The 72,089-nt window shown below is 46.6% G+C and overlaps 3 protein-coding genes across 3 annotated transcripts in view; all 3 read right to left on the minus strand.

Moving 5' to 3' along the window:
* Positions 1 to 8,110: 8,110 nt before the first annotated feature.
* Positions 8,111 to 23,372, minus strand: LOC142588808 (lysosomal aspartic protease-like). Its single transcript, XM_075700626.1, has 6 exons — positions 23,354 to 23,372; positions 19,989 to 20,170; positions 17,989 to 18,245; positions 15,738 to 15,879; positions 11,067 to 11,165; positions 8,111 to 8,329 (listed from the first exon to the last, which is right to left on the minus strand). The coding sequence occupies exons 1-6, from the start codon at positions 23,370 to 23,372 to the stop codon at positions 8,153 to 8,155; spliced, it is 876 nt and encodes a 291-aa protein (XP_075556741.1). The 3' UTR covers positions 8,111 to 8,152.
* Positions 23,373 to 23,501: 129 nt separating this feature from the next.
* LOC142588810 (gastricsin-like) lies at positions 23,502 to 36,832 on the minus strand. The gene is made up of 4 exons (XM_075700627.1): positions 36,768 to 36,832; positions 28,778 to 28,904; positions 24,901 to 25,018; positions 23,502 to 23,569 (listed from the first exon to the last, which is right to left on the minus strand). Exons 1-4 carry the CDS (start codon positions 36,830 to 36,832, stop codon positions 23,502 to 23,504), a joined length of 378 nt encoding a protein of 125 aa, XP_075556742.1.
* A 27,914-nt stretch (positions 36,833 to 64,746) lies between these two features.
* LOC142587058 (sulfotransferase ssu-1-like) overlaps positions 64,747 to 72,089 on the minus strand; it is an 11,720-nt gene continuing 4,377 nt past the window's right edge. Inside the window, exon 2 of the mRNA XM_075697944.1 lies at positions 64,747 to 65,665. Coding sequence (XP_075554059.1) covers positions 64,937 to 65,665 — 729 coding nt within the window. The 3' untranslated portion in view covers positions 64,747 to 64,936. The remainder of the gene's footprint in view (positions 65,666 to 72,089) is intronic.

A 72,089-nucleotide genomic window follows, 5' to 3' on the forward strand; every position in this document is an offset into this window, starting at 1 on the left:
TAACGTAAACTGGCCTGTAGCGATGGGTTGCGGGCTCAATTTTCCTTTTTTTTTTCTGGAAACACGATCGAGAGCGCGGCCGTCCGAATGCTCAAGTTCACTGTGCACGGTCATATCGCGTATCTGGCGTGTTTTTCTAATGCCCGGAACAAGAAACCAGGCAACGGATTATATAATTAACCATGATCAAAACTTAACGCCAAAGAAGTAACTTCATTAAGCATAATAAAACTTTAGAAGGGCCTAAAATTTAATGCAAATGCAAAGTATGGTTTTTCAAATCAATGTGCCCAATTCCACCCTTGTTGTCATTCGGAATGTTTCGTCATTTTACTTGCCTCACTAATGTGTTCATTCTCTTGTAACTTGCCGTTTCACGTGAAAGTTGGATTTTTTCGTCATCCAGTGCGACCGTTCGTTCCAAGACCACTTCAATGTCGTAATTGTTTGAAGATCGGGCATGTCAGCAGCATATGCGAAAATTCGACGGTGTGCGCAAGATGTTCTGAGCAGCAGAGCGCAGATGCTTGCCGTGCGACTCACTTCAAGTGTGCCAGTTGCTCCGGTCCCCATGAAGCATCCTCGAGAGACTGCCCGAGACACAAGACAGAGCGGAAAGTCCTAAAACAAATGACGAGAGAAAACTCAACTCACAGAGAAGCCGCCGCCAAAGTACGATGGCGTAGTGTCCGCCATCACCGTAGACGATCCTCGTCTACTAGAAGTACTGATACCGTCGCAAGACAGACGATACTTCCTGAGGCTGGTGCTCCCAAGGCGCTCACCCACACTAACAACACGGTGTCTGATGACGCAGTGAATACCTCTACTGCAAACGACTGGCCTGCACTTCCGACATTAAGTCCTCCAGCCCAACAAAGGTCGACGGTGGACTACCGACGAACCAATGAGGGCACAGATCACGTGCGAGGTCGAAGACAAGCAAGTAATCGCAATAATAAAATCTGTAATGAAAGTCATTCGCGTGTTGATAAACGACATGCAGACGCCATCTGCTCGAGGTGCACTACAAGTGCTGGACGGCCTGGATCCGGTTCTTGCGAGCCTCGAGTAGCAAGCACAATGGCTCTACCGCGTCAGCCGTTCTTCAGACAAGTCAAGGAAGCATCTATTATGCAATGGAATGCCCGTGGCCTGAAATCCCCCAGTGATTTTCGCCATTACGTTTTCACCAATCGATTCCCCATTGTTGGCGTCTGTGAACCGAAGCTACAGAAACCCGTCTGGATCTCAGGCTATGAACCTGATGTGTCATTCACTTGTACTGACATTAGCAAAGTGATCATCTACATACGGTGCGAACTGACTTATGTTGTTCATCCAAACTGGCCACATCACACTAAGCAGTATGTGTGTTTGACCGTGAAAAAACAAAAACTTGCGTTTACTTCAGTGGGCGCTTACCTTTGTCCATCAAGTCGTTTCGATAGGCAGAGACTGAGTGACATTATAGATGCGGCACCTGGTCCATGGATTGTTGTTGGGGACTTCAACGCGCATCATTCACTTTGGGGAAGCAACACGATAAATTCCAAAGGAAGAAACCTCGTGTCCTTCTTGCGACCATGAACTTTGTTGTCTAAATGATGGCAGTCCCACGTTTCTGCGCGGCCGGACCTACAGTAGTTGTTTCACTACTGCCTCACTCGCTGCGTCCATTGGTTCGCTGATATAGAAACCCACGGAAGCGACCACATTCCTACCTACCTGAAACTAAAAGCCTCACCAAATCCGTTCCATCAAATTTTAAACAAACAATAGATTGGCTCGTGTTTAAATCACTTATGGAAGACGCATGCCACGAAGGCATTTCGTCCACACTAGAATTTGAGATCGCCAAGGCTATGCAGGATGCTATGGGCTCATTTCGGCCATGAGAGAAATACACAGATTTTGATTCGCAAATACAGAGGCTCCGTGCAATCCGCCGGCGAGCGGAGCGACGGTACAGACGGACTAAATAATTATACGACTTTAGAGAGGCCAGACGTATTCAAACGAAAATTCAGCGTTGCCTTGCTGTACTGCAAAAGCAGCGCTGGAAATCGTTTTGTGAGTCTCTCGACCCGCGTAAACCTCTGTTGGTTGTCTGGAGAACGATCCGTGGACTTCGAACAGCTCCTCAACAGCGTCGTCCATTTAAGTCTCTAGCCCTTCATCAAGGACGCCGAGAAGTCGAGGTAGCCGAAGATTACTGTGCAAGGATCGCGGGTCCGGCGCTCACGTATTCACCTTGCGCACCTATTCCCATTGTGCCCCCTTGCTCCCGGGATCCTCGTATGGACGCTGCTTTCTCCATCGAAGAACTGGAGGCCGCACTTGCTGGGTGCAGGCGATCTTCGTCACCAGGACACGATGGCATCACATACTCTGCGCTTGCAAACCTTCGTCAAGAGGCCAGAGATGCCCTTCTTGGCCTATACAACGCATCATGGCGTGACGGCCTGGTCCCTACAACGTGGAAATCCAGTCGGCTTGTTCCACTCCTCAAGGCTAGCAAATCCCCGTTGGAATTGTCATCTTACCGTCCAATAGCACTGGCCAGCTGTGTCGGCAAGGTAATGGAGAGAATGATCTTTACACGGTTAGAATGGTACTTGGAATTTTACAACGTCTATCCAGAGGTAATGGCTGGTTCCAACGTGGCCGCTCGTCAATAGATAGCTTTATCGACTTGGTAACATACGTACAACACCAGAAACATCTGAAACGAATCACTGCGGCCCTATTCCTTGATGTGAAAGGTGCGTACGACAATGTACATCATCATGCAATTCTGGACGCCTTAGAAGCTGTAGGGATTGGTGGACGCACCTTTCGCTGGATATGCAACTATTTGAATGGAAGATCTTTCTTTATTTTGACTGAAGACGGACCAACGCCATCTAGCTATACAAGTCGTGGTGTACCGCAAGGCGGAGTACTCAGCCCTACCCTTTTCAACTTGGTGTTCGTTGGTGTCGCTGATTGGTTGCCGCAAACCGTACAGCTCTCCGTATATGCAGACGACATTTGCATATGGGCTTCAGGCGTGACACTTGTACAAGTCCACGCACGACTTCAGGATTCCTCAACGGCTGTGTCAAGATACCTAAGAAGAGAAGGCCTGGAGCTTTCCGCTGAGAAATGTGCACTCGTTGCTTCTACTCGTAAATCGATGGCCCCGTATGCTTCGCGGATTAATGACCAAATTATACGATATAGACGAACGCACCGATTTCTTGGCGTCATCATTGATAGAGACTTGTCTTGGAGCCCTCCCATCTCGTACATGACAAAGCGTTTGGCCGCCATTGTGGACCTTCTTGCGTTTCACGGCGGGAAGTCCTGGGGCGCAACAGTACCGTCAATGTTGCAACTATATAAAGCACTGTTTTTGGGCTTCCTGCGGTACAGTTTACCTGTAATAGGAAATACTTGCACTACGAATATTCGCAAACTCCAGAGCTTGCAAGCCCAAGCACTCAGGACTTGTGTCGGTCTTCCCAAAACAACGTCATCGATTGCGACAGTGGTCATAGCCAGAGACGCTCCTTTGACAGTCTACATTGATACAGATGTCCTGAGAGCGCACATCCGACACCTGACTCGGATTCCCTCACACCATCTTGCTTGCTTGCCAGCAAAAAGGCCACTTTCAACTTTTGCTAAAACTATTGTAAGGCATCAGTCGTACTTGCCATCAGAATTTACGCCCGCTTCACGATTGTCAGATCCATTGTGGTGTCTCCACCGGCCGCAAGTGCAACTGACAATTCCAGGAATCAGAAAGAAAGCTGGAGCGCTATTGCAAGCTTTGAAACAAGCAACATTGGAGCACATTCACAACGAGCACAGATTCCGGTAACATGTATACACAGATGGTTCAGTAAAACTCAACAGCTCTGCTGCTGCAGTCATCATCCCGGCACAATCTGAGGAAATCAAATTAAGAACTTCATGTGTGACCACATCGACGGGTGCAGAACTCGCGGCGCTCCGTGATACACTTGATTTTATTAAGCAGAAGCCACCGCAAAAATGGACAGTCTTTAGTGACTCCAAGGCAGCCCTTCAGTGCATACGAAGCCCAATGCTCCACGGACCCAATGAACAACTGGCCTCAGAAATTCGACACATATATCATCAAAGCCATGACAAGGGACACAACATAATCTTTCAGTGGCTTCCAGGACATTGTAACATCAGCGGGAAGGACCACGCCGACGAAGCCGCCCGATCTGCACATGAAAGTGGTCAACGAGTCTTCATTCCGCTTTCGCGAACAGACGCTGCGGCTGAGCTGCGATTGATGTCCCGTGAGTGTACGTTGCCCTTGTGGGACTCAAATGTTTTCACCATGTGTCGGTTGCGTTCGTTGTCTCCGGACATACGGATGCACCTCCCGCCTGGATTACCACGACGTGAACAGACCATGCTCTAACGTCTGTGGCTAGGTGTTGCCTTTACAAACGCCTATGTTTCGTCATAGGAATGGCCAACAGCCCCACGTGCGACACATGTAACATCGACGAGACGCTCGCACACATTATCTGTGTCTGCCCGCGATACAGTGCTGAGAGACAAGTGATGTGCAGAGTACTGGACCAGTTGGAAAATCGTCTACTTTCAGAACTAAAAGCTTCAGGCCAGTGCTCCGAAAGAACATCCGCGTTGAAGGCCTTACTCGCGCTATTAAGGTTCTTGCGGTCTACGGGGCTTCACGACAGACTCTAAGAATGCCGACCCATACCGCTTTGTAGTGTACGCGCTTTGTTCGTGCTTTTCTCCCTTTCTTTCTATCTCCCCCTTCCACTCTGTTTCTCTTTTTATCCCTCTGAACCCTTCCCCCTGCGCAGGGTAGCCAACCGGAACTACCTCTGGTTAACCTCCCTGCCTTTCTCTGCATTATTTTCTCTCTCTCTCTCTCTCTTGTAACAGGCATCAATAATGCAATCACTGAGCGCGACCTGTGCGGCCTGTGCGACCTGTGTAAGAACGGAATTTTCTTTGTCCCTATTGACACATTTAATTTTGATACGATCGCAGCTGCAATGCAGCTATACCGCCAAGTTATCGTAATATGCATAATGAATCTCCTAAAACAAAACTTTCGCGCACAAGAACCACCTCACCACCTTCTTCTCTCGCATTCAAGATGTCTACAAATTTTGTATTGTTATAATGAAGCCCGCCGAGGTGGCTTAGCGGCTATGGTGTTGAATCCCGTCCGCAGTGGCCTCGTTTCCATAGAGACGTAATGCGGAAACGCCTGTGACCCGTGCATTGTTGGCTCGTTAAAGATCCCTTCGTGGTCAAAACTAACTCGGAGTCCCACACTACGGCATGCCTCATAATGAGATCGTGGTTTTGGCATGTAACATCCCAGAAGCTAATTTTTTCTGTTATAATTATTGCTACATAAAGTGTATAGATGAATTCTGCTTGACTGCGTAGCCTTGAACACTTGTCCCTATTTGTGTACCATTTAGTACATCTTCATCGATCCCTTTCGTAAGTTCCGCAAGAAAATCTAAAGTATGCCAAGATGACTAAGAAACTTGATTAGCCAACTTAACATGCAGAAGAGTACGCAATTGGGCTGGTTGGTTCAAGATTACGAGCAATAAAAAACAGCGCTAAACGACAGGTCGAGTGAAGGGACACAGATAGCAGCGCTGTTGTCTGCGTCCCTTCACTCGTCCTGTTTAGCGCTGTTTTTGATTGCTCGCAACTTAACATATTTAAAGATGGCCGGAGCAACGCAGAACTACTACGCACGATGTACCTAGGATGTACCACCTTTCTTTAAAAGCATCGCTTCAATTAACGCGAAAGCCACCGCTGTAGTCCAGTGCCGATGGCATTGAACTGCTGGGTTCGAGGTTGCATGTGTGATCAGTCCCTGCGGGAGCATTTTGATGGCGGTGAAATGCAAAAATTCTCCTCTGCTTAGATGTAGGTAAACGTTAGATTACCGCCTGTGCTTCAAAGTAATCCTGAATTTCACACCACAACCTGCCTCTTATTAGGTCGTTGTTGGGAACGTAAAACCACAGAATTTACTTTTCCCTAACGGTCACCCGGGACTGTGTCCACGCACCATTTAATTAGCGACTACAATTTTCATCGCTGCCATAGCTTGTTAATTTTAGATTTGTGCTGCCGTGGAACCTCCGATCTTACTAGTCTCCTAATCCCATTCATATCCACGTCTTCTCCGAAGATGTGGGATTGTTCCCCACCTGCGGCAAGTTGTTTTTTTCATCCACTTTCATTGCCATTAATTTATCACTTCTTTAGTTCATTTAGTGAGTACAAGTAATTTCGACTATGGTTTTCCTAGTGTGTTTGTTTATTGGCTTCTCATGATATGATTAATAGAAATGGAGCCCATCGGTTATCCCCATTTCTTCTCAGTCCTATAAAAAATTGTACTGGTAGAATATCTCGTACAAGCTCTGTTTACATTTATATGGATGCATCAGCTTTACAATTACTGAGTAACGCGTGAACCACAAACACGTACGGCCCACTTGAGCAAAAATAAATGTGCTGCAGGGTAGGCGCCCTTCTTTAATAAGCAAAGAATGGAAATCTGTAGTTCCTGTATTGCTGGGAAGAATCGAAACAACGTGATATACATTCTGACACGCTCCACTCCCGCCTCCTGAACCACTTCGCAAATAAATGCTTTGCTCCTATGCATAGTAACTTGCGCCGCATGAACCTGTTACTGTTTTTTCCGACCGATTCTTGATGAAAAAGTTCGATAGCTACTGTGCACGGATACCGACGCTGCGCCAGAAAGAACATCCTGCTCAATAACTACGATTCCCTGATGATTGGCAGCTGATCTACAAAACAAAGTCGAGCTAAAACAGTTGAAACAAACCCAGCGGCAAAAAAGAAGACAGGATAGGAAAAAGCGGCAGTTTCACTCAAAATGTGGAGCATTGCTTCCGATAGGAAACTGGCGCACATCATTACGAAGTAAGTATAGTAGTCTTATCGGCCATAAGAGCTTCTAAACATAGGCACACGAACTAAATTAACAAACCTGGTGTCACGCGCGCACATGTAAACATGAACAGATTTCACTCGATGACCGCGGAAGGTCGCTGTTAAAACGCTGGAGTGAGGAAGGGCGGCAGCAGCAGCGAGCGAATTGGCCTTTGGCAGTGCTGCATCGCGCATTAACGCGAACGAAGCCGCGGAAGCACAGCGCGCGACGGACTGTGTTCCCGTAGAGATTGATTTTCGAGTTGCAACTGCCCGGCCGTGTGCGCCCCGCCGCCCGGTGTACGATGCACGCACGCCCTTTCTCCTGCCCCCCCCCCCCCTCCGGAGCCTCGGACGCGACGGAATGCGGCGCGGTTCCTCCACACTTCCCTCCCTTTCTTGCGCGTGATTGAGCCGCGAACACAGGCTCACCCTCGCAATATTGCACTTGCACTTACGGCATACGGTGCGTGGCGGGGCTTTTATCGCCCCTGGACTTAAAACAGGAGCTGACGGCGACAGGGACCCCGACGGCAAAATTGCGCCTGGAGTGTTCATCTAGTTGTTATCGCAATAAGAAAAAGAAAAGCTCTTCACTTAACTCCACTGCTGGGAAGGCCATATACAAGAAGTAAAAGTATGATATCCATAACCTATTGTCACCGAACGACGTTCTCGAACAATGACTTGATCCTAGCCGCTGGGAAATAAACCCGTATGGCTTTTGATTTAGCAGAAATGTTGAGGCGCCTGAGCAGGCTTAATTTCTACGAGGTGTATAATTTGCCCCGAAGACCCTTTAACAACCTGAAATTATTGAAGAGGTGCGGAAAGGATGTTTTACTTACAAGTAAACCCTTTTTTAAGTATTTTAACTAAACATCCAGTTTAGTTTCGAAGGTGTAATTTTCCAAATAATCTACGTTCGAGAAAAACTTGTCATTAGTTATTAGGCGGAAACAGCACTCACAACACAGGACTGCGAGAATAATACTCATCACGGGCACGCATACTTAGTTCTCTGACGCTAATTTTATTCAAGAAATCAGAAAAAGAAACCAATCGCAAATTGCATTCGGCAGCTATTTCCACAAGCGCCGTCTCTCAATGTAGTGCTCCACCGAGTCCTTTGTTAATGCGTTCTCTCCACTTAGTACACAGTCTCGTGGGCGTAAGCGAAGGCAAGGCGCTTGTCCCACAGGAAGATGCCGGTCTCGAAGATGGTGTAGACGCGGCGGAGGAAGTTCTGGCCAAGCAGCCAGGTGGAGCCACCGGGCAGCTGGTGTGCCGTGTCGACGATGAAGCCGGTGTAGCAAGTGGAGTTCACCTGCAAACATAATGAAATATTGAACAGTTAACGATCGCTCAGTCAGTGTGTTGGGCCCGCGGCGCATTTACGCCACGCGCGACTGATGATAGTACAAGTTTTTATTTTTCTGCGATAGCTTTTAGTCGTACAACCGAGGCACCTTTCTGGCAGACGGCGAGGTCATGGTATCACCAACGCACGTGCGGCTCTCGAATGAATGCTAAACATTCACCCGAAGTTGAAGTCCGGAACCCCAACAATGGTACAGTATTTCCCATATTATTTCGCACAGCAAGATCACAGAATATGTTGGACATTGCCACCATAAAGCATGTTCAAAGTTTTCCACACATGCTAGAAATTCATTCGTTTCGTTGATGAGATCAAAGAGTATCCAGGTGTAACTAGCTATCGATTACACCTGCCGATGCTTGCGTTTTTCTTGAAGCGTATCTGAAAAATAAGGTCTACCTTTCCCGTCAATTATTCAACTGCCTTTCTGTATTCACGCACAATAATGTCCGACTTGATCTTGCTTTGCGAGTCCTCCGCCACTTATAAAAATTTTTTATTCCCAGTGGCATACACATAGCACGTCCCTTTGCAGAATCGTGTACAAATGCATGTGTGTCCAGTTTCGTTTCGTTGAAAACGTAGCAGTTGGACTCATCTTAAACATCTCTTTCTACAGTGACCCCATCATCTGCCTCCTTGCACACGTCTACACTGATGGATCAGCTACATCAACCAGTTCCGGCGGCGCTGTAGTTATACCAGCAATGAGAATAACCAAGCGGTTCAAGACTTTCCAGGTCACTACGTCTACAGCTGCAGAGCTCGCGGCTCTCCGCGACGCGCTTCAAGTGATAAATGCTGAAAGTCTTAAAAAATTGGGCAGTCTTCTGCGATTCAAGGCCGGCCTTGCAATGTGTGCAGTCGTTTTTCCGACATGGAACTCACGATCAGCTCGCGTGCGAAATCACGGAAATTGTCCATCACTTAAGAGAAAAAGGCCATGATATCTCTTTTCAGTGGATACCAGGTCATTGCGGTATCATTGGAAAGGATGACGCCGATAAGGCAGCCCGGACGTCAAACCAAGAAAACCGCTGCGTCCCCATTCCTCTCTCAAGGACCGACGCCGCGAGACAACTTGGCATTCTAGCACGCACGATCTCCTTAGCAGAGTGTAATACCGTACATACAAGGTGCACAAGACTGCACAGGCTAAACCCGTCACTTCAACTCTGACCACCAGCCGGTCTGCACCGGCGTGAAGCGTCTCTCCTGTGTCGGTTATGGCTTGGAGTGGCCTTCACGAATGCCTACTCAGCACTAATTGGAATGGCTGATAGTCCTGCATGTGATGTTTGTGGATGCGAGGAAAGCATTGACCACTTATTGTGCCATAGTCCTCAACTTCAAGCACAAAGACAGTATTTGTCCAACACATTGAGGAAACTAGATGATCGTCCTCTGAGTGAACAGACATTACTAGAGCACCATCCCGATCGATCATCGTCTCAGAAGGCAGTGAAGGCACTTTTGTGTTTTCTCAGAACTTCTGGTTTGCTCGAGCGACTTTAACTCAAGTGCTGTCCGTACACCTATCTACACCTTCTCTCTCTTCCCCTTCTCCCATCGCCCAGTGTAAGGTAGCCAACCAGACTATTGACTGGTTAACATCCCTGCCTTCCTGTTTTCTTCTCTTTCTCTCTTGCTCAAGAAGTTCACTTGGTGTTCGGGAGATTTATTCTTCAACAACGGTACAAAACATTTCTTTATCTTTCTTAAATTTCCTCTTCATCTCAAGGCTAAAACAAGATTTGGAGTCAAGTTTATTTGGTTACTGCCAACGGTTCTAACAAATTATGGTAAGGACATAGTAAATACCGTCGCATTCTTTTGCTGCTGTCTGGATAATAATGCGGTTCATCATCGCCCTTGTAGGTGCAGTGAAAGATTGTTGACAGCTGGAAGGACAACAAAATGTGTTTTTCGAAGGGTTTTGCTCATCTAAATTTTGTTTTCCTTCGCCAGGTCAAGCTGTGTATTCGACAGAGAATGTAACTGCATCTAGTGCGTGGTACTGCGGCACGTTAGATATTTTAACAATTACGTTGTGCTGTATTAGTAAGTACGACATGGTTTATTACCCCGCATAATATTTCAGCTATCACTCAATATTTCATCATTAAATTTTCATTAATGAGGTTGAATGGACAGCTTTACCTTGATAGCACCTTAGGAAACGCCGATCATTTATCAGTAGTTATAAAGAAAATGTTGTGGGAACACTTCGAAAGAAGAAAAACCATCTCCCCTTGTCGCTTCCTTTCATCATGGACTTTAGCATTCTGCTGCGTTAGTGAAGCGTGCAAATCCTGTTCACCAGTTTAACTAAAACCAACATAAAGCTTTCAACACCACTGACAAGCACAAACGTACTCGCACCCACGCCCACATGCACAAATGTGCTTAATTACTTTAACATATACAACCACATACGCATGCCCACCTCTGTTGCGTATGCGAAGGTCTGTTTGTGCCTGCGTACAGAAAGTGCCAAGGTACTTGTCAGCACAAATAAAGTATCTAAGAGAACCAATAAACAAAATAAAGCTAACGAACCATGGGTAACAATGTGCATTGTTTATTTTCTTTTGTAGAGTTGTGCTGCCTAAACCACTTGATTTGCGCCAACTAGCACAGCGAATTCCTTGCTAGTTGCATGAAATGTGTAACTTGTGCTTACCTTGACAATGTAATCCTGTGGACGAAGATCGAAGTTCTTGCTGGTAATCTTGATGCTGATGATGGGCAAGGTCGGGACGTCCTCGCAATCAACGGTGCACTGCAATGCGGGAACCACAGAGGAAGACGTCTCAAACAAAAAAGAACTATTATGCAATAGTTTGTATCATAACGATAAGAAGTTTCTCAAAACGGGTTGAAGACAGGTATAATATGATCATTTCTCCGAAGTGTTAAGAAGGATGGAATTAAAAATTACGGTAGTAGTCATCTCACGATAACCCTCGATAGCAATGCGATTAGCATTCGAGCACCACAACGACGCACCTTATATCTGAAGTAACTTTTTTTATCCTGCGTGTTCGTCATTCTCAGGCTTCCATTGCTTCAGCTATATTCAGCTAACTTTGCTAAGGCATTCGCTTGCCAAGGTCGCCTATGCGCATGGCGCGATGACGATGACTGTTTGATGCGGAAGCAGTGACAACCATGAAATGACGAAGAAAGAATGACGTTGGTGGAACGAGAAAGACGATGTCGGCATAACGGCAGTGACATGACGATTCGTAAATGACAGTGGTATAACGATGAGAGCTTGATGACGAAGACATAGGAAAAGTGGAATCATGGCGAGTGTATGACAACGATGGCATGAAGCCGAGGATATGAAGAAAATCTGATGAGTGAGCCGTAGTGATGGCGATAGCACGACCGCGACGGTATGACGATGAAGATTCAGGAGGGATGATAGTGACTGTTTGACTATTGCGCAATGATGATGATGGCATCAATCACTATAGCGCCATGATGAGCTTTTAATCACGAGAACAGGATTACGATAAAACGACCAAGAAGGAATGACGTTTATGGACTGACGAAGGTGGTATAACGACGGCATGACAACAATACGATGACGTTACCGAAGTGATGATGATGGTAAAGCGGTCGCGTGACGACGGCAGTGGTATTACGACGACGGCTTGACGACGACGGCACGACGAAAGTGAGATTACAAAGTTAGAACGACAACAATGGATCGACTGCGATGGCATGACGACGACGATATGACGAGAAACGCATGACAGTAACTGTTTCACGACAACGCATTTACAACGATGGCATAACAACGGTATGAGGGCAATGAGATGATGAGCGAATGGCGACAGCACCTGTCGGCGACTATATGACGAAGCCTGTTTGACGACGATGGCACGATGAAGCTGTGGTGACACCAACGGCATAATAACGACGGCATGAATACGGACGCATGGTAGCAACTGTCTGACGACGATCTAATGATCACGATAGCATGACAAGGGCAGCATAAACTGATTGAATAACGGCAGCATGAACACGATATAATGACGAAAAAGCATTGACGTCGATAGAACGCCAAAGTCCGCATGGGAAAAGCGCGGGATGAAGATCATGGTATGACGTTGCTCACGTGATAAAGATACTAAAACGACAGTGTTGCGACAATTGTATGACGAGGACTGCGTGACGGCCATGGCATGACGACATCATGACATGCGCGGGATGACGAAGCAAGTGTGATAAAGATGGAACAACCACGACGGCATCGCGACGGCAGTGTGACAACGAACTCGTGACGTCTAAATGACTGCGATGGCGTGACGGCGACGGCATGACAACAGTCGGATGACAAACCTGGAATGACCGCTATGAAACGAGCATGATAGCTAGCATCACGGCCGCGAGCACATACCTAGTGGCCTAAGCTATTAGAGAACTTGGGTCACTGTGTCGGCGTAGAAGGCTTCATGACGGCGGCATGAGGCGACTGAGATCAGGAAGTTAGAATGGTGGCGATGGAACGACTACGACGGCTTCACGACAATGAGCCCATGCCTAGCGGCCCTAGATCGTGGACAGCTTGGATCATAACCGTCGGTCAAAGCTAATAGCTAGATAAATAGAGTCTCAAAAAGCCTGATGTAGAAATACAATGCTAATCGTAATGAAACTCCGAGGACACGTAAGCACTTATGAATAGTCAAAACGAAGGCATTAATGTTCAATTTAACGCCGCCGTGTGGTGAATCGAGTATTGCGCTGCGTGCAATTTTTTCGAGTTTTGCTGCGAGATAGCGAGTTTTGCGATTAAATTGGTGCGGTTTTTTTTTTCTTGTACAGTTTTTACGATAGCATGTCGGCTGTAGGCCAGAATCATTTACACAATATTGGTGAGAAACGAAGCATTCCGTGCCACCGACGTGCTGCGCGACGAGTGGCCGATGGAGCAGCAGTGGTCGCAAGGCCAGCGTCACGTCACCATATCTGCTCCGTCGAGGCACGCTGGTGACGGGACGTCATTGCGACGTCTCTCCCCTCGCACAACACATGGCGTGCTATCGCGGCAGCGGACGTTCCTATTGACCCGATCTGCTCTGTCGAGGCGCACTCGTAGCGTCGCAGCTAATGGGAGTTTAGGTGAAGTTTCGATGCTGCTGATGCCGCCAGCTTTTTCGCTCAGTGGATCATTTTTATGCTTTCCCAGCAATAAGCGATTGTGTATGGTTATTTATCACATAGTGGTGGACCTTAGCTACCTGGAAACGTGCCTAAACCGGCTGCGCTGCCGAGTCAGTGGCAATGGCTACTCGTAGCTGCCGGGAAGCGTGGCTTTATTGGCGTATAATAAAATATTTTGCGTGGCAGTATAGCATTAGCGCATATAGCGCATAGCGTTAGCGGCACCTATGCAACATTGCTTTGCTAGCTATACTTTACCGAGGGTCTGCTTTAGCGGCATCTTCCGTTGCACGCCGCCGCGGTTATCCGCCTGCCACCGCTATCTAAGTAAGGCGAAGTGGACCAATCGCAGACGCCGGCACCACCCTCTTCGTCCGGTTATCCACTTTCACTGTGCTGGCTCGGCCCCATAGAAACCCTCTCCACTTCACCGTGCTCCTCGCCTCTCCTCAACGAATTATATAAAAGAAACTGCTCATTGTAGGCAATGCTATTCGCTTTGAAAGCAAAAGAAAGTGACATCCTATAAACGAGAAGCGCGTTTCATTGGGCTTTTCAATTAACGCTGTGGGCTTCCGCCCGATGCTAGCATCGGTGATTACGTAAATTTGACGTCAAGAGATTGTAATAAAAAGATATTAGAATAGTTTTACGTTATAGGTCTCTGGCTGATAGCCAGACTATCATGATTCCCTAAGCTGTCTTCCTCGACCGAAGGAATTAGCTATTACACGTTCAAGAATATGATATCGCATGCTGCGCTGTAGAGTATGATTCGCGGGACTGATCATGTGACAAAACAAGTATGCGGCCTCTTCATTTATTTGCCAGTACAGAGAAAATTTTCGCACTTCAGATGAGCTTCAAGAATATTTGATATTATGGCATACACAGGGGAAGGTGGCCACAGGACATCATACACAAGTTGACTAGAGTGAGAACGATTTTCAGATTAATGCAGTCCATCTGGAAGCATCTTCCAGTGGTGCTAAAGTGAAGCTACCCAATAGTTGCTTCTCGAACAGAAACAATATCGTATTTTAGCCCTTGATTTTGCGATGTTTCTTCGCTGATACCCTCTGTTACCATTGTAAGGATATCATCAGGGATACATCTGAGTGAGAAAATAACATTTACATGAGCGCGCATTTTTCTTATTACTGCATGAATTATATCTTCTCGTTCCTTCTCACGCACTTTGGTAGTATGAATGCATCGGGCAGTAACAAAATAAAGTAGTTTGGATTGTCCGCATATAGCCCAATTTTAGGGTGGAAGTTGGTGATCCGGACGCCAATTGATGCAAGGAACACTGTGTCTAAAGTTAGTATGAAGGATTAGGAATAAAAACCTTGGCTTAGGAAGCGTTATATGAAATCTCGAACTTGGATGTTTTAGAAGATTACTTCAATGTCTTTTGTTGAAATTAAATTCTTACTATATACCTGTGCTTATGCAATCAGTCACAGTGTCCTTATTTTTCGAAGAGTACAGTGGACAAGTTTCTAATGTAAAAACAGGTAAACACCATTTACGAGAACCACGGAGTAAAGTCGCTTTCATGTCGTAACTGATAAAGGCGCCTTTAAAAGCAATTAGGAAGTTTTGCTAAAGAAATGTTTTCTACGGATCTACTCTTATTCTTGTAATTTTATTACGTGCAAGAAATTCCCCATAATGCCTTGTGACCTCCTTTCCCAATGGAGACCCGAATGCTCAATTTCAAGCGCGCTCTTATAGTCGCAGAGAACTGACTGTACAATGCCGCTGAACAAGTTGCATATGCCCAGGTGTCATTCGCACGCACCCACAAGGGTGCTTCCTATTCTTAGCTATTGATCGTTATGCACGACACATTCTGTACGAAGAGGTCTGCGCGCAGCTTGACACACTGACCCGTGTGAAGACTAGTGGTTTACTCTAACATTAGCTTCAGAACGTAGCATGTTCTTAAAGAATGCGGTGTCCGCAGGCTCTGTCAAACATGTGAAAAACGTGCGTCCTCTTTTGCTACTGTTTGACGGAGAAACATAGTTTAGGTGCACTTTGTGACACGTTGGAACACTTTTCGACATGCGGTAAAATTAGTTTAAGTGCTATAAGCGTATTTCTCTATCTGTCAGCGGCATTTCCTACATTACTAAGTACATTTGTATCATGTGAACAACGTCCTCACCTCGCCGTGGGAGGTGCTAGAAGCGTTCAGGCTCTTGTGAATCAGATCAATCTGCTTCTGGGGACCATAGATGAAAGGCAGGGTGGACACCGGCTTGGCGTAGAGGTCATCAGTCTGAATCCAGCGCTGGCCGATCTTGATGCTGCAATAGGTGAATACGGAGAAAGCTCTCTTATTAAAAACTTGCTTGAGTATCTATCTGTATAGACTTTCTTTGTGTTGATTATTAGCGAGCACTGCCAATTCATGCATGCTGCCGACACTATACTTAAAGGCGCTAGGCACCCCGAAATATGCTCGTTGTTTTTATTGCGCGTTTGCCTAATATGGAACTTGACGATGTCTCCAGCGCCAGTGGAAACACCGAAATAAAGCCTTCTCATGTTTTCAATTACTATTGAAATAAGTTTCCGCACCGATTGCAGCGGCATGCATCAACAACTTGCGTAACATATGCTGTTCGTTGGTGAGGCTTGAAGAATATTTTGTGCGTCTTTATCCGAAACGTACAATGACGTCATTAAAAAAATGAAGAACGGGCATTACGCTCTCTGAAGCTGAATAGAGGGCACACAGTTGTGCAATAGAAACTAATCTTGTTTGGAAGTGGCACTAGGTGCACAGTACAATAGTGTACACTCGAAATATAATGCGAGAATAAGGACATGTACGGAGCGAGTACAGTCAACCACAACAGGGCCGCTGTAACGTAAAGCTATTCCAAACTTTTCTAATCCTATTTTGTAATCAGCCCTCCACGACTGGCCATGGACCAACCCAACTTCATCTGTCTGTCATGCGACGTCACGAAAACTGCGCTAGCTCCCAATATTACATGGCGTGTACGCACTGATTAGGCATGATGCGACCGAACACAAGAAGAAAAAAATGTTATTGCTGATTTGACGCCTTTTCGCCATTAACCCTCAGCTATTGGTCAAAAGGTTTGAAGTTGCACCCACTACACCTGTCTGGCACTCGACGTCACAAAACCGCAAAATCTCATTGCGTCAGAGGGACGTGTACGCGATAGAGATGCATTTTATGCCGGAAATACTGACCCGCTCCGAAAAGTACAGAAGATGGCTGCCGCGATCATTCGAACACTGGCTACTCGCACATGCCGGAGAGCGTGCGTTTATTTGCGTATAACACTTCTTGCGGGGGGGGGGGGGGTAGGGAGCTTCGCTTTCTACTTTAGGCGGCACGGGCGGCCCCTGCGGCCTGCTGTCTCTTGAAATCAATCTGCGCCGGGTACAGTGTCCGTGCTGCGCTTTCACGTTTTAGTTCGTCTTTATGCGAGCAGCAACACGAAGCTCAATTCGCTCGCTGCTGCTGCCGCATTTCCTCACTGCAGCGTTTTTACAGCGTGTTTCCACGGTCATCGAGTGAGATGTGTTCACGTGTGCTTGGCTGCGCGTCACACCATTCTTGCTAATTTATTTAGTTTGCCTATGTTTGCAAGCTTATACGGCTGATCAAACTACTATCCCTAACTTCGTATAGCTGTCCACTTATTTGCTATCGCAATCGATGATTCGCCTTTCGGGTGTGGCGATATTGCGACTCTTAATTGATACACCTTTTGCAATACCGGCAAAACTCGACGTGCAATGTAATTAGTAGATTTTTCTGAATATTTTGTGCTTTTATCATTCACACTACAATGGTAAACCTTCCTGTGCACGTTCACGAAGGTATCGGCTATACTCCTGCAACGCTCCAACCTGAAAAAAGTTTCGTAATTCACATTATTCCTCGCACTTGTATATATTCTCGATATTTCCCCAATAAATACATTTTTCGAAAACTGACATGCTTTTGACTAATGCGCCTAATTCACCCCTTCGCTTCTGCTTTTGCCCCCGCACCAGCCTAATGACTTCCAGAATTCCAATTTTCCGCACGAGGTGACTTTTACATCATCGAAGCGTGCGCATTTGGTAATGCGTGTATCTTGATTATGTCAACTTTTTTCAAACCCTTCTTATCGGAACAGCACGTTCCCGCGAGAAATACAAGTAAATGTACCACTGACCACGGAATATTACCGTATACAGAAGTTTCGCTTAATAAAACTAAGTTACAAAAAACGCTTAACGGCCGAGAGAGAGAGTGAAAAGCAGACCGTGTTAAATTCTCAGCAGAAAGAACTTGACAGTAAGTAAAATTGCAAGACCAAATAAAAACCCGCTCGGCAGCCGTATTATGCGTAACAGAGTACTCCGAAACCACGACAGAGCTCTCTCACCCCTGGAAGCGGATGATCCACTCATCGGTGGCACTCTGGGCATATGTGAGCTCTCCCTCGTAGTGCGACTTCTCGATGCCACCGAGCACGAACTCACCGTCGGTACCGTTGACGGTCGGGTGGAAGTAGAAGGCGAACACTGGTTGAGGGAGGAGCTGGCTCCAGAACATGTGGTCGAAGATGGACCAGTGCTCGGACAGGAAGCGCGACTCAATGCTCAGACCGACGGCGCCGTCGAACTTCACACCGTTGTAGATCTGCGAAGAGTGAGGGGAAGCGAATGCGCTCCGAATCATCATTCCCCCACCACTAAGGAGGTGGAGAACGAGCAACGAGTATGAGAACGAGAACGACAAAGATACACAGTTAAAAGCGCCAACGATTGCAGAAAAAGCTGCTTCTCAGGAAATTGGGTCTCGTAGGAAGGAACCAAATGCCCTGGAAACCACTCACTATGCCACCCCCTGCACCTCATTCAACGTCGACGTATCACTTTAGATAATTAGGTTCAGTGGCTAATTAATAGGACATGCTGAAATTTGTCATTCCCGCATGTGTGATCGAGAGTTACCCAGCAGCCCTTTTGACGAGCGAGTACAGTGACGCACGCATATTTTTTGCAGCAGAAATTGTACGTCATCAACACCATACGGCAACGGTGGCGTTCCCCCCATTACCGTACAGATCAGCACTTCTTACTATCGCTTATCAATTTAAAGCATTTAAAGCAAACACACTGATTCTCGCCCCTCATGCCAAGTGGCCGGCACAGCCCACAGTGAGCTGTGGGGAGTAGTGGAGGTGATGAAAGAGCAGCTAACGATAAAGCCATGGCAAGCGAACACTTTGTCTTAATCAGTGGAAACAACAGTGTCGTACGTGCTGAATGAGTGCAAAATTTTATAAATCCCTTCGACACCTTGTTTAAACAGCTCTCTCAGAAATCAATGCCCTGTGCTGAGTTTGTGTTAATGCGGATCATTTGCCTTTTAGAGGCAACTTTGAGATGAGTAGGTATGTTTGTGCGTTCTCTCTTATGGTACCGCTTGACTAAAGAGAGGGCGCGTCTGGCAATAGGAATCGAAGCACGATCCACTGGTGTACTTGCCGAACGCTCTATAACTTAGTCCTCAGATGTCCGAAAAAATGAATGAGCAATGCTCAATCCTCCAACCTTCAACATTTGTGGGAGCTAGCACTTTCAGAAGGCTGGCGCGCCTCTGAAGTCGCAGATTTGCCAGTTTGCATATAAAAATCAAGAACAGCTGCGCGGGCACCACTTTCGCACGTGGCCCTGAGGCTAGAATAAAGCGGCAGCTGAAAAGCAGGCGCGAAAGAGGCAGCGCGTCTAAGCAAGCGCCGTGCCTTATTCGTTAGTGTTGTCATCATTCTGGCGCCATCGTCGGCAGGACAACGTCGTCGCCGCTGTTCTCACACGTAAAGCCTGTTATACTCAGTGGCACAGGCTGGATCACCTTTCTTTTATATTTGTCTTTTAGCTCCCACATAATATATGTCCTCACATGTACCATCGCTGGCATTGCAAGGTCATGTTGGGCTATCTAGTAACACCATGCGCTATCTCAAACGAGACTTGGTAGTTTCTACTTGCGGCATGCCCGGCATAACATATAGTCCTATAATGTCCGGGACCTCGATCGTTTTTGTGCGGGTCGAGATTTATAGCAGACTCGACACACATAATTCGGACAATAACGCACGACGCCCACCGCAATGCAGATCAAGCGCTAAACAGTTCCCAGTGCCCGCTCTGTCCTCTTTAGTGTGCCCAGTTTTCTTCTCATATGCTTGGCACGCGCCAAACAAGGACAAAAAGAAAGAGAGACAAACAGGAGCTCGTCGTGTCTCTTCACCTATGGATATTTTGTTGTCTATCGTTTGCTCCATATATGAAACCAGATCCGCCCACTCATTCAACCCCTCACTCTCGTGTTGTCGCCCTGTTAATAGAGTGGTCCTGCAGGCTCAACCTTGCGCACCTTAGGGTCAATGACGGTAGCCTCGACAAACAGCTGGTCGACGACCTTGACGCCGGCGATGTTGATGGTTTCGCGGGCAGCGGTTCCCAGGATGCTGCCACCTCCAATGTAGGGGGCGCTCACCCAGATGCCGTAGGGCCTGTACGACGACGAGTGGCTGTTGTCGAACAGCGGGCGATACTCTGTGAGCCGAGGTTAAACAGCGTGTGAGTTTGAAGACGTTTGCAGTAAAACAAACAAACAAGCAAACAAACAAACAAAAGAAACAGGCAACCTCAACTGCAGTTGACGTCTACGTAAAGTGAAGCATTCTTGGTGTGATTCTTTCATTAACCATGTTTGTGGGCATATGAAGTGTGGTTTTCGAGGTATGAATATCAGGATTGAAGAGCAACAAGCTATACGAAGAAATGATTTCGTTTGAAGTAAGCTATAGACGAGCTGCATATTATGCACACTTATTTACCTGCAGTACAACAAGCATTTATTATTTGGTAAAATTTTAGGTAAAGACCCAAAGTACCATGTTGCACTCGTGCTGTTTGTTTTGCGTCAGTCTCGTCTAGCGCAACTGTGGATCGAAACGCGCCAAACGTCTCTACGCGCTGGCTTGCTTGCAAGAAAGTGTACTTTACCGCTTGTCGAAACATGCCCCTGTGGCCGTCGACGTTAAAGGCCAGATATGTGGGAAAATGTGCCTGGAACGCGAAAAGAAAGCTCCGGTTTAAAAAATGTTAGGGTTCTTTTGCATGCTGTGAATGCCGTTGGTCAGCGAAGGTGCATTGTCAACTCATCCGATAGACGAATGCGACGTAGCCTTTAACTGGGTCATGCCGAGCCTGAGCTCGACGCCGTTGTGCTTGTTCCTTTCGTCGCTCATCGCATTCGCGCTGCTCCTCAGGAGTCCAAACCGTGCGTAGGTTGCTTTGGGCAGCAACTGCGGCGTCCTGTCTAGCCAGAGCACGATGCCACTGTGCATAGTAAAGTTGCTGTTCCTGACTCCATGCATTGTCTTCACGCTGCTCTTCGTGCGCCCTAACTATGCGTGGCGTTTCCATAGCGGTGTCATAACGAAAATGAAAAGAGTTGCTAGGCGGGTCGTTCTTTCGCATATAAAATTACAGCCTCTTAGCGTCTTTTACATATCACTCCGTGCTTCGTATGCTTATGCAACCATTGTCTTTTACGAGAAAGGCTTGCGGCGAACGTTATGCGTGAAGGAAGCCTTTCTGGTTCTTTTTGTTGTGTCCCCCGCACGGCCGGCGGCGCCGCTGCAGCAGATGTGCAGAGGCGAGCGTCATCTGGCGGTGCTGCAAGGAACTTGTTACGCACGCGGCGTACGAATTTCGCTGTGATTGGTTCAGTTTTCTGTCACCGGAGACGGAGAAATACCGGGATCCTAGTTATGTACCGCTTCGCTGTAAAGTAGGCAGGTTCATCTGAATGGCGAATCAGTCGAAGCGATAGCAAGGTTTGACGTTAGACTGAAAGTTCCTCAGTAAGTGCTCTAGGAACACGCGGGGACGGTATGTTGGCGCAACACAGTACGCGAAGCAAACAGCTGCGCCGCGAAAACAAACACCTGACAATTGTTTGGCCTTCCACAACGCTGATTTGAAGAGAATCACAGTGCAACAAACTGGACTAATCGTCACCGTTCCGCTTAACCGGCACAGTGGTGGAGGCTGGACGGTGTTCTTCATTCCGGTGCTGGCATGAGCGTTGAGTACACGCATGATACTCTAAGCACACTAGCGTTGCTGCTAGGCTGGTACTGATGCGAAAGCATCAAATTACCCATTGATCAAAAAAGCCAGCATCTGTCAGCTGTAGCAGGAAAACGCAGGTAAATTTGCAATGGCTGCGAAGGCACGCCACGAGCGCTCCTCGATGGAGCAGAGCGAGCGAACGAAAACACCGGCTGCCTCGAAAGCGCACAAGATGTTGCGTGAGGGGAGAGGGAATCGCCGCAACGCCACGTCATGCTCGCTCTCGCTCTCGAAAGGCTGTGTTATCCCCGCGTTAGTTGTCCGCGCAAGCCCACGCTGGTGTCCTAACTCCGTCTCCCTAAGGCCAAATCAAAACGCGCCAAGCGTCTCAACGCGGTCGCTTGCCCCCGAGGAGTTCTTGATTGGAAAGATCGCCCATCAATCGGCGTTCAAGTGGGCAATAATGCTTTCGCATTCGCAAGTCATCAGTGCTTAGGTGCCGTCGGATTTTTCGTATGTAGTGGTGCGAGCGGCGCAGACACCAGACGGCAAGCTAATGCTATTCAATATTTCTAGAGGCGTGCGATAATTCGTGATTTTCGGATAACAAATCGAATAGTGTCTTAATCAATTCGGTCTTCGAATGGAATGGTCCCTATTCGTAAATGCGAAAAATGTTCAATTACTTATCGTATATTTCGAATACCAACTGCGCCTAAATTGACATAATATTGACGCAAAAGGACGGTAAAATTTCACCTCCGCGGGCATAGTATAGACAGAAAACCTGAGAGCTTGTGCAGTGGAACAGGCTACACCACTGAGGTAGCCGTAGTTTACACGCTGCACAGCGATCATTTGCGCTCTCTGAGGAGCCCTGCGTAGGTCAAGAAATGCCTCATTTGTGCTTTTAATAAAGAACACTTCAAAACGTACTGTCTAATGGTAGACACTTGCTGAATTTCATAATTCTGGGATGGGAACATTGTTTTACAGAACCTCGACGACGGCCGTTCATTATTCAAAAACCATTCGAAAAGTATTCGATTAGGTTTGATTCGCGTCTAGCACTATTCGATTCGCATTCGCTCGGGTCTTAAAAAATCACTATTCGCACACTCCTAAAAATTGACAGTGGCTTAGCTCGGCTATGCCAGGATATACGCAGAGAAAGATAAGACATAGCATGGTTAGTCTTGCTTAACCTTGATTGCAAGTCCAGGTTAGTCTGGTTGTCTAGCTATGTTGCGGCGTTTAGCCAGTAGTTTGGTGCGCTGTTCGTCTGTTTCCTGGGCGATTCGTTTCCTCTTCATTTCGTTCCGTTGTCGATTCCAGACCTCCTCCTGCTTATCAGAATTGTCGCCGTCCATACTGCCGCCTAAACTGTGGTTGCGGCGCACGCGAGCTCTCCTTTTCAATCCTCCGACATGTTACCACGCATGTCACGCAGCTGGCGAAGCGATCGGAAGTGAGCGCAACGACGAGGAACGCGGCGTGACGACATACCAAACGGTTGCGGCGCAAAGGCGCGGCGCTGTGCAGCGGCGGAACACATGTGGCTCGGTTCTGCTTGTGGCGCATGCGCAGTAGTGACTAAGGAGAGAGAGCGAGAGAGAGAAACATCTGCGGCGAGGCGCGCGTTGTGACGTCACGTGCCTCCTCGGAGCACCACCATGGCGTAATCGCAAGTTCGCGGCCAGCAAAGCTTTTGTTTTAAAATTTCACACTGGGTGCTGACAGACGCTGACGGTTTCCTATCCGTCTAATCTCTTTCACCATCGAGGTGTGACATTGGCAGCGCTCCTCATCCATCCAGCGTTTCAAGATCACCGGTGGCTGCAGCCGGGACGCTGTCCTTTTGGTAGAAGAGTGCTGCACCGTGCCAACATGTCTCACCCGCGTAAAGTTGCACGAAGCTGCCATATGTTTAGTCCTAATTAACAACATATAAAAGGAATTTAAACACCGATAGTGTACTCTATACAATAATAGTATTCCGTCAAATAGGAGAAAAGACAGGACTGTAGTCTGCTAAATATAACAGAAATAGAAAGCAGAGTCAATACGCAACGTAGGCGGCAGCACCGAACATGAAATATAAGTAGGCCAGCAGGTGAAAGAAAACTTTAGAAGAAGGTTTTGAAGTTTATATAATTTTTGTTTAAAATGGCAAGCTGTAGCTGTCCATCGCACTGGTCAGTTCAACAAAACTATGTACGGAGCACTCCGGTAAAAGGTCGTATCGAAACCGCAGTTACAGACCTGTTTCGTAAATTGAAAAGACAGTGAAACTCAGCTAACATCAAGCTAACCGGAAATAAGCTAATTTTTGTCTTACCTAATCTATTACAGCCATGCCCGTTATAATTATTTTCACTGCTGGTTTTTTAGAGGACTGTGAATATTTATAAATGAGAGCGCGAGTTAAATCAGCCAAACCACACGTTCAGAAATTCAAGTTTGACTACACTATTACATTTGTAATCCCCTGGTTGCATGAATTCGCCGCTCTTGTGCTGCCTTCTGCACTGTTAAATAATTTACATGCTTACACCCATAAATGGTGTAAGGCATCGAGTAATAGATCTATTTACGCACTTATTCCCCTTCAAGGGTTAAGCTATTTTTTACAGTGTGGCCTTCTGGTCAAGTGCTGGAGCGCAATGGTCACTACGGACGCATAAGCTGAAAACAACCACAGCGCTTGGTCTTCTCGGGCAGTATACAGACCTACGAGATAGGCGGTTGGTAGTGACGTATGCTGCCTATAAATTTTGGGCGCCAATTTCCGTTCCCTATTCATTTTTTTCTCCCTTGCCATATTTACAAATTCTTTTACTTCTCCTCCTTCTAGGTAGCCAATCGGCATCTTAATGGCCAACTTCACCGCCTTCCCCTTGTTCTCTCTTTCTCTAGTGTCCCTCTCTATTTCTCTCTAGCACATAGTAGTATCTGCACTCATCTAAACCCGGATGTAGATTATATGGACACCGTTCCTTTCAGGCACACCGTGCCTTTTCAGTCATCGCTGTGCTAAAAAATACGGTGTGTCATAAGTGGTGCAAGAACGAGTTCAGCGCAGCGTAAGCTTTTCCATTTACCAGTCGCAGTTACAAAACCCAGCAATCGTGTATTGTTAATGTTTCTTTCTTACAATATATGCATACGTGTAGATATATGCCATGAATGATATATGTACTCACGGCACTGTTCCACACTGCAACCAATGGAGGGCACCCAGGTCAGGTTGGAGGCAGTGTCGAAGATGACACTGAAGTTTTGGGGCGGAGTTCCGATGGTCATGTAACCGTAGTACTGGAGCTGCATGCAAAAGAGAAACACGAAGGGTAAGATGTGCTGCTGGGAAGGTTCAGCTCATGAATAGCACAAAACAGGGGCAACGAGGGCAGCACTGGCTCTATGCCCTGTCTTCGCCTTCCAGTGAATGCCCTGTTTTCCGCTATAATCGCGTACGAATCACGTTCATCAGACCAAGGTGTAACCACGCCATGGCTGCGTAACTACCATTGCGCAACAACGTCTATAAATCGTGTGCGTGATGGAAAAGTTCGGCAGCATGTTACTCTCCTGTAACACGTGAAAGGTAAAGCATGCTGCACACGTGGTAATGCATTAAGTTATACGATCGGAAGGGTCAGGCGTCTTGCAAGACATAGAGAGCTGCTGCATGAAGTAAACGTATGACGTCGCAGGCCGATCTCCACAACGACACATGCAAGCACCTAATATACTACCTAAAGGTTCTTTCGTTCTCTTTCTCTTTCCGCCCTTCTTGCTTTCTTTTTTTTTCGTTCTTTGTTTCTTTGTTCCTTCTTCTATGTTCTTCTTTTTTCTTTCACTCTTTTGTTTCTCTATTTGTTCCTTCTAGCATTCTCTCTTTCTTTCGTTTCTTCATTCATATTCAGCCATTGCATCTTTGCTTACTTGCGGGGTTATGAGCTATTCCTGATGAATATATCTTTCGCATCAGTTTTTTTGCTTCATTGGACTAGACAACGCTTTTTTCGGGTAGGAGTCATTGCAACGGGCCACTTAAGGCTTTCGCCTTCATAAAGTTTTTAAGCACTAGCGCTTGCAGCGTCGTTTTTGTTGTTCCTTCTTTGTGATATTCGGTGATAATCAAAGTGCCGTGATCTTGAATGTTCTTGAACGTCTCACGGTAACAAAGTCAGAGAAACGTCAGTGAGCCGAGCGCCGGAGAGTGGTGCGAACAATTTGAGCGGACATTTCAAGTGCCACGGTGGGCCCCGTTCCTGCCCAATAAGATTTCCGACACTGCTCCATACTATTGAGGTTCAGATGCCAACCCAGGTACCCTGTTTTGAGAACAAAGAACAGCAGAGCTTTATGGCAGCAACACTTGTCTGGTGCTCGTTTGCGCTGTGATCACACGACACACTGTCACGTGACGCATGGTTGGAGCGACGGTTGAAATGACTTGTGTGGCGGCTCACGTCACGGCGCTACGCACAACTCGCCGATGGAACAAGGCCACGGACCGTCTGTGAGAAAGGTCGTCGGCAGGGAGGTCAGAGCAGATGGGAGTGGTGTGCAGCAGGTGTAGACGGGAAAATATTTAGTAAAAATCACGGTAAAAAGCACAAATAACACATTCCGATTGCCCTCAACATCACTAGTAACGTGGCAAAGACGTCCCAGCATATGTGGGCAAACAGAAGAAAAAAGCCGGGGAACCAACGAAGCTACTGGCTAGTTTTTTGACAAATGTAGAGGCTTGGGCCTGTGGGTTATTCATAATTAACAGCATGTACAGCGCGAAGGATGGTGACTGAGTCAGACGACACACCCTTTGCCCCCTCATGAAATACAGGGCGTCCCAACTATCACGTACCGAGTAAAAATACGCAAATGCCACGCAGCTAAACCGAACCAAGCCATTGCTATTTGCCGTCGCCCGGTGATACTCAAATTATATTTTGCATTGTTCCTAATTACATGATCATTCACAATTAAATATTCAACTTCTCAAATAATGTAATTAGATGAAAAGTGTCGATGAGAAAATTGTAGAGAGACATCAAAAATTGGCGATGCAGCTTTGTGTTGCTCAATACGCGTTACACGAAAGTGTTTCTCCGAGCTTGAAATCAGCCTTCGCGATGCACATGGTTTTAATTGTTTGACAGTAGGAAAAGCAAAAGTACTTCATACTTTCCCCTAGTTGCGTTTCTTAGTGTTCCAGTTGGGTTTTCCGCGTATCCCTTAAGAGGGTGTTTTGATAAAGAAAACAAATGGGACAACAATTTATTTACTTCTACAACTTCTGAACGCACATCCCAGAAACAGCTTAAAATCAAAGTAGATTTTCCTTGCGAATTTACTGGCTGAAGTTTGTGATTGAGAATACATTACATAAAGTGGTTATTAGTGGTATTTTTGTTGCTGAGTGAGTGATTCATTTATATTTATCGTCTGAGTATTATGGCGCCTTTTCGAACAATCCAGCTCAAAGGATAGAATGTGTGTTTCGCAGTTTGAGTTCGACATATATGACGAATAGTGATATTGCGTCGTGTAAAACTTGACCTTCGGGCAGAATTTCATGCAAAAGAACAGCGCCATTGGTTAGGTTAGAGGTCACGTACACGCCGACTCCTATTCAAGAGGAAGCTTTAGCTCGGGGGTACCCGCCGTGGTTGCTCAGTGGCTATGGTGTTGGGCTGCTGAGCACGAGGTCGCGGGATCGAATCCTGGCCACGGCGGCCGCATTTCGATGGGGGCGAAATGCGAAAACACCCGTGTGCTTAGATTTAGGTGCACGTTAACGAACCCCAGGTGGTCAAAATTTCCGGAGTCCTCCACTACGGCGTGCCTCATAATGAGAAAGTGGTTTTGGCACGTTAAACACCAAATATTATATTATTATAACATAACAGTCGTTAATATGAATCAGATGAAGTAGTGGTCCCAATACGCTTCTTTGTGATGCGCAAGATGTTACTTCGCTAATACCTCAAAGGTAGTTATAGAGGACCCTGAATTGCTTGCGGAATCACAAAAAAAAAACTCTGATTCAAGATAGTGTTAGACAATCGATATTTAGGCATGAAAGTTTAGCTATCAGACGCAATGAGCAACGGGATCTAAAGCCTTAGCAAAATCAATGAAAATGGAATCTGTGTGCAGGCGCGTATGCATGCTTACACAAATATATGCACTAAATTCGACTAGCTGGGTTTCACATGATATTTCTTTTCTAAAGCCATGCTGATATTCAAAAATGAAGTTAATTTCCAAGTGATGTGCTACGTTTGGAAAGATCATGTGCTCTAGTAGCTTACCGGGAACAGTTTTTAGTGATATTCGGCGGTAATCCTTAATAGCGCTCCTATCACCGCACTTCAAAACGATATAACCTTACCGACCTTCCATTGATAAAAAAATTCCCATGTTGAGTGGGACTGTTGAAACAAGCGAGAAAGGACGGTGCTACAAGTTACGTAGTGCATATTTAAAGATTTGCGAGTTCATATCATCCATGCCGGAAGAAGTTGGCATCTTGAGATGACTAATCAACCTAGCAATACCAATGGTTGCAACATTGATTTGGGACCACGTATGGCTAGTTGAGTTCGATGGGTGTTGGTACTCCCGAATTGTCTTCCTTTATAAATACGGCCGTGAAGTATTTGTTGAAACAGACGCCGAAAGCGTCCGCTTTCTGTGTATTTTCGATTCAATTGTTTTTATCTGGGTGGAAATGCCATTATCTAAGTGCAGTTATGCCGGCGATGTATCAGTGACGCAGCTTTTCGCTGACACAATATTGACTTTACCAGCACGAAGGCTACTCGACAATTGCTTTACCTCGACATCAGTTGACGCCTGCCAATTTTTTAGTGCGCGCAGGTCATTGCCGATCTCGTGCGGGCCGGATTCAATAGGTCGCAAAGTAGCGAGCACGTTATACAGCACATATAATTACGCACAGCCGAAGTATGCATAAATAAAGATTTTCGCAATGCTTCAGTAAGGGCAGCAGCTCACCGGAGCACGACACCAACTTTTCAGACAAGAAACGCAATTCAAGTAACCAACCTGAAACAAGAGCACGGGTGAGCCCTCCACTTCTGAAGTGGGATCATGCCCCTGCGCGGCAGATGCGGACGGGCGCCTGATTTCGACACAGCTTGTGCTGTCAGTTGAAGCAGTTGGTTTTGTAAATCTGGGTTGCCACCAGAGGAAGTATGCACTATCCAATAGCGGCGGTTACGTACAGTTCATGGAACGCTCCGTTAGTTGCCTTCAGAGAAACGGATCTGTTGCGCACAGGGCGCAGTCACAGCCAGAAGAAGAGACACCTGAAACATCCCCTCGGGAGAGCATCCGATGCCTGAAAAGGGGTCGTGTCCCGGCGTAGCGGATGCGGATGGTCGCTAAAATGAGGCGCAGCTAATGCTGCCCATAGTGGTGCTCCTTGAGACGTCGGCGCGCCGCCGCCACCGCCGCCAATCATAGAATTGTGATAAGGAGAGGAGCAATGAATAAAACAATACAAACGAACCTAACTGTGTTCTCCCCCGCAGGGGCGTCTGCGCAAGCAGGCGTTTGGTGTGTTGCGACACCACGTACCCGAGCACACGAGGGTTGGACCCTCCCGCGTGTAGCCGTGCGCGGCTTAGCCGTGTCCGGGGAAAAGGGGATCCTGGGGGTTGAGCCAATGCCGGGTGTTTGGACCTTTACGGCCCCTCGGCGGCGGCAACACACCCCTTTGGCCTCGGCTTCACGTAGACGGCACCCCCGGACTGACCCACCCGGGGGAAATCGGCAGTCGCTTTTTCCTGTCCTCCTCTCCAATCTTCGTCTTTCTCTCTCCCCCTTTTTTCATCTTTCCTGTCTTCTCATCACTTCTCCTCACTTCCTAATTTCCCGGCGGCAAGGGTTAACCTTGTGTAGCTAGCCAGCCTTGGCTATGCTGTATTTGGTTATAGCAGCGATGTACGGCTGGCGTCGGCAGGGTTTCCCTTGCAGGAACTTCTGTCACGTCCCCCTGTAGGGCTCCATGGTGGGTGGTCGGCATCGCGGCCGAAAACCTAACTGTACCTATGGAAAACGCGTTTCCTAAACTACCTGATCACCCTCAGAAAGGAGGGCGCACCGAAGAAGTATTTCAGTTTTTCGGACGCCAAGTCCACAATTTTCCTCGTTTTCATGTGATCCACACAGAAAAACCAGCTAAACAAGTCCGAACAATCTCCCCCTTCCTTGTATCTAAGACCCTTACCGAAGTTTTTGGCCCAGGTTATAAGGCGTCGAGGATGGCCAGCGGTGACCTCCTCTTGGAGCTCCGCGATCAGAAACAATTTGAGAAACTGCCTAAACTAATATCATTTGGAGAGACCCAAGTAGTAGTAACCCCGCACCGCACGATGAATGCCACCCGAGGCGTTGTCTCGGACGATGATTTGCTGGAGCTCACTGAGGCTGAACTCTTGGAGGGCTTCAGTGAACAAAATGTCATAAATGTCAAAAGAATCAAGATTAGGCGAGATGGAAAAGAAATCCAAACAAAACACCTGATACTCACTTTCAGCTCAAGTGTCCTCCCCGAGTCCATCGAGGCCGGTTATATCAAACTTCGTGTTAGGCCATACGTGCCCAATCCTCTCAGATGCTTTAAGTGCCAAAGGTTCGGCCACAGTTCACAGAACTGTCGAGGCCGGCTGACATGTGCCAAGTGTAGTGACACTGAACATTCCTCCGAAACATGCCAGAAGACTCCACATTGTGTCAACTGTGATGGGGAGCACGCCGCGTACTCGCGGGCGTGCCCATCCTGGAAAAAAGAAAAGGAAATTGTAACAGTTAAAGTAAAGGAAAATATAAGTTTCAAGGAGGCACGCAGGCGGGTATCGTACCTGCCCAAGAAAACCTTTGCCGATGTGGCGCGTCAGGGGGCAGCGTCACAACGGCCTCCGGCGGCTGTCCGACCCACACGCAGTGAGTCGGCAGTTACGCCATCTGCCCCCGCGGCGGTTGCAGCTAGCGCTGCTCCGTCGACCCAGAATGAGGGACCATCGACCCAGAAGGTGGCCGCCGCCAAGGCTGTCTCAACCTCCCCGGCCCCTTCCAGCGCTGGCAACAGCCGGCGCAGCCAAATCCCGCTGGGTGCCCCATCAACCTCTGGGCTGGTGGGCGCAGGGGTCTTGCCCTCCAAGGCAGGACTCTCTCTTGTAACTTCTCGCTCGCAAGAGCACGTGTCCGGAGCCTCACTAGAGGCAATGGACACAACACCTATCCTCAAGGCGCACCAAGCGCCTAAGGAGCGGCGAGGCTCCCTCGAACGCTCCAAAAAGGGCAGAACTCCCGTTACAGGGCCTCGAAAGAGCTCTGTAACCTAAGACATAAACACCGTTTCCGTACACACAGCACTTATTTACTTCCAATATGGACACACAAATAATCCAATGGAACGTCAGAGGTCTTCTTAGGAATCTCGATGATCTACAAGAACTCATCTACCAACACAACCCAAAAGTGCTGTGTTTACAGGAAACACACTTAAAATCCAAACACACAAACTTTCTCCGACAGTACATAACTTTTCGTAAAGATCGCGATGATGCTCTCGCATCATCGGGTGGCGTTGCCATTGTAATTCAAAAAAGCATAGCGTGTCAACGTTTGCAGCTACGAACGGCCCTCGAAGCAGTGGCGGTTCGAGTTGTCCTGCTAAACAAACTCATCACTATTTGTTCACTTTACATACCCCCACATTACAAACTAAACAAACCTGAATTTCAGTCCTTCAAAGATGAATTGCCAGAACCTTATGTTGTTCTTGGCGATTTCAATGCGCACAGCTCCCTGTGGGGCGACTCTCGTACAGACGCGCGAGGTCGTCTCGTTGAACAGTTCCTTTTTTCTTCAGGTGCGTGTCTTCTAAATAAGAAAGAACCCACATATTACTCTCTTGCAAACAGAACCTTTTCGTCAATAGATCTTAGTATAGTTTCCGCGTCTATACTGCCCGAACTCGAATGGGAAGTTACGAGCGATCCTTACGGGAGCGATCACTTCCCCGTACTGCTGAGAACATCCAAAGGAAATGAATCTCCTCCACAAGCTCCTAGGTGGAAGATAGATACAGCCGACTGGGAGAAATTTCGAAATCTATCTAGCATCTCATGGGCTGATATCTCTTCTCTAGAAATTGATGCCGCTGTGGAGTATTTTACAGCGTTCATAATAGATGCCGCATCTAAATGCATATCCGAAGTAAGTGGTTTGGAATGCAAACCACGTGTACCGTGGTGGAACAGCGAATGTCGGACCGCCCGTAAGAATCAGAACAAGGCGTGGGAGTTGCTACGCGCTTCCCCCACTGCAGAAAATCTTATTAACTTTAAGAAAGTAAAATCTCAAGGCAGGAGAACCCGCAGGCAGGCCAGAAGAGAAAGCTGGCAGAAGTATTTATCGAGTATTAACTCGTTTAGAGATGAGGCCAAAGCCTGGAACAGGGTGAACAGGATTAGAGGGCGCCAAACATATTCACTCCCTCTGGTAAACACACAGGGTGATACACTGAAAGACCAGGCGGACTCACTTGGGGAGTATTTTGAGAGCGTGTCAAGTCTAACAAATTATTCGCAATCTTTTCTAAAATACAAACAAATAGAAGAATGTAAGCCACTCATAGGAAAATGTCGAAAGAATGAACCATACAACTGTCGATTTAGTATTGCCGAGTTCAGAGCTGCCTTGAGATCATGCAAGAGCTCCGCACCGGGTTCTGACAGAATTATGTATGAAATGATCAAAAACCTACACAATGACACCGAAGTTACACTACTCACAATTTTCAACACTATTTGGGCTGCGGGATACTTTCCAACTGCATGGAAAGAAGCAATTGTGGTCTCTGTTTTGAAGCAGGGGAAAGACCCATCCATGGCGGCAAGCTATCGCCCAATAGCCCTTACAAGCTGCCTGTGTAAGGTTTTTGAAAAAATGATTAATCGCAGACTCATACACTTCCTTGAGCTCAATAATATACTTGATCCCTATCAGTGTGGCTTCAGAGAAGGCCGGTCGACAACAGATCACCTTGTACGCATTGAAGGATATATTCGGGACGCATTTGTACATAAGCAGTTTTTCATGTCAATATTCCTTGACATGGAGAAGGCATATGACACAACATGGCGCTACGGCATCTTGCGAGACCTGTCGGAAATGGGCATCTGTGGCAATATGCTGAAAATAATTGAAAGCTATTTGTTGAATCGAATCTTCCGGGTGAAAATCGGCAACGTATTGTCGCGACCTTTCACACAAGAAACAGGTGTACCACAGGGAGGCGTGCTGAGTTGTACGCTCTTCATCGTGAAGATGAACTCGCTTCGTGCTTCGCTACCACCTGCCATTCTTTATTCTGTCTACGTTGACGACATTCAAATCGGCTTCAAATGCTGTAACCTCTCAGTATGCGAGAGACAGGTGCAACAGGGCTTGAACAAGATTTCCAAGTGGGCAGACAGAAACGGATTTAAAATCAACCCCCAAAAAAGCACTTGCGTTCTTTTTACAAGAAAGAGAGGCCTGTTTCCGGATCCTTCCTTAGAACTGTGTGGACACCAAATACCTGTCAACAAAGAGCACAAATTTCTGGGTATTATACTTGATTACAGACTCACTTTCATTCCACACATTAAATATCTGAAAGAAAAATGTCTAAAAACAATGAACCTAATGAAACTTCTATCTAAGACTACGTGGGGTAGTGACAGAAAGTGTCTAATGAATATCTACAAGAGCCTAATTCGTTCACGATTGGATTATGGTGCCGTAGTGTACAACTCTGCCGCCCCGAGCGCGCTAAGGATGCTTGGTCCTGTCCACCATTTGGGCATCCGCTTAGCTACTGGCGCTTTCAGAACAAGCCCGATTCAAAGCTTATATGCCGAATCGAATGAATGGTCTCTCCACCTACAGAGATCATACGTTAGCTTTACATATTTCCTTAAAGTACGCTCCAATCCTGAACATCCATGTTTTCATACCGTTACCGATATGACGTGCGCTACACTTTTCAGCAATCGCCCCTCCATAAGACAGCCTTTCTCGCTGCGTGTGAAGGAGATTAGCGATGAAATGCGTGTCCCACTCCTCGAGCATCGCTTAATGCACCTAACCAAGCTCTTACCTCCTTGGGAGTGGCAGGTGATACAATGTGACATATCCTTTATAAATATTACAAAGCACGCTCCTGACGCCGAAATTAGAATGCATTTCCTAGAACTCCAGCACAAGCACTCCTGCGCAGAGTTCTACACAGACGCTTCCAAGTCAAATGCCGGGGTATCCTATGCAGCCGTCGGCCCATCGTTTTCGGAATCCGATGTACTGCATCCGGAAACAAGTATCTTTACGGCCGAGGCCTACGCACTACTCTCTGCTGTAAAGCACATAAGAAAATCGAAACTTCCAAAAGCAGCGATCTATACAGACTCTCTCAGCGTCGTGAAGGCCTTAATGTCACTCTACAAACATAAAAATCCCGTATTCAATGAACTGTATTCGGTATTGTGTAAAGTGTACTCATGTAACCAGAACATCATAATATGCTGGGTCCCTGGCCATAGGGGAATCGAAGGTAACGTTCTCGCGGACGAGATGGCCACGTCAATTACATCGCAAGCTCTTAACCCTACCGCTGATGTGCCTGTCACAGATCTGAGGCCTTTCTTACGAAATAAACTGCGACATCACTGGCAGTGCACGTGGGACGCGCAAAAAAATAACAAACTGCACGTTATAAAGCCCCAGTTAGGTTTTTGGCCCTCCCCAACAAAATCTCGGCGAACAGATGTCCTATTCTGTCGCCTCAGAATAGGACACACATTTGGCACGCATAGTTACCTGCTTACTGAAAGTGAACCTCCAACCTGTGGCAGATGCGGTGAGAGGCTTACCGTCCTCCACGTGCTCCTGGAGTGTCGGGAAGCCGAAACGGAGAGAAAGAAACATTTTCCGCTTGCTTACCATTATAACATCCCTCTACACCCGGCTATGTTTCTCGGCAAGGAACCGCTTTTTGACACCAAGGCAATCCTCAACTATTTAAATGAAGTCGTACTACACGTTATATGCCCATTAAATTCGTAGAGCATCCTCGCTCCAGAGGATGCCACTGCGATAACAGTTTTGCATAGCACATGCCTCCAGGTCCTTGTTCTCCAAGGACTCTAAGGAGGCAACAGTGCTCTCGCATATCTTATAACCATATATATTTTTACACATCGTATCTTTCTTTTTAAATGCACCTTAAATGTTCATAGTACACGTCATAAGACATCGCCATAATCTTATTGTACAGATTTTGCGCACTTTAGCGCGAACATTTTTAAGGCCCCTCTACAGCCACGTCACACCAACTTCATCGAACTCATGATTTCATTGCAAACTCATTAACATGGACATGGCGCTCTTTGGCCATAACTGGCCCTTGCGCCATTAAAAACCACATATCATCATAACTGTGTTCTCGACGCGTCTGCGCATGCGTGTTGTCACAACTAGGTGAGCGCAACGTGAGATTCTGAAACTTCTCCTTCAAAAGCGCAATATGGCGCAACGAGAAGAAACATTGGCTGCGGAATTCCGGAATCAAGGCTTGAAGGTCGTGGGCACTGTAGATGTGGCTAGAATCGGCGATATGTCTGATAGCGGCATCAACGCGAGAGGTGCAACTTGCGGCAAGGTACTAATTTCTGGCCCCAATGCGTTTAAGATGCCGGTTGGAAGTTTCTGCCTTATAACGGCCGTTGCATTTGAAGGAGTTTTTTCATATTCCTGCATGTAAAATAATATTTTTACCTGTGTACTGCATGATGCTATTCCTTCGTAACATTCATATGAAAAATTGAATGTAACTGAGACCGATTGCTGCAATGAAATAGAAAGCAGTTTCGACGTGCAGGTTTAAAAAGAATTCTTTGTCTTTCGAAAATATTTGTGCATCCAAGCAGTGGCTGCATTTCTACTAATCCACACGTCGTTCATTCAACCTGCTGATGACGAGTTAACAAATTGAGCAAATTTGTTTTTGACCGCGTCATAGCAGCTGCTATTTCTTTTTCAGCTGCCGCAGCTGAACATAAAATGTTCGCTTGCGGCAGAAAAAAAGAATTTTGATTCTTTTTTCTTAAGGAAAAAGGACGTTAATGAAAAGTTACATAAGCAGATGGTGAATAATATTCAGAAGTGATCTTACTTACTGTTCAGTAAGGAAGGCGGGTTATAACATCTGCTGATTGGTTGACAGCTTAAAGGCTGAACCCGCCGAAAGTTGGTGATAGAAAAGGTCCTTTTTTTACTTTTTACATAAAGCGTCTTGTATTAACACAATCTCATTCAGAACAAGTGGAAGCAAAAGTTAACCTATCTAGAGAGCATCACGGGCATCGGTGCTGGCTTAGCAATTCTAGACGAATTCGCTCACTCTTTGCACAATGGAAAAATATCATACAAACAGAGGCATAGCAAAAAAAGAAAACCACTGTGACTACGACGAAAAGCAAGGCTCTGCATATACATGGGGAAAGCAATATAGACACACACTCAACATAGACGTCTTCAGATATATGTGCCCATTTTTTTTTATATATCGGCTGAAGAGAAAAAGTCCTACAACATGTTTTGTGTTTCTCTCACTTCCAACACCCCTCTGTATTCGTTCCTCTCAGCCTTCGGTATGAAAAGTCCAGAATTTTAGCGAGTTCAGAAGAGACGGATGTAGCGAAACGGCCTTCTGAATTTTTTGGTTTTGGTTTACACGCCGCCGGCGCAGCCAACGCAAAATGGCCGTGCGCCGCCACCGAGTAGAAACACTAGACGTTCATTTGAGGGATTGCCAGCCGTTTGTACGCAGGTGGGAGTAAGGGCGGGCGAAAAAGAGAAAACCGGGGGGCTTTTCCTCCGTGAATATATGACTCCTCCTACAACGTCTTTAGATTACGTTGTCTGCCTAGGCACTACGGAGGAGGTTTCTTAGTGATTGTTCTATGCGTTTGTCTTTTAGACATGCCGGCATTGTGGAGTGGGGTTGAGGCTGTTTATGCTCCCACGGTGGCTGCCCGCGCGGTGGGCCATTGTGGCCCCAGACGCCCCATTTGATGGTCGCTCTGTCTGAAGGTGCGTCGGACAGAGTTTCTCGCGCTTGTGGCGGTGGTCCTCAATCAGTCAAGCCGGATTAAACCTTTCTTGCCAATTGCGGTGCTCTACCTTCAAAAAAACATTACTGATTTTTTCAGGGCGCAGTAGGGGCCGTAGTAGAAGCCCGGCCTGCTTTCCTGGGGTAGTATCTTTGCTCTTTGCAGGCTTTTCGTATGCTGCTGCCCGCCACTTTTCAGGTGTATTTTTGAGTGGTCCACTTTAAGTGAAATAAACGCACAGAGCCTTAGCAACGGCGGTTGAACGGCAATCCCTGATGTCACACCATGAGGATTACTGACTTTTGCGTCTCGCCCACGCTAGGTTAGGTTAGCATAGGTTCACGTTACCTTACATTAGCTTACGTTAACGAGAAAGGGGTTAGGGTCGCGCGGTGTATTCTCACAGTGGTTACGCCGTGCGGATTTTTCTCATTGCGTCTCGGCCACGTTAGGTTAGGTTAACGTTAGGTCAGGTTAGGTTAGCGGAAAAGGCGTTAGGGTGACGCGGCGTATTCTCACAGCGGTTACGCCGTGAGGATTATTGTCTTCTCGTCTCGGCCACGTTCATTTAGGTTAACGTTAGGTTAGGTTAGGTTAGCGTAAAAGGCGTCAGGATAGCGCGACGCATTTTCATACCGGCTACAGGGGCGTCGAGCGTCAGCCACGGCCTTTCAGCCACTTTCGTTCAAACGCTGTTGCTAAGGTGGTCTGACTTCTACATCTTCAATATATGCGGCTCGACCTCTACTATCGTCTCTACTGCTCCCACGAAAACATCTGTGACGTTATTTCCAAGGTACATTGCCGTAAGGCTCAAAAAAGCAGTGGTTCGGCACGACTGACTTAGCACGAGTGCCGCAGATGCGAGACAGTCTCTCCGATACAGCGGCCGCCAAATGGGGCGTCATTGCCCGCTGCTTCACATATTTCACCGCGCTGGCACCCAGCGTCCGAGCGTAAATAAACTCGACCCTACTCAGCTATGACGGCAGACCTAGGCACAAACGCATACAACCCGCGCAAACAAACCTCCGACTTAGTGTCTAGGCAGAGTCATATGCTCAAGGAGCAAAAGCCGCAAAAGCTGCAAAAGCCCCATATTTTATCTCTCTAGCCCGCTCTTCCTGGCGTCTGCGCACAAACGGCTGGCTACCCCTCAAACGAACGTCTCGTGTTGGTTTTGACGATCCTCGTTGCCAGCACACGAAGTGAGTACCGTCGAGAAGAGGCGGTTTTGTCCAATTCTTTAAATCGTCCACTAGTTTCCTCGAGATAAACGGATCGGTTAGGCACAGGGCAGCAGGCATAGACAGAAGGGACACCTGAAACTTCATCATGGGAGAGCACTCCATGTCCGAAATGGTGTCGTACCCACTTTCATTTAAAGTTAAATCATTTCGCCATCACTCATGTTGAGCGCATGCTCTCAGTTGACGCGCGTAGTGAAATCTATGCGATGAGAACGTATCGTGCAGAAGTTAATTAAATCTCATGTACAACTCAACGTGACGGGTGCAGTTGTCTTTATGGGCATTTTAGGCGACCTTACGTCTTATGGGATGTTTATTGTGTCTCACACAAGCTGTAATCGTCGGGATTTTTGCATCACGTTATTGTGAATTTCTGTGAAAAATACATGTAAAACATTTTAAAAAATCCTGCTTACTAGCACCTTTCATTATCAGGCTATCAATCGGGCTGCTGCAAGTTTCGATTTTGGAGGACAAAGGTGACGGAGTCTCCGAGTTCACGAAGGAAAATCACTTCTTGCAGGCTTTAACATGCAATTTCCATGTACCAGAGGGTTGGCAAATAGATAACATATAGCTGAGAGACGGATAGCCCTTAGCTTACATATATCGGTCTGGGTTCACCAGACTAACAAGATCGACTGTTGGCGTCTCTCTCTTCTAACAAAGGACCAGTCCGACCCTGATTGACTTTGGCTATGCGGACTGGCCGGTCCAGCATCGGCAGTAACAGGTGAAGGCGGGTGGTGACGTCAAAACGGGTGGTGACGTTCTACTAGAAGGGAGTTGCTTGAAGATACTTCACAAAGGGACAGGCGCTTCGTTCTTGCTGGCGTGTTTCAGCCCGCGTTGCACGGGCGAAAGGCAGCTGCCAATAAGACGTCCTGGGGATTTAGCCAAGTGTTCGTCGCTACGATGACGCATCCGCAGTTGTGCGGAGCAATAAGGATCAGTAACGATATATATATATATATATATATATATATATATATATATATATATATACACAATGAGGACCAGCATAATTGTCCGTTGGTGAACATACTGTTCGTTCAAAACTTCTGTTCTGTTTTGCGTGGACTGCTGTAGAGAGATTGACGTGAAGAGTGCGTCGGGGGTCTTCGGTGGTCGCTTGGCAATTTTTTTCCTTTCAAGACTCAGCACGTCATCCTCACTATCATCAGCCTATTTTGTGTCCACTGCAGTACGAATGCCTCTCCCTGTGATCTCCAATTAACCCTGTTCTGCTCCAACCGATTCAAGCTAGCGCCTGCGCATTTCTTAATTTCTTCATCCCATCTAGTCTTCTGCCGTCCACTACTGCGCTTCCTACTCTTGGCACCCATTCTGTAACCCTAACGGTCCACCGGTTACCAAATCTACGCATCACGTGACCAGCCCAGATCCATTTCTTTCTCTTAATGTCAATTAGACTATCCACTATTCCTCCTCCACCGCTCTTTCTGTCTCTTAAAGTTATGCCTAGCGCTCTTTGTTCCATCGCTCTTTGCACGGTCCTTAACTTGTTCTCAAGCTTCTTTGTCAGTCTCCAAGTCTCTGCCCCATATGTCAGCACCGGTAAGATGCACTGACTGTATACTTTCCTTTTCAATGATAACGGTAAGCTCCCAGTCAGGATCTCAGGATGTCTGCCGTATGCGCTCCAACCCATTTTTATTCTTCTGGAAGTTTGTATTTCATGCATGAACAGGGTCCCCTGTGAGTAGTTGACCTATGTAAAAGTATTCCTTGACAGACTCTAGAGGCTGCCTGCCGATCCTGAACTCTTGTTCTCTTGCCCGGCTACTGATTAGTATCTTTCTCTGCTGCATCTTAATCTTCAATCCTGTTCTTACATTCTCTCTGTTAATGCCCTCAATCATTTGCTGCAACTCGTCCTCAGAATTAATTAACAGGACAATGTCATCTGGAAATTGAAGGCAGCTGAAATATTCGCCGTTGATCCTTACTCCTAAGCCTTCGCCCTTTAATAGCGTGAATAATTCTTCCAAGCCCGTAATAAATAGCATTGCAGAGATTCTCTCTCCTTGACTGACCCCTTTCTTCATAGGTATATTCCTACTTTTCTTGTGGAGAATTGAGGTAGCTGTGGAATCTCTGTCGATCCTTTACAAGAAATTTACGTAAGCGTCCTGTACTAATTCATAACGCAGTGCCTCTATGACTGCTGGTATCTCGACTTAAATACTTTTTCAACATCTATGAAAGCCATATAATCTGCGGATTTCTGATTGTACTCTACAGATTTCTCAATTACCTAATTGATCATATGGATGTGATTTATTGTGAAGTATCCCTTCCTGAAACCTGCCTGTTGCCTTGATTAACTAAAGTCCAGTGATGCGCTTATTCTATTGTAGATTACCTTGGCGAATGTTTTATGTTATATTCGAAGTAACCGAATGGTCCTATAGTTTTTCAATTCCTTAACCTCTCCCTTTTTGAGGATTAGTATAATGTTGGCATTCTTCCAGTTCTCTGACAATTATGACGTCAATGGACAGTTCGTATAAAGGGCCGCTAGTTTCTCAAGCATTGTGTCTCCACCATATTTGATTAAATCAACCGATAGTCCATCTTCTCCTGCCGCTTTCGTCCATTTCATGCCTTACAAGGCCCTTCTAACTTCATCACTAGTCATAGAGGGAGCCTGTGTAACTTTTTCATTACTACTTCGAAAAATCGAATATAAATAGTATAGAATTCTTCCGCTGGCTTTTACTATATCTTCGAGATTGCTGTTGATATTACCCTTCCTGTCTTTCAGTGCATCCATCTTGATTTTTCTGATGCCTAGTTTCCTTCTCGCTGTTTTCAGGATGCGTCTATTTGTTACTGCTTTCACAATCTCTCTCACGTTATAATTTCGATTATCTCTTCTTTTCTTCTTGTTGATTATTTTTGATACTTCTGCGAATGCTATCTCATCTCTTGAGTTGGACACTCCCATTCTTTGTCTTTTCTTTATTAGGTCCTTTCTTACTTGGAAGAGCCTACCTACTAGATTCCTTGGTGTCTCGCCGCCCACTTCAATTGCTTCTTCTGAATCTAGCCTAGTTGCGGTTTCATTCATTGCCTGTATGTCATCTTCATCTTGCTGTTCTAAGGCTGCATATTTTTTTTGCAAGTACCAACCTGAATTGCTCTGCGTTAACTCTTACTGCGTCTAGGTTGGCCTGTTTCTTCTTGACCAATGTTACTCCTTCCTTTTCAGGTTGAGGTAAATCCTAGCCCTCACTAAACTATGATCACTGCACCTTACTTTCCCTAACACTTCTACATCCTGCACTATGCTGGGATCTGCAGAAAGTATGAAATCAATTTCATTCCTTGTTTCACCGTTAGGGCTTTTCCAGGTCCACTTTTTGTTCCAACGCTTCCTGAAGAAGGTGTTCATTATTCTCAGCTTATTCATTTCCGCGAATTATGCATGCATCACTCCTCGAGTGCTCCTAGAATCTACGCCGTAGTTGCCAATTGCTTGTTCACGAGCCTTCTTTCCCTCCTCTTTTGCGTTGAAGTCGCCCATGACTACTGTATACTGAGTGTGCACTTTTCACATCGCTAGTTCAACATCTTCATAAAACTGTTACATTTCTTCATAATCGTGACTAGAGGTTGTAGCGTAGGTTTGTACTACCTTTATTCTGTATATACTATTCAGCTTTATTACGACTACTGCTACCCAATCATTAATGCCGTAGGATTAGTCTATGTTGCCCGCTATGTCCTAATGGACTGAAGGCCCCTGGCTTTCGCTCAGTGGGTCCGCGAGCCGCGACCAGCACGACAAAGGACCAGTGGCGCGAACAACAAAAACCGCTTTAATTTATGATAGAATGAAACACTCAAACAATTACTGCAGCCTCGCGACCAACAACAGAAAATAACAAGGCAAAGAAGCAAGCAGCAGAACTGCGAGGCAACAAAATATACAAGCGAAAGGGAGCGACGAAAGAGCGGCCGCTACAAACCATCAACCAACAGAATCTTTCGGGCGATAACAGAATGCATAAAGCGCAGAAGGCAAGCAAGCACCGAACCAGGCGCGCAAACGCAGTTCCAAAAGCGAACAACAAGAGCACCCTTTCATGCAGACACAATGCCAAGACGCTTTTCCCGCTGCTCTGCAGCACGCTCGGAAAGAAACCTAGACGGGCCACGCCCCACCAGCGCCTCCCCAGGCCCGCGCCCCGAAAAAAGCCCCGAGCGCCGTCTTCGCTGCCTTCTCATCGGGCAGCTCCTTTCCCGGCAGTCCCCGCGCGAGTTCTTACGATAACGCGATCGGTGTGCATGCTCCATGCGACCAGTCCCGTTGTGGCGCGCGTTTCAAAGGCTTCCCCCGTGCGCGCTGCAGAGAGGGCCCAAGGGCCCGACAGGACTTACGGAATAAGAATCCTACTCCCAACTGTTTCTTTTCTGGTAGTCCTCTATAGTAGAGGACGTGGCCATTTGTCAGCACTCTATAAGCCTTACTAGTTCTTCTAACCTCACTAAGGCCAATGATTTCCTAAACAATGCCTGATGCTTCATCAAAGAGTTCTGCTAGGCTAGCTTCACCCGAACGGTTTTCGTGTTACACGTAGCAAGCGTTAGTTTCCATTAGCGGCCTGCCCGGATCCAGAGATTCTTAGCACCCTATGCTGCGTTACAGGTTTGACTACCACATTCGTCAGGTGCTCCAAAGGTGCTGGGGACCTAGAGCCTTTGGGTAATCAAATGAGTCATTTGCAAGGGAGTGGCCGAATAGTGCACCACGGCGGCAATTCCTGTTCTGGTACGGGAATGTCTTATTGAAGCTTAATGGGTCTTCCTAATTTGGTTGTATCTTAATTAGTATGGCACTACTTGCTCTCGGCGTTTTCGCCGGTGTCAGGCGCCGCTCCAAGCCTGGAAATGTAGTGGGCTGGGGAGATGAATTGTAGTTTCCCACTTTGATAAATTAAAGTGAGAGGATTCAAACTTCTGACTGTCGTGACCGACCATCCAAGCTAGCTCAGTCCGCTAACTCTGCGGGCTGTCAGGCCACCTTAAGTCGGAGAATTCCAGCCCAGATGATCCTCCGTGCCTCAATATATCCTTGAATTATCCGCGGTATATGGGTTCTGCTGATCGCGGCAGGTTTCCAAGATATATTATTTCTCAATGGTTCTAATATCGTCGTTTCGGTGTCTCACGTACGCATGCGGCCATGAACGCGGCTAGCTACACGATATATTTTCCACGATTTTGAACAGTGCTCCAAAGTAATGCGAAAAAAAAATGAGGAAAAGAAAGCTTTCAGAGGTTACCGGGAATTTACGAGTCGGGTATGGACGGACGTACACCAAGCAGCTTGCGGTCTCATCTGCCTGCATCCGGCATCGGAGAAGTTTTTCCGAACGATACGAAACTTATACTGATGAGCCGCTCAAAGCTGAGACATCGGATGCGAGGAGGATGCATAGGCGGAGATTTTCGTTCAAAGTGCAAACCCTCAGGGTAGCGAGACGGGCCACCAGAACAAAATCGCAGACAGTACAATTTCCCCCAAAGAAAGCAGAGACAGAGCCTAACAAGTGTACTAACTGCTTTATGTCAGTTTTCACTACAGACAACGCATCCCACCGCATGTTGAGATTCCTAGTGCCAACTACATAAAACGTCTTCGCATACACGAAGCAGGCATTTGTAACCTTTTGCTAAAAAAAATAGAAAAGCAACCATGGCCTGATAACATACCGAATGAGTTTCTCACCTGCTACGCCAAATGGGTAGCCAAATATCTGCATATAATGTTCAAGATGTCATTAACTTCATATACCTGGCACAGGTGATACCAATTTCACCTTGAAGATGGCAGAGGTTATACCAATTCGCAAGTCGGACAGTGAAGTTGATGTTGCCAACTATCGCCCGATGTCATTAAGAAGCACGATATTCATATTACTCGAGAAGTTATTCCTAAACATATCACTACTTACCTTCAAAAGGAACGCATTTTGTCACTATTTCAACACGTGTTTCGTAAAGGTCTTTGCACAGTTACACAAATAATTGAATTAATACACGATATCTCTTAGCCATCGACGAACAAAAACAGATCGACCTTATCTCACTTTACTTTTCTGAAGCATTTAACCGGGTATCACGTCAAAAACTAATAACAACATTACAGGTGACAATAGGCAAAGATAAATTACAGACTGGATTAGCGCGTACTTAAGAAGGCACAGTTTGCAATATAAAATCACAGAAATCCGAAGGGGCAGAAGTTACATAAGGAGGGCCGCAGGGTAGTGTCCTGGGTCCTATCTTATCCTTCATAATTTTTATTCACGATCTACAATATTCCATCAGAACTAACAAAGCTTTTCGCGGATGATTGCATCATTTATAAAGAAAAAACTCTCCTTCTGATCATATTGTCCTCAACAATGACTTAATAGCAGTATCAGAATGGTGTGCGAAATAGCAGATGGCATTAAATGCAAGAAAATCTGCTTTGTAACAATAACACGTGCACAAAATATATCAGATTTTTTGTACGCCATTTGTGGACACGCAAGTTAGTATAGCCAAGCAACACAAATACCATGGAATAGTAATTCCAAGCGACTTTAGATGGGATGCACACGTAAACTATGTTACATCGTCCGCCTTAAAGAGATTATTCTTCGTTAAAAGGCGACTCCAATTTGCACCACCTAAAGCGAAGCTCTCAGCCTACAGTACCTTTATTCGACCTATACTAGAATGCGGAAATGTAGTTTCGTTCCCGGCCATAAACAATTTAATTAACAAGCTGGAAAGTGTACAAAGATAAGGCGTTAGGTTTGTCTACAACAAAGATAGTGTATTCGATTCAACCTGAAAGTTAATTGACAGATCTGGACTGTTAACATTAAGCAATCGTGTTAAATTCGCACGCAAGAAAATGCTGTTCTAACTCCTTCATAAGAAGCTTGAGATCGACAGCTAAAGATGTATATCTAAGTGCGAAACTAGACAATCACGCCCCAAACATCCACTAATCTTACAAAAATACTGTTTCAACACAAACTGTTCCACATATTCTTTCTTCGCGCAGGCACTTAGAGAATGGAATATATTACCCGAGTGCATAAATTTTTAACATAACTTGAAAATCACTTACGTACTACCCAGAGCGAAAATCTCGTTTACTTTTGTACTAGTCCAACTTTTCAATGTGATCATTATTTGGTGTATGTCTGTTCGCATTGTTTTTACTGTGTGATTTTTGCTCCCTCAACCCCAAATAATATTGTATAACAATTGTAACTGCGTATTGACACTTTATTTGTAATTGTTTTTCTTTCTCGTTTTGTTTTGCTATCGTGCAATAGGATTGGGATTGGCAGTACGTAACTAATTAAGTAATTATTATATAATATGTTTCTGAGCCACGCGTAATATAGGCGGCCTTGGAAGCTACCTCCCCTATGCTTGGAAAGTACTTATACGATGGCTCCTTTAAGCTACAGCGAATGTGTCTGCGACAAGTTGGACATTGCTTGTACAGTTCGCGCAGGAAAGCTGTTCACGCCCCTTTTGCCGCCGAACTTGTGATACTTGTAATTTATCAGTTGCCAATACATGCTCGTGATCTACGGGAGTACAAACTGAAACGCGCGAAAACTAGTAAAAGTGCAAATGTAGCAGAAATAAATGGACCCAAACTACGACCTTTTTTACTTGATGAAAATATGTATGTGAACACTGCAACTGCTGTCGCTACGTTGAATTTTTTTCTCTTATTGTTTGCGTGATACTGCAAACCTTCGCATCACTTTTCTCTCCTTTTGCGCGACAATTCCTTTCTTTATTTGGGGGGAGGGGGGAGGGTTGGGGGGATTTTCATTAGAAAGTCAGAAAAAGGCATGTCAGTATAATCATTCTAAGTTCATTTCGTATATCTCAAAGGCATGAAAACATGCTCGAATTATCCGCGGGATACGGGTTTTGCTGATCCCGGCAAGTTGCACAACATAGTATATTTCTCAGTGTTCCTATTGCCGTGGTTTCGAAGCCTCCTGTACGCATGCGGCCAGGAACGCAGCTAGTTACACGACCTATTTACGGCGAACTGGAACACCGCTTAAAGGTACAGTGAAAAAAAGAAGAAAATGAGAAAAAGAAAAAACTTTCAGCGCTTACCTGGAATTCACAAGTCGCGTAGGAATTGAGGTACACGAAACAGCTGGCGGCCTCGTCTGCCTGCCACAGTAATCGGAGAAGTCTTTCCGAACGAGGCTGAACTGATAGTGATGAGCCGCTCAAAGCTGAGATGTCAGATGTGAGCAGGGTGCATTGTCAGATATTTTCGCACAAAGAGCAAATCCTCAGAGGGGTGAGACGGGCCGCCAGAACAACATGACTGTGAGCCGCGCGCGAAATAGGCGACCTTGGAAGCGACCTTGCTTTATGCTTGGAAAGCACTCATACAATGCCTCTTTTAAGCTACAGCGAATGCGTCTGCACATAACGTATGGCTAAGAACCAGTGCAGCAATGGGCCAAACACCGCTTAGCCGTATTCAATACTGGCTGCATGAAGGTACAAACTACACTTACCGTCTCTTTCTTTCGAAGCATAAAGCGTCTCGAAACGCTTTGCCAATGGGCAGCCATTACTGCCTTTCCTTGGTGTCTGCCGTGGGTCTGCGCGTACTTTGTTTCATACTTACGGGGCATCTCTAAATAAAAAAGGATAAAATACTGCTCACAATGGGCTCTCATTTTGCGATAGCTTGCGTCTGCGTGGCGGACAGCTCTCAAGGCCTGCTTCTTTGCTTAGTTCATAGCTTCGAGATAGCTTGAATGAGTTTTATTTTTCTTTCAGGTAAACAACGCTTCCTGTGCTTTCTTCAAGCCGGGTCACAGCGTACAGTAACAGGAAAGTGCTAGTCAATTTTCTGCGTGAAGGGCCGTTCGCGGCAGAATAAATAGCCCACGCAGCACAAAAACATCTATTCCTTCAGCTGGTATATGCAGGGAGAACAGTGTGCTTACCATTTTATTTTATTTTGTGCGTGTGTTTGCGTGAGGGAGGAGGAGGCGTAGTTGCCATTTGCCGTATGGAAATGGGACGATTGAAGTAGTACTCACAGTTTCGATCATCGTTGTCTGCGGACTTTTGAACGGAAGCCATCTTTGCCTACTCCCTCCCTCCACCCGGGCGTTTGTTGTGCTAAAGTACGTAAGTAACGTCGCTTGCACGCTTGAACATATGCTCTGGGAGTGTGGGTCGCTCGGCCCTGGCATTTCCCGGAATCGGTCTTTAGGAATGATCAGATCCCCAGATCATATCCCTCAAGTCCTGGCTATCCAGTACGCCCGTGATAGGGCTAGGAAGCTTGACTTCCCGGTCCCAACATGAGACTAGCCAGGCAGGTAGCAACACCTTGTACAGGATCAGAATAAAGTTATTGCCTCCTCCTACTTACGTACGTGTCGTACTTCTCCGTACACTCAGCCTTCTTCATGGATATATATATATATATATATATATATATATATATATATATATATATATATATATACAAAACTTTATTATGTCCTTGATGAGATTCAGGAGTGGCGGGGGTCGGGAGACTAACCCCCAGTCCCCCCATTCCTCAGACGGCGGCCAGTCCTTGCTTTCTGGTGGCGTCTTCGGCCATCCGGATGGCCGGGAGCTGCTCCTCTGGGTGCAAGCTGAGCCGCAAAGCCTCCCACTGCTGGGCCGTAGCTATGATGCGTGTGTTAGTGCTGTAGGTGTTGGTGGGTGAGGTTTCGGGGCATTGCCAGATAATGTGATCGTGGTCAGCGCCGGCCTCGCACGCTTTGCAGAGTGGGGAGTGTGCATCGGGGTAAATGCGGTTGTAAAGCACGGGGTTCGGGAAAGTTCGCTTCTGAGGGAGTTGCGAAGTGGTGGATTGAGATTTATTCAATGTTTCGTGTTATGGGGGGTAGCGTAACCGCTCACTGCTGTAGTGGAGGAGAATTTCTCTGAAAGTGACCATTCGGTCCCGCGCGTGACCGCGACGCAGGACAGAGGGCTGGTCGGTATCGGAAGACTCATTAGAAGGATGATGCGCCCGGCATGCGAGAGCTCTGGCGGTATCGTGGGCGGCTTTGCTTCCAGCCAGACCCAAGTGACCAGGGGCCCAGATGACCTGGACGCGGCGTTGCCTTGAGGGAGGAGTGCCAGAGAGTATCTTCTACATTTGGGGCGCTATCAGTCCTCTTGTGCAGTTGTGAAAGGCCGTTTTTGAATCGCTGATGATACAGTTTGAATTGGTAGCAGCGTAAGCCAAAGCGATGGCCGTTTCTTCTCATTCTTCGAGTTTCGTGGTGAGTACTGATGCGGCCGCAGCGAAGCGGCACTACGAGCCCGCGACTGCGACAACCGCCATGGCGTTTTAGTTGGGGTTTTCCGCTGTGTCCACGTAGGCTACGTCAGCGGCTTGTTCGTAGCGCTTTTGTAGTTGTTTATCTTTTTCTGGACGTTGCTCCGGATTGTGTTCACGGTGCATATAGCGAGGTATGGGTGGGATAACTAGCTGAGCGCGAATGTTTGGAGGGATAGGTACTTTTGGTCGGAATTGCGTGGTGTAGGTTAGGTCTAGGGTGCCTAGAATGTGCTTGCCCGTGGTGGAATTGGCGAGTCGCTCATATTGGCTAATACGTTGCGCTTCAATAAGCTCGTCTATGCTGTTGTGAATGCCGAAGGCGTCCAGTTTCTCGTTAGAGATGGAGATGCGAAGATGTAGGGCTTGTTTATAGGCTCTCTTGATCATGGTATTTAATTTGAGCTTGTCAGTTGCCTTGAGGCTAAGATACAGGGCGACATAGGTGATCCTGCTCAGGGCGTAGGTATAAGGCGTGTAAGGTGGTACCAGGCGTATAAGGTTGTTTTCGTTCATGCCGTGATGTCGATTTGCGATGCGTGCAATGAAGCGAGTGGTTTGGTGTACATGAGTATCCAATTGCTTGAGTATCTCCGTGTTTCTCCCGTTTTGTTGGGCGCGTAAGCCAAGCATACGGATGCTAGGTACAGTATGTATGCGTTGCTGATGCACGTGGAATTCTATCTCCGGTGGGTGAAGGTCTGGACGTCGACCTCCCCAGTTAGGCTTGTACAGAAGGAGCTCCGATTTCTGTGGGGAGCACGCCAGGCGGCGGGGTTCTAGGTATGCAATGACCTCGCTGATGGCTTGCTGCGGCGTGTCTTGGATGTCCCCGTCGCTGCCCCCGGTGACAACAGGGTGATATCATCTGCGTAGAGGCTATGCTTGAGGCTGCGGATGCTAGCTAATGCAGGCGGTAGACAGAGCAAGGCCACGTCAAACAGAAAAGGGGACAGAACCGATCCTTGCGGCGTGCCTTTGCTGCCGAAGTGAATAATTGGCAAATGCAATCCTCCGATGGTAATGGTGGCTGTGCGACCTACAAGAAAATTCTTCATGTAGTTATATATTCGATGTCCAACTCGGAGTTGTGCCAGTTGGTTCAGTATGGCCTCGTGCTTGACGTTATCGAAGGCCTTGGTCAGGTCAAGCCCCAAGGTGGCTGTGGTGTCTAGGTGGAGCGTTTATCGCCATCGATAATTTGGTGCTTGAGCTGAATCATGATACCTTGAGCAGAAAGTTTCGGGCGGAAGCCAACCATGATATTGGGGAAGAGGTCGTTGTCGTTTATATGTCTGCGTAAGCGTGTGAGGATGACGTGTTCAATTACTTTTCCGACATATGAAGTAAGGGAGATAGGGCGGAGGTTTTCGGGTGGGAGGCGCTTCCCTGGTTTGGGAATCATAATACTTTTGGTTTCTTTCCATTGTGAGGGGACGTTTCCAGTTCCCCAGTGTGCGTTAAAATAAGCTGTGAGGGCTAGTATAAAATCCTCATCCAGGTTGCGAAGCATTTTATTAGTAATGCTATCAGGTCCCGGGGCCGAGTTAGGGCGGGGTGCGAGGATAGGCTCACGTATTTCTGCTGCTTGTATCGGCGAGTCCAGGTGGTCGTTAGCGGTTCAATTGTATACTGGTAGCGGGTGCAGTAGGTTGAAGTCCTACGTATCGGTCTATCAGCTCTTGAAGAACTTGTGCGTCCTTCGAGGAGCATGCAAAATCACCTTCGTCTTCGCGACACAAACAGTCAACAGCTACCGGCGACTAGGCTGCGCGTGTGCGATGTGCTGCTGCTACTACCACGTCAAATGAGAAAAGCTTCGCGTCGCATAAAATCTGACTTTGCATTATATTTGCTTGTCTCTCACGCTTTTTTTTTGCGCATCGCCTTCGCACATTTGTTAACCCGAAGTGACATCGAGGCTCATCACCATCTATGGGATAAACCAAGATTGCCTCCAGAGGCAGGTCTTGTCTGCTCTGTCGCCAACTATGTAATGTGCTGCTTGAATGACACCAGCTCAACGTGTCTGTGGGGCACGACACATAGGCCCTGCTTGAAATAGATTTTGACGTCACGGCGCTAGCCCTTATAATAATGACTATTGAAATGTTGTTAGCATATAGTTGATGAATTGTTGACTCACTAGCCTTTCAACAATACCTCAACAATTAATAAAAGCAAAGAAGAATAACTCAGCAACAAGGTTACTGGGCGGTTTACAACAAAAAATTCGTAGACTAAATGCTGTAGCCGCATAGCTGAATAGTATTGAGTGTTATTGAGCGATTTTTAGTGTTCACAACAGTAAAGTTGACTAAATGCTGCTGATTATTGCATAATATTGAGTCTTATTAAGCAATATTCAGTTTTGAAATATATATGAAGAACCCACTCACTGTGTATATGGGACTCTTGCACACATATATTATTTTATTGATCGCTTCATGAGCATTGAATATATACAGGGTGTTTCACGTCACTTGAACCATAGGCGTAGCTACCGTGTAGGCAGGGGACAGTACCCTCCAGCCCACCATGTAGATACGCCTATAGTTCAAGTACGTGACTTGGCCCTCCCCCATTTCTGAGAGTGCGAGAGGGGATGCGCCTCCTTCACATTACTGATTGGGCACCCCGCGTCCACCCAGTAGATACGTCTGTGGTTCAAGATACGTGAAACACCCTGATATATGGTTTCCCACGTAGCTTGAACGAAGCATATTAAAATGAAAAGCGCCTTGGAAGAATATTGAACCGAACGCATACTATTCGCAATAGCCTATCTTAACTCATACAATTGTTTTGTTTTAGCATAACTAACTAATCAAGTTCAATTACCCAACTTTTTTTAATGATTGGCTGAGGGCCCCAAGTATGAAACGCAGATTTGTAGAACATCTTCAGAAAGCATCAGTCTCTCGAAATTGGTGTCATCCTGAGAATTTATTCGAAATGGATGCGCCTTGCGAACTCACCGGCTCAGATAAAGTAGTAAATAAAAAAAAAACAATTATTTGATAAATTTTTGTAGAATACTTAAACACGGATTTAGATTTTCTAACAAGTAATGTCCGCCACTTCAGGTATTAAGACAGTGAAGGACTAGAATTGGGTCATCTGCAACAGCCGATATGTGAAATCCTGCAAATGTGCTTCTCTACAAAACTCGATTCACCCACACGTTATAACGTCCATCGCCCTCGAAGAGGAAATAAAGCAGGCGCGCCCGAGCAGGTGCTGCCTGTGGTAGCCGCCAGCTCTTTCTTAATGAATCATCGCTGTTTGCTAGTTTACCCACAGCTGAACGAGGCCGTGAGAGGGAGGTCCCCATCTCGTGTACGGCAACCTACTAGTGCTGAAAAGCCTACGTCTAGCATTTCTGACTTGTAGAACTGCTGGAGCACTGAAAGAAAAACAAATGTCTAATGATCATGGTGAAAGCTAGTTATGCCGACGGCGTGATGTAATAACAATAAAAACCTTGCGATGCTAGATTTTGCGGGTTTAATGACAATTATTTGGCGATTGAGAGTGCGTGGGACGAAAGGAAACGATAATTAAGGCTAAACTTCGGAGAGCAGAATAAAAACAATCTAAAGGAAGCACCATGATTTGCCACATTCAATGTCCCTGAGCTTTTAATTGTTAGCGATTCCGGCTTCACAGTGGGATCCGTGAGCCTCCCGGTTAGTTCAGATAGTGGGGAGACTGACCCAGAAAGGAGCTGGTAACGTGTTCCATCCGCTAGACTCGGACATTCCTTTTTTAAATATGAAGGTCTCGTCCTCAGAAACCCGCAGGGGCTCTACGTAGCTTCCTGCTACTCTCAATATATATATATATATATATTATGGGGTTTTACGCGCCAAAACCACTTAGTGATTACGCGGCATGCCGTATTGGAGGACTCCGGAAATTTTGACCACCTGGGGTTTTTTAACGTGCACCCAAATCTACGTACACGGGTGTTCTCGCATTTCGCCCCCATCGAAATGCGGCCACCGTGAGACAATATTTCGGCTTTCAAGGTGTTTAGTACAGCTTCTTGCCCAAACACAATGTTATCTTCAAGTTATACGAAAAACTGCTTTCTCCGCCGTTTCAACGAGAGCACCGCCCCAAGCTGACGTTCTCCACGGGTGACAGTAGCGCCAGAATACATCCGCCTAGCGTACGTGCGGAAAAAGCACAATTGGAGGGAAGTGATCAAGGTTTTCGGTGACGCTTCGGAGTACGTACCGTGAGGCAAGGGTCGAGTTATAACGCGGTTCGCGGTCATTACCTAGCTTAGGCTTTGCACGAGCATCAGCGCATTAGCTCCCGCTAACTATGACATACCAACTAGACCCAACCAGTAAAATTTCAGCGTTTAGCTCTGACCCAAGCATCTCTTGCGGTTTAGATGGTCGTTTAATTTCATGCAATTTTTTCTCGCAGCCATAGCGGCTGCCGTCGTAGACCCACACAGAATAAAAGAACGAGCTTCAATCATTATCTGACCTGTCTAGCGTGGCTGTATAGTCACAAGTTTCTGCAAAATTTACAAGAGAGAATTAACTACGGCGCTGCGATGGTTCATCTATCATAGGAGTCATGCATAGTGCACGGATTTGCGCGATTTTCGTGCATATAGCTTCGAAGCTCCTTGCGGTTTTATTTAGCGCGTTTTATCGGCATGTACTGGTCTAACTTACAGTACTCTGGTCTAACATTACACCCACGCAATGTTATTGTACTTTGGTGCGCTTGTTGCGCCAAATTTTATTGAACTGGAAGACTCGCAAAGCCACACAGCCGGTCAAACCGAAAAGGACGATGCTGAGACAAATCGATGTACTAGCTGGTAATACCAAAGCGATTTCCACAAAAATACTAAAAAAAAATCTCTCAAGCTATTGTCAGCAGGAGCTGCATACATGGCGGTTTAGCCACCATGGGATTGACACTTAATACATTTCCTTTTCCTAAACATCCTCTTTTTGGCTTCAAACGGTTGTGTGACTTAGAAAACTATTCATTTACACGAACACAATGCCTTAGTAATAATATAGATTACTTCTTATATGCGTGTGTCCGGAGTCCAGTAGCCTCGTGCGTTTAGAAAAAAAATAGGTTTGATTAGAAATTTCGCCAGGTGCCGGCACAAATAGCGCCGGAAGTAAAGTTAGAACCGCATTCGAAGCCACGAGCAGAAACGTCAGACAGACGCATGTATTAGGAATAATTCCCGTGGTACGTGAATGATCGAAATACCAGTGATTACTTTGGTAATTATCGCAGGAAATTATACCTTCATTCCCATGCCTGTCGTAGGATCATGATCAGACACTAGAGCGATAGCTTCCGCTGGTAATTTTCCCTGGAAATTTCCCGATAGTACGATCTCTGTGAACTGTTCCAAAACAGAGGTGCAAGCGCTCGAAAAAATGTCGCGCCGACTTATCCGTAAGCCTCACTTAACCCGTAAGCCCTGCAAAAAAAGATGACTGCTTGATAATCGCCGTGGGTTATAGAGGGTGTCCCGGCAAACTTGAGCCGGAGTTTCAAAATAAACTACGTAGCTGGACAAAACCAAGATAACGTTGTTTGCCGTCGCTTGGATATACTCAGATTATTGTTTTCATTCCTCCTTAATCTTAATTAATTATTCAACTTGTCAAAAATATAACTAGACGAAGTGTGTCAGTGAGCAAATTTTAGAGAGACATGAAAAACTACGGATATAGCATTCTAGTGCTTAATACGTGCTACATAAAAGGGTTTCTCCTAGCGAGAACGAAGCCCGTGAATACACGCAGAGTGACTCGAGTGGCCAGTCGTGCAGAATTTTCATACAGGTAATTAACCTTTTTCGAACACTGATCATTGAAAAGAGGGAGAAAGTTACTGCAACTACAGCTCAACAATTTTCGCAAGCCCACAAATTTAAGTACGACTGGACAAGGGGTTAGAGCAAAAACGTTTTACGTAGCGACAAGAAGGCCTTGAGTTACCTATGTGTTATCATCACTTCAATTTTTTTTTCATTTCATTGCTCAGGGGAGGCAACAAATACTAAAGCACTGTATTCACATTGCTCACTCTTTCGGTTTTACATATTATACGCCGCGCAGTCGCAGTCGGAGTCGCTTTATATGGTGTGGAGTCGTGGCCATCTATTTCAATCTGTTAAATTTGCTGAATTCTATCTCTTATATCGAAATACACGTTTACCTCTGTTACGCTATTCTGTAAATGTAATCGAAAGTGTCTTTGTTCGCCACTGCATAAAATTGATTGATATTATTTCAGTAATGCAGCAATGAATGCACTTCTCTGTTCACATATATTCTTGAACACAGCAAAGGCAGTGTGCTGAACTAAGCCGTTTCTTAAGGCATGCTCTTGTACGGGTTGAAAAACGCCTCGTCAGTGGGTTACTTTTCTGCAGAAAATCCATTCAGACTTTAAAGTTATACATCTTGAAGGGGCAGCGCAAAAAGACGATGACAGAAGGCAGGAACACAGCAAGATGTTCAACCAGTACCAAATCGCCCAAATGTCAATTCTCCTACTTTAAGGTTATGTTCTGCACTAGACATGTTCTCATTCTTGCTCATTTCCACAAAGGGTTTCATCAAATCCCTCTTCATGATGCCACTTCAAGGATATGCACAATTGGAACGCCGTTTGGTCGTTATCGCTTCTTGAGACTTCCCTTCGGAATCGCTTCCGCACCGGAAGTATTCCAAAAAACCATGAATGAAATATTTGACCAGGCCCGAGGTGTGCGTATATATATCGACGACATACTGGTATGGGGGAGCACGAGGGACGATCATGATATCCGCCTCCGTACGGTCCTGAATTTACCAACGAAGGCCGGCCTAACGTTTAATGCAACAAAATGTAGATTCGGGGTGCCTAAAATTGTCTTTTTGGGCGATGTGATCAGCCAACACGGAATAAGTCCGAACCCAACAATGACGTCAGCATTAAGCGAAATGCCTCAGCCAAGCGACAAAGCAGGTGGCCAAAGAAAGCTGGGGGTCGTAAACTACTTCGGTAAATACATACCCCACTTGGCAGAAAGAACAACGCTACTTCGAAGCCTAATGAAGAAGGACACGGTCTTTGAGTGGTCTCAAAACCATTGCAACGAGTGGCAAGCTATTTGCCGTATTTTAAGCAGTGCGCCGCTGCTAGCCATATTTGATCCGACCAGAGAAACCAAAATCTCTTCTGACGCATCACAGAATGGGATCGGCTCGGCCCTACTTCAGCGGTATGGTGACAGTTGGGCGGCCAGTAGCCTACGCTTCCCGGACAATGACCGAGGCGGAACAAAGATACGCCCAAATAGAAAAAGAGACAATGGCAATAACATTTGGGTGCGACAAATTTTTTCACTTCGTGTACGGTCGCAAATTTATCGTTGAAACCGACCACAGACCATTGCTAGCTATCGCGGCTAAAGCCATTGCAGACATGCCTCCAAGATTACAGCGTTTTTTCTTGCGCTTATTAAGATACGATTATGTCCTCCACTTTGTCCCAGGTAAACAACTGCTCCTGGCTGATATGCTATCCAGATCGGCGCCTGTCTCTCCCCGCAGCGTGGATAGCTTCACAGACGACGTCGACATACATGCAGTGGGCGTGGCTTCAGCACTGGTGAGCAAGAAAATGTTAGACTAGCAGAAGCAACAGCAGCTGACCCAGACTTGCAAATTGTGTTGCGCTGCCTTAAGAACGGCGAAGAAATTAGTGGCGCGATGAAACCGGTTTCCCCTGAGTTATCAGAAGTACAAGGCATGGTGATGAAGGGATCAAGGGTTGTTATCCCAAAGCTCATGAGAGCTGAGATGCTCACGCGTATTCACGAAGGACACTTAGGCATAAATAAGTGCAAAGCAACTGCACGGCGCTTGGTGTTCTGACAAGGACTGAGCAGGGACATCGAAAATTTGGTCAAGTCGTGCCCCGTTTGTCAGAAATACACATATAAGCAGCCCAGCGAACCGATATTACCTCGACAGATCCTAGAACATGCCTGGTACCGTGTTGGGGTTGATCTCTTCATGTACGGCGCAGACTCCTACTTATGTGTGTTTGATGCATTCTCAAATTTTCCGGAAGTCGAGAAACTAGCTGACACAACAACAGGAACTGTCATAAGTAAACTTAGTGCAGTTTTTTCACGATACGGAATTCCCATGGAAGTCTGCACCGATAACTGTCCGCAGTTCTCATCCCATGAATTTGCCCTGTTCGCCTCCAGATACGACTTCAAACACGTGACGTCAAATCCACGGTTCCCGCAGTCCAATGGTCTTGCCGAGAAGGGTGTCCAAACTGTCAAAAGGATGATGAAGAAAATAAGGGAAACGAGGGAGGACTTCTGGCTGGGTCTCCTCTCCTATCGTTCGGCCCCTCTTGAAGACGGCCGCTCCCCAGGAGAATTGCTTCAGGGCAGAAGGTTACGTACGCGGCTGCCAGACTTCTGGGCGTGCCCCAGGAAACAAGCACTTAGGCGCCAACCTAGACAATTGTCAAGCAGGAAACCCCTACCCGAACTCCAGAAAGATGCAGTAGTAAGAGTACGGGGAGACACGTGGGACCGCAAGGCTCGAGTAATGGACCTGGTGGCGCCGAGGTCCTATCGCGTTGCTACAGAGGACAACCAAATACTCCGACGCAACCGTCAACACCTTCTAGCCACACGTGAGCTTTTTCAGACGGACTTGGTAGAAGATGAATCCGAGAGCGAGGAGGTTTCCCAGGCGACGATGCCTAGGAGGGCGTCGCCATCAGAATCAACCGCAACTACGCCATTTCAAGCAACGACAGCTGATTCACAGTCAACAATGCTGCCCACGCAAGCGGTGCCAAGGCGATCCACCCGGCAAAGACAGCAACCCAATCGTCTGCATTACGGCCGGGATTTTAAACAAGTCTCGTATCTTACACTCAACCTATAACATTATCCCGGGGGAAGATGTATCGTCAGGTCGCGCATGCGCTCCTGGAATGGCCCCTTCCGATTAGACTAATCAACGAAGCAAGTGTTTGTTATCGGACAGTCAGCCAAAGCTGACTGTCCGATAACACGTAAGCATCCGACACGACCTGTAAGCATCCCTGAATAAAGGCACTTCTTGTTCTTGTTGCATCCCTGTTGGTGGTCGTCGCTGCGCACCGGAACAATAACCAGGAAGAAAGACACGTCCAAAAAGAAAAAGAAGCACAAAAGAACACTTGCCTGTACCGGTCGACTTCACGCTCTGTTTAAACGGTGTCAAGTGTAAAGCAAACCCGTCAGCGCCTGGGCGGTGTACTCAGAAAGCACTGGACGTCTCTGCTTTCCGCCAAGTGGATGGATACCAAGTATTGCGTTCCTTCTTCCTACTGTTTTCATACATATCTTTATATCTCACGTGCCGATTGAGGGATTGCATCATAGCCGCTGGAAGTGCCCCTGCATTAACGCATACCGGAAGTACGACACTCGCCCATTCAAGCACCTCCAAATCGATTAACCAGAGAACGGCTCGGAGTACCTACCGATACACTACCCGGTATATTAATGCGTAAGTATTATTCGCCGAGTACCACGGGGAGAGCGCATTTGTCCCGTCACGCCTTGTAACTTGGAAATAAGTGCGTGGTTGGTCAAGCTAGAACATTTGATGTTTATTATTGTGTAACTTGAGATGATTGGTAGCTTGATGAAATTTATGATACTGATCATATCAGTGCGTTAGCATTCTTTGGTTTGCGCCCTGGAGAAACGTTTAGAGAAACCCTTATCTTTCACCTTATATTTCATATTAGTGCATGTCGCCGGCGTCCCCGGCTGCTCGATTTTAGGCAACATAACGCAAATAGCCGCAGCGGCCGCTACGGTGACGCGTGCTCTTTCACGCCGGCGCGATAAGTTTTAAGGCGCAAATCTTTACTGAGGATACGGCTTTCCTGTCGAAATTACTTTTCCGGCATTGTCTCCAGCAGTGGGTTTAATATTTATATCAGTGGCGCCACTAAGAACTGATCGAATTAGCTACTACAGTGCGTCGGCGGTAATGAAACTTTCCAGAAGTACGGCCGGGAAGTGATAATTGGGAAGACAAATCGGAATAACTATAGTCAGTCATGAAATTTTATTCAAGGAAGCATTCAATGGCTTGAAGGGGTCCTCGCTGCGATGGAAAGTTACTGTCGACCGCGATGACCTTACTTACTCGCATCTGCATCGATAATGCCGGCACTAAGCTTCGGACGCCCGCGCAGCGATCCCCCTCTCTCTAACTTATCGCGCCGACGTGAAAGAGCGCGCGTCACCGTAACCGCTGTTGCGGCTACGGTGACGGCCTATAACGGAGCAGCGGTGACATGCCGGCGACATGCACTAATATGAAAGATAAGGTGAATATGAGCAAAAGAACAATAAGAACAGGTCTTCGTTCCTTTTCAGTGCCGCGGTTTGATGCCCTGCGGCCATAGAGTAACATAGTAAACGACAAGAGTGGACACTCATGCCCTTTCGCGGCCGAGCTATCGAGCTTCGCCGATTCCGCTAGGTGGCAGAGCACATCAAGAAAAGTGTGGCGGTGGCTGCAGCTGCGGCTAGCAGCTTGACAGGCGGCACGACCACTGCGAAGCCTAGTCAGGCTGCGCCGCCGGGCGGTTTCTGTAAATTGCACCTGAGGATCGTTGTTGGGTTCTTCTGCTAGCGTTTGCTTCGTCGCCGTTTCATGGTAAGGCCCATAGAGTTTCTCACCACATTGCCTAGAGGGAAATCTGGCGCTGCTGCGCTGTGGTATGCATGGGAATGCCGGTATATTGTAGATTCGGATTGGCATCGTTCTCGTAGAGACAGGACACCTTGAAGACGCGCTTGGCAAGTACCGTTCCGTCTTTCACAATGATTCATTTTCTACTAGAACAGCACGTGAAAAGCTGTTTTAGCTTTATTATTACGCGAAAACATGTTTTGTTTAACTGTGAGAACTTTATATTGTGTGTACGACTACATGTTACGTATAAAGTATCAGCGGGCCGCTAAAGTTGGAGGACAGACAACAGGGTTCGCGCTCGCTTTGAAACAGTTGGTCGTCTGTTCTTGCTTCTCTTCGCTTGGTCATGATACTTGGGTGAGTAAAGATGTAATATGCGTGGATGGAAACATTTCATGAAGATTTTACTTTGAGAACGCGTTATTTGCGTAGCCATATCCAAGTTATAGACGAAGCCTCTTACAACACCAGCCAACACGAGCCTCGCAGACACATATACCGTCATTCCCATGACGGCACGGTGCCCCCTTAAGAAACTCCCATACACGGTGGCGCCAGATTACCCTTTAGGTGCTATAGTGAGAAACTCTATGGTAAGGCCACACCAAGTTCTCTTGCGCGTTGTTAACGACTTATTCTCTTCGCATTTCGTTATGTCATGGTTAGTCGCATGAACGAGTGACGGCGGCCTTGCAGCCATGAACAGCTGCTGCCCATTTGCTACGCTGACTTTCATTTCGTATAATTTTTTTTATGCGCAGCAATGAGCGGTCATGCTAGCGATAACAGCGACGCGGCAGCATCCTAGCGGCGAGGCATGTTCCATACAGTGATGAAGTTAAAAAATAGAATAAAATGGTTTGTTAAGAAATGCAGCCTATGAACAGATACCGTTCGGGGCAGAGAGCCCTATGTTACGCGCAGCGACTGCTGAAAAAAGTATGGTGCTCTACTTTTGCCAAAGAAATGTAGCTATTTCTAATGCGGTGCATGTGCAGTATTTGCAGTATAGCAAAAAGCACTCTCTTTGAACCTCTGTAGCAGGTTATGCGCGCTTGAGGCTGTTAGCTGTTCTGCATTGGGGTGAAGATACGTGTATTCATGTTTTAATTGTGTATGGAGACGTTACCGTAGAAAGTTACTTGTTTCTTAGTACTTGGAACGGTAATTCCTTAACAAAAAAGTACGCATTACATGAAGAAACGCAGTGTCTCCGTTGGAAAGCTTTGCAGGCTCCAGTATTGCTTATATCAGGGGAACTAGCGCACGAATACATTCAATAGCTTTGAAGCCTCCAGTATAGCAGTATAGTCACCTCCAGTATAGTTACCTTCTGTCTGTCATTTTACGTATTGAAGGAACCTCCACCATTTCGTCAAAATACACTGTACAGCCAAAGGACTTCATGCATACACAAGGGCAATATTCCAAGTATCAGAAGACGATTGCAAGGCTTTGAAGACAGCAGGTGAAGACCACCAAAACAAAGTACTTAATTGCAGCTGTTTAATGATGGACTTACGGCTTACACATTCGAGATGAAAATGTTGGTGCGTGCTCAATTATTTTTGCAGCCAATTTATTTTGGCACGCAACCATTCACATAATTTTGCTACCCTAATTCACCCTCCTTCGCAGAAGTACAAGAAAAAACGTCGTATTTTTTTACTTGCTAAAGCAGTCGCCTTTTGAGCAAATGAATAGATGACGTGTATGTGCATTTTTTTTAATTATCTGGATAGTTGCAACACGTCTTCTATGTGTTTTGCTTGTGCAATGTCATTGCCCTCGCGCCGTTAATTCCCGACTATTCTCCATTATACCGGTTTTGCACCACCACTTTCGATCGCGATCAAGTCCGATCTGGATCGAAATTCTCGACTGCTATTGGCTCCATCGCGCAGCTTGCTCAAAAGAACCAATCGCGGCCGGGGTATAAAGTTTCTAAACAGGGATAAGGTGCCTCAGAAAGGCTGGCCAACGTTTCGATAGGAGGACCTATCTTCGTCAAAGGCGGCCTCGTCATCCTCGGCATGTTAGTTTTAAAGGGTTAGTGACCGAGAAATTCAAATCGTATTGGGCTTGATCGCGTTTAAAAGTGCGCCGCGTGACACCCGTATTACTTGCATTTCGCAGTTTTCTTCCCATTTTCATGTATCTGCCTCTTAAAACCTTGCTGCAATAAATTGTTGTCGGCTATTTTCGTGTTCTTGACTGTGCAGCAACTTGATTTATATTGACGGACCATGGCTCATTTATTTACGATAGACCTTTTGGCGTGAGTTACTAGACGTGCAATATGATAAGCGATAAAGTTCTGGTTCCTCACCAGTTGGCACGATTGTTGAGCTAAGTTACAGCTTGAAACAACAAATATGAATTTAAATGAAACTAGCATAAAGTGAAACACTTTTGCGCGCTCGCCGTTACATCGTCACAACATATAATCGACGGAACAAGCGCCTGCATGAAATCACTCGATTTAAGCAATGTTATGGGTCACAAAAAAAAGGAAAGAAAGAAAACTGAAATTTGGGCCTCCGAGATTCGGCAGCGTGCGCGACCATCTTGGAGGCTGGTGCGTTTCGCCGATTCTGCTAGGTGCGCTGAGAGCCAAAGCCGGCTAGAGCCACTGAAAACAATTTCAGAGTACCGCAAAGGTCGGGATTGGCCTGGCAACACTGAGCGGTCACCGCCATATACCTTCCTAGTCGATTGCGTCGCGGGAAGGCTGCCGTGTTGGAAGAGCTTGATATTCGGTGACGCATCGGGTTGAGTGTTTACTGAAGTACAAATGCTTTGTGCCCGGAGATAATGGTTGCTAAGAACAAAAAGAAAAGGTTATTTTGTGCGAAGTAATGCAGCCGGTGGTTGTTTTGCACGCCGATCGTGTTTAGTGGTGGAACTGTGCTACGATTGTGGGCAGCAGCTTAGCGCTGCTATCGGGAGCTTATGCACGCGTTCTTTTTTTCCTTTCCGCGGAGCGAGCTACAAAGGAAACATTTCGTCACTTAGAGCCGCCATGAGGCAAGCTTTTGCTTTTGGGCATGAACATCGTGGACCACCGCTGGCTTCTATTGAATGTTTCCAAGCAGGACGAAACTAACACCTGACAGTGTCACAGGTACGTACGTTCATTGTATAATTTCACAATCTAAATCGGATACATTTAATTTAGTTCGTAATCGGATACCGCGCATTCTCGACTCTGCCGGGCGACTTCGTCCACCGTACACTGCGACTGCCCTGTGCGCACCGGTGTTTCCCCATGATCGTAAGACGATCTGTGCACAGCAGGTGTAAAAACCAACTTCGATAACCATTCTGCGCACAAAATCTTGTGGAAGGCCAATATTAGCCACTTGCATGATTACAGCAACGTATATGTACTTCTGTACACTGATAATGAGCGAGAGCTTGCTACATTGTGATTTATGAACCTGGCTGTCGAGAGCGTTCATGAGCGGCTACTCTTCTCAATTTATTTACGACTGTTTTCTTAGACTACCAAGATTTTCTGCCTGTGTGAAAAAAGGTAGGAACGTCCGCTGGTGACGCAGCACTTTCTTTTTCTAAGTTACATGGGCGATGTATAAAATTCTTGTGCTTTTAGAGCGGTTTATGTAACATGCATAGTGACAGAGTGGAACTGAAGCTAATGGGTGTTCTGTTGTTTTGTATTTCTTGTTATGCATCAAGCACAACATTATTTGGGTATGCACGTAGCATTTCAACATAAAACACAATATGTATGCTGACTTCAGTTCATTGCATGTGCTCGCCTTAAAAGCTCAAAATTTAAAGCATGTGTTGTGAATAGCACCTGACCGTTGGTTTCACCTCAAAATGCTTATGTATAGATGAGCAAAGGATAAGCGGAATGTCCATCCACTCTAGGCTTCTGAAAGTCTTCAGCACAAACGTGGTCCTGCAAACGTTTGTTGTATGGTTAGAAGTGTGATGCTGCTCACCCTAACTCTGGGCTGCCCAAGGAGGCTCCCAGGGCTTTTTTGAATGAAGCCCTGTTTCAGACATGTGAAACAAAAAAGAAACATGGAAGATAGCTTTAATAATAAGTTGAAAGATCCATCTAAAGAGACGTAAAATACATTATAAATGTTTAGAAGTTTACGCAGTGAGAAAATTAAAATAGCTCGATTGGGATGTAAACGCGCATGTGGCCGCAAACACGCAGCTTCAAAGATTGCTAACATTTAACCCATTTCTATTTTTCTACCAGTGCCAACACAACTGCACATAAAGCGGCCGTTATGTGGACGCACGACATGCACTGACCATGTTTTTATTGACTGCGATCGTCATGGTCTGCGAAAAACAAGTGCCATATGGGTTCACTTACTCGAGGCGAGAGCGCGCTCACGTGCGCGGATAAACATAGCGAGTACCTGGTGCACGTGAGGACGCGGAATTCTCGCGCAACAAGTGTGCCTTCGCATGCCACGACCACGGAATAACCGCATGTGCTGAGCAACAAACGCGTACACGTGTACCCGCGTCAAGCGTGCAAGACGCGCACGATCCCTGCAATGAACTCCTATTTTCGTAGCATCGCTAACACCGCGTGCACTTGGCTTAAATATCTTCTAAAACAGTACCGAAAAGCACAAGCAAGGTGTACTTATACCTCGCACACGCGGGTGTTTTTTGTAGGCTTAAAGTTCTCCTGGCCGATTCTGTGTAACCACGCAGAACGACGCTCTCGGTCATTTTCCCCGGTCAGAATCGAGAAAAAAGTCTTTCCAGACTAGGTTCGGTTGCTGCATCCGAAGGCGCAGCAGCCGTGCATGATTTCCTTGCAGCCAAACGCAAGCGCGACAATCGGAACACAAAAAAACGTAGGTAACCTTCGCTCTAACTCAGCGGGCCCGCTCGGCCCTTGGAAGGTATATGGCACCCCAAAGTCACGTGGTACGGTTGCGCCAATGAACGCGTCGGTGGCGCAGGGAAAACGAATGCGCTACTCTGAAATGTTTTCCAGTGATTCTAAAGTCAGCCGCAGGCGCCTATGGGAGTGTCCACTCTTTACGTTTACTATGTTAATCTATGCTGCGCCCGCCCGCTCCATCGCGACAGCGCCGTGTGCTAGACTACCGGCCATGTACGGTCCCCTTCGTCGTGACTGTCAGCAGCAGAGCAATTGAACGGTGCACCCGAAATTTATCAAGCGAGACAAGGCTCCGCGCGAAGGTGAGGGCGAAGTCTGGCGTCACTCGGGGCACTCTCGTCGTCAGCGCGCGGAGCGAGATAGCAGCGCCCCGGTGTGGCCCCGCAGCTGCTCCGGCCACCTAAGCAATGGTCCGTCTACTTTGGCCGATAGCACATATCTACCAGGTGTGTATGTACGTGCACAAGAAAGCGTCGAACCATTCAGTCAAGTTTGGTACCCTACAGCATTGCTCCGCAGCTGTACTTACGTTTTTTGTGTTTTTTATTGAAAATATGCAGCAGTGATGTCAGAGTCACTACATGAATATGGTTCACAAGTTAACTGGCTCTCCGAAATGACAGCCTGACCTAGGATACCATGGAGCCAGTAAAAGAAAGTAATCATACTGGCCTTGAAATTTCACACTTTTCCAGTTTCACGGAAGGTCGACGTCCTCCCAGAGGCTCATAACAGTGCTTTGCTGGATTTTCAGAGCTATTCTTTCTTTCATTTGCACTATCTGATCTGCATTGAAGTGATTTTTCCAGTCGCCAACGATGGCCTTCCGCACGAAGTCTCCGGTCTTCGGTTTCATTAAATCAGCCGCTTCATCGTTGAGCAGCTTGTACCTGCCCGCAAGGGCCACCTCTTCGGCGTACCTTCTAAGCTCACCGTTCAATTCCATCATGGTTTTCGCGCTTATCGTGTCCAAGATCCTTCCCAATACCCCCGGCTGCTTGCGGAGTTTGTTGCCGTACTTGTATCCCAGGAAGTCGGCGATCTTGATAACTCCAGCGCTAGGGTCCGCTTTAAGTTTCTCGTAAGTTACAAGGAGGACGTTCTCGTCGCGTGCGTGATTGTACCACGACAGTAGGTGGTCAAAGTAGTCACCGTAATCTACTTTTCCTTCTAGAAATAGACTTAAAAACTTCTCAAATGATCCATCGGTGAAGCGGTACGCCGGAAGCGCTCTCGTGTGGTGGTAGAAGGAAACGCAGCAGTCGTATGGGTTTCGGACCACGAATATGTACTTCGCTTGCGGAGAGTAAGGTATGCGATTGAAAGGCAGATGAGTCTTGATTGCACCAGGTCGTGGCATGTTCTCGACTGCTTCGAGTCCTTGAGCCTCTAGGAAGGGCGACTTCTGCAGGAATTCTCGAAGATTCTGCAATTTTTGACATTTGAATGTTATACGTTTGAAAAAGGAAAAAAAACGTATTCTTTTTGCTATGCGAAGCTACCACCACAGAAATACAGCCAGCTGACTGTCTTAGCACAAGTTGTCGGAAATGTTGAGTATTGTATAAATTTAGTATCCGTGCTCACGCAGCAGTGGCCAATCCAGGGAAATGAGCCTTAAGTCGGTTAAAAAAATTGAAAGTGCAAATTTTAAAGCCTGGGCAATTATGTCTGTACATATGAAGTTTGCATTTCACTAAGCTGAGGAAATATGAAGTATTGCTTCAGACACATTTTCACTAAATCAGCGTTATTTTGTGAATAACTTAACGAGCGTCTTTCCAACAAGGCTCCTGGCACCTCTGACGGTGCATGCAAAAATAAAAAAAACAAGGAAGGACATGCCCAACGAACGCAATTTTGTAGTCTAAATCACGCGCACTTTGTTTGGTTTAGCCGGGTAGCAGCAGAAGCAGATTGTACGACCACAGCCTCATCGCTTATGGCAATGAGGCTTTGCTCCCCAATGTGATCCACTGCTACAAAGTTGTCTACATAGGAACACAAATACATCCTGTGATGAAAAAATGACAGACAAATGAACCCGGGGAAGATAAAAAAAAAGGATTCGCTTTATTCAAGAGAAAATTCACGAAGTGTGTATGTATTTATAAACACCGAAAAGCAGGAATGTGGCACCGTCAGATCCGCCAGCGTATCCTTTTTTCTATATTCTATATGCCTAAACCTCGCAGCAACGATCTTCCTACTACAAGCATCATGCACCACCTTGATCCTAGTGATGCAGACAGCTAAAAGCTTGTGGCAATGAGGCTGTTACTGTTTTTAGTTAAACTGCATCTATCTGCTAACTACAACAAGCTTCGTCTAATTTAGTCTGTTTTGAATGTAAATAGTATTTCATAGAAGAGTGGAAGCTGGGCTGTTCGGTAATATACTATAGTGTTGAGAGGTTAAGCATAGAAGACACAAATACAAGAGGAACGAATAGGATTTTCGCTGTCAGACCATTTTTGCTGTCTGTACCGTTCCATTCTTTTTGTTTTTGTATATTACACACCTATTACTTGGAACCACGAATCCTGTTTCTTGCTTTGCGTAGCTCTGAAACAGAGCACTTGGCCTGATACATTTCTATATATTTAGCAAGCGGAGTAAGAGAAACACAGGCCCTCAATGTTTGTTAGTTGCAATCACAGGAGGCGTCGTTTCTTGACTCCGTGAGGCAGCGCACGAGGCGTGATTGGCCAATTGCACGCCTCTGCAAACTCACGTTGTACGTGATTCCCGTGGCCGGAAGCCGCCACAACCGCCGACATTTCCCCAAGGGCCGCTGGCTAACAAACCTAGTGCTATGTGCTGCGTGCAAGACAGCGAAGAAAATCGACGTGGAGACCGGTGTCGCTGTAGCGCATGCGTGTGTAGCAAATAACGCGCATCAAGCAAACTATGTGCCTTCCGTTCGGACCGACGGCAAGTCGTCTTTGCGTTCACATCTGTTTACCTTTCGGCTATTATTTCTGTACTCAAATATTCTGACAGTTGATTTTACCTATGCATTTCTGAGCCTGAATTTCTGTTGGCGTCGTGTGGCTGTCGCTCTTGAACTTTACGTGGCATATTTCATGAGGTGAATCAGCAGTTTACGCGCTTCAGAGGTTTCGTCAACCAAAAGGGAATGCGTATGCACTTTGCGAACAGAGTGTAAACTTGTACTTTAAAGAAAAACTGTCCTCAAACAAGCCCGAGAAACAGTACAAGTCATGCTTGCAGTATGTAATACTTCCAAGCCTGCATTATCCCCAGGAGTGTTTGCGGTTTCTTGACCGTTGCTTCCTCTTATATAATAAAATGAGTGTTTTTAGGCGACCTTTCAGCACAGTGAGCCTCAGTCTTCAAAGATATCGGTTATCTGAGCCATAGGATGACTGCGTTTGCTTCGATGTTTATCAGGTGCAATTAACCCAAACTGTTTTAATATCAACCTTTAAGGTCTGCACCTCAGATATGCATCGTAGCACCAATTTCCGGCATCATTTGGAATAGTAGCCTTTTTAATAACAGTAACGCAGACAACAACGCTAATTTTCATACACTGTTCATTAATGTGACAAACAAATTGATGAAATGCAGGCACACAACTCATGTATCAGTTACGACGTTTGTGACAGGTAATTCACCTGTGCGGGTGGGAGCAGTAGGGTTTGGCTATTGATCATTTGAATCGTCGCCAGGAGCCGAAATTGGCGAGGCTTCTTGTTCATAATTGGATTTCCTTATTGGCCAGCCACTTCACATATTATTATGTACGTTTCCCTGAGTGGCTGGTGCTTGCTCTGGCGAACGTTTTAAGCCTAATAAACCCGTAGTGGTATCCACAATATATTGTGAATGCCGCTCCAGGTTTTCGTCCACCAAATCTGATGCACAGTTTTAACCTTTGTGTACTATTGGGATACCAGATGCCTTTGAGATGTCCGTTAACGTGCGAGGTTTCTCCGAAAGCCAAGTAATCCTAGATGCAGAGACGATACTTATGATAATGTATTGGTGAACCTTTTGAAAGGCGGCCGAGTAACTCATGACTATGGTTCTACTACTTTACTATGATTATAGTCTAACATTCAGGTCCGTACCATTTGCACTTTGCCTCTGGGAACTTTTCTCTCTTCATTGTTACCTCACGCTTCTGATTGTGCAGCATTAACATTATATATATATATATATATATATATATATATTTATATATATATATATATATATATGACTTCCGCCACCCTCACCTGACATGCCTGAATACGCCTGCCAGATTCCCGAAGGATCTGACGCGGCTTCAACGCCAGCACCTGGTGCTCCGTGGCAATACCACCGGGTGCCATTCACTTTCGGACGAGAAGATGTCGACGAGTGGCTCACGAACTACCGAAGGATGAACCGTTCTTACGGTTGGAACTCGACCGCACAGTTGTCCAATGCTGTGTTTTCCCTCACCGACACAGCGCTCGCCTGGTATGAAAATCACGAAGACACGCTCACTTCATGGGAGCTTTTCGTCGAGGAGCTCGGAGCGTGTTTTGGAGACTCTAGCGCAAAAAAGAAACGCGCTGAACAGACGCTTTCGCAAAGAGCTCAGATTCCCGGCGATACCTGTACGACTTATATTGAAGAAGTGCTGAAACTGTGTAAGATAGTCAACTCTCAGATGTCTGAAGATGACAAGGTTGGACATTTGTTTAAAGGAATAGCCAAAGACGTCTACCAAAGATAGTCAACTCTCAAATGTCTGAAGATGACAAGGTTCGACATTTGTTGAAAGGAATAGCCAAAGACGTCTACCATTTTTTGATCGGCAAGGAAAGCTTGGATTCCATGTCTAACGTCATTCACCACTGTAAGACCTTTGAGACGCTGAAGATTCGACGGATAATACCGAAGTTTGGTCGCCTGGGTAATGTCACAACGGTGGGAAGTGTAGACCCGAGCTCGTATGTTGACCTTCCATCAACAATACGGCAGATTGTTCGTGAAGAGTTGCTCCATCGGGAAGAGATGCACCATTGCACACCCGGCATAACTGGTAATTAGTTACCACACGAGATGAGAAACACGGCCTTTTCGACCGCATGGCAACCCACGGTTCACTCAGCGACCGTCGAGTACAGGTCTGCCCCACAAACGAGAGGGACCACAAGCTATCAAGATCATGACTACGACCAACGCCCTCGCCGCAGGCACGCCTGCCGGCGGCCGGTGCATAGCCATGATGAATGTGACCCACCTGCTGGCTATGCAGTCGACAGCAACATACGTGACTACCTGGAAGAACATCGAAATTTGCAGCATTTGCCGGTGTGTTTCCAATGCGGTGTCACAGGCCACATAGCGAGGTTTTGCAATCGTCACCCAAAAACGTGGAATGGTCGATCGGTGTCTTCAACAATGACCACACCTACTATGAGGACAACTCAACAGCCGTACACCAACCACCTCTTGGTCAGCTGGCGTCCGTCCCGGCAACGATTACTGGCAGAGAAGCTTTCGGAGCCGCTCGCCGGCATCTGACAGGAGTTTGACGCCATCGCCAACTTCTCGTGCATCGCGTTTACGTCAATCTCCATCGCCAGTGCGCCGCTCCACCTCGCCTTCACAACCGGAAAACTAGCTAGCGCGGCCGACGGGGGTGAGGTTGCTCGACAGAAATGCCCCCTGCAGTTGCTATGATTAAGAACAAAGTACATGTACTTGTTGACGGTGTTCCTACATTGGCTTTAGTGGATACCGGGGCAACTGTATCCGTAATGAGTCTGGGTTTTAAATGCCGTGGGACCAGGCTGCAACGTTTTGTGGAGTGAGCGGCGAGTCGTTGCGCCGTGTAAGTGTGTGCACTGCTGAAGTATCCTTGGCTGGTGGAGTTTTCGCGACGGAGTTTGTAGTTATTCCCCGATCGACGCACGAAGTGATTTTGGGCATCGACTTTTTGCGGCAGTGTGGTGCGACCATTGCTTGTCACACGGGGGAAGTTTGCGTTGATAGCCATGTTTCGTCCGGGCTCTTAGAGGAGACTTGTAGTCAAGGTGAACTTTGTGTGTCTGCAGATACTGTTGTGCCTGCGTCCACCTCTGTGTGCGTGCCGGTTGTATGTCGCGGTGAAGTTCCACACAGTTTTGATGCCTCGGTAGAGCCAATGCATCTAAATTGTGTGAAGAAGAACGTTTTCGTCCCTTATTGTGTGGTATCCATCAGCAACGGGCGTGCTGGCTTATGGACGGCCAACTGCTCGGCAGAACCCGTCCTGCTTCCAGACCGGCTGGAAACTCGCATACTTTACAGAATACAAGTCTTCGTCCGTAGCCGTACTAACAGACTCGCCGTGTGAACCTGCTGACTTTCGCCATGTCTCAGACAAAAAGCTTCTGTCTATGATAGACAAGTCGCTCAGCACAAGGGAGCGTCATACCTTGGTGGATACGATGTCTAAGCATCTGTCAGTGTTTGACTTTGCGCAGCCGGACAAAGCGTTCTCGATTCCTGAGTCACGAACGCGCCATATTATCGATACGGGATCTGCGCGCCCGATCAGGCAAAAGCCTTATCGCGTGTCGCCTAACGAGCGCAAGATAATCGGTGAACAAGTGAGTGACATGATGAAAAACGGGATAACACAAGAGTCCTCGAGTCCTTGGGCAGCTCCGGTCATACTCGTCAGAAAGAAAGACGGTAACTGGAGATTTTGCGACGATTATAGAAGATTAAGCGCCGTGACTAAGAAGGATGTCTACCCGCTGCCCCGGATTGATGATGCATTTGATTGCCTTCATTCGGCCTCTTATTTTTCTTCAGTGGATCTGCACTCAGGATATTGGCAAATACCGATACACCCGGCAGACAAGGAGAAAACAGCCTTCACGACCCCGGATGCATTATTAGAATTCAATGTGATGCCATTTCGGTTGTGCAACGCTCCAGCAACCTTTGAAAGGTTCATGGACACCATTCTGCGTGGGTTAAAATGGAACATCTGTATGTGCTACCTTGACGACGTTGTTATATTCGGGCACACATTCAATGAGCACAATACGCACCTGGATACTGTCCTCGACTGCATCAAAAACGCTGGCCTGGTTCTGAATTCCAAGAAATGTAACTTTGCTGATCGTCAAACCCTTGTGCTGGGTCATCTTGTTGACAAAGGCGGTATCCGTCCTGATCCCCTCAAGACGGCAGCAGTTGAGACATTCAGTGCACCGCAGTCAGTGAAGCAACTTCGTACTTTTCTGGGTCTTTGCTCTTACTTTCGCCGATTTATTTCTGGTTTTGCTGACGTCGCTTTTCCTCTGACAAATCTGCTACACAAGGACGCTTGGTTTGAGTGGACATCCGAGTGCGAGTCTGCATTTCGTCAGTTTAAGTTCCTGCTGACCTCCCGACCTATTCTTCGCCACTTCAATCCTACTGCGCCGACAGAAATCCACACAGATGCTAGTGGCGCCGGTCTGGGTGCCGTCTTGGTCCAACGTTATGACGACCGTCACCACGTGATTGCTTATGCAAGCCGCTCATTAAGCAAACCTGAACGAAATTACACGGTGACAGAGCACGAATGCCTCGCTGTAATCTTTGCAAGCGATTTCGCTCGTACTTGTACGGACGCCCATTCCTAGTCGTCACAGACCACCATTCCACTGTGCTGGCTCGTGAACCTTCGCGACCCTTGTCGTCGTCTTGCGCGCTGGGCTTTGAGGTTGCAGGAATATAACTTCACTGTTTCCTACATGAGCGGCCGAAAACATGCTGACGCAGACTGCCTTTCTCGTGTGCCGCTTACCACGACGGACTGCGACGCAGACGATTTCGATCATCTCGTCGCTTCTGCGACATCCGCTTTTCCT

This window comes from Dermacentor variabilis, chromosome 7, assembly GCF_050947875.1.
Source record: "Dermacentor variabilis isolate Ectoservices chromosome 7, ASM5094787v1, whole genome shotgun sequence".
Taxonomy (NCBI): Eukaryota; Metazoa; Arthropoda; class Arachnida; order Ixodida; family Ixodidae; genus Dermacentor; species Dermacentor variabilis.

Coding starts and splice junctions, on each gene's coding strand:
- LOC142588808 (XM_075700626.1), bottom strand. Junction 18,246..19,988: donor CTACCGTCATTGACCCTAAG/GTGCGCAAGGTT, acceptor CACTCTTCGCAG/ATCTACAACGGTGTGAAGTT. Junction 8,330..11,066: donor CACAGGATTACATTGTCAAG/GTAAGCACAAGT, acceptor TTATGTTTGCAG/GTGAACTCCACTTGCTACAC.
- LOC142588810 (XM_075700627.1), bottom strand. CDS start 36,832: ATGGCCCACCGCGCGGGCAGCCACCGTGGGAGCATAAACAGCCTCAAC. Junction 28,905..36,767: donor AACCCCACTCCACAATGCCG/GCATGTCTAAAA, acceptor GTGGCAACCCAG/ATTTACAAAACCAACTGCTT. Junction 23,570..24,900: donor TTGCAGTGTGGAACAGTGCC/GTGAGTACATAT, acceptor GGCACGGTGCAG/CACTCTTCTACCAAAAGGAC.